Below are 60,948 nucleotides of genomic sequence, written 5' to 3' on the forward strand. Positions count from 1 at the left end.
ATAGCGCCACTAATTCCGCAGCGCTGTACAGAGAACTCATTCACATCAATCCCTGCCCCACTGGAGCTTACAGTCTAAATTCCCTAATATAGACACACACTCACATACAGACAGAGAGAGAGAGACTAGGGTCAATTTTGATAGCTGCCAATTAACCTACCAGTATGTTTTTGGAGTGTGGGAGGAAACCAGAGCACCCGGAGGAAACCCACGCAAACACATGGAGAACATACAAACTCCACACAGATAAGGCCATGGTCGGGAATCGAACTCATGACCCCAGTGTTGAGGTGCTGTGAGGCAGAAGTGCTAACCACTAGGCCACTGTGCTGCCCCACAATATATTTTACTGTCATTTTATAAACAATATAAAACATTTTTAGAGAGAGAGAATGTAGTTTATTGTTACTAGTACCACACACTCACTGTACAAATGTACACGTTATTACTTTATAACGACTTACAGTACGTTCTGAGCTTTTGCTGGCTGTGGCCATGATTCTGCCTATCAGAGTGACCGGAGCTTTGCTGCATATACGGAGAGCAGAGGACATTGCTGTGATTGTCCTAAAATGTGTGATACATAAACAGGTCAAAGATGTAAAACAAACAATCTGCCAAACCGTTCGTTGCTGCTGTCTCTTTTTTTTTTTTTTTTTTAATCAAGTATTATTTTATTGAATTTTAGTACATACAAAAGAGGAATGTACAAAAAACAAACAAACACATTAGATAAAGAAAAAGACAAAACGTAACATTGCATAACATGCTTCAGCCATTAATCAGAGCCCTAAAAAGAGATCACTGTGGGTATAAATGTAGATGTAAATTTAAATATAAAAAATATAAATAATATAAAATGAAAGGAGCAGATCCAGATTTTGACTAGACAAATACATACAAACATGAGTGAATGCATGAATATTATGCAAATACCAGTATCAAAGGCACCACTGGAAATTGCAAAGTTTATCTGAGCAGATTTAATAAAATTAGTATTACTTAGCCCGAAGCAGACAGGACTCACTCGTTGTATTAACTAGAATCCTGACCCACCCTTCTCAGTCTATGCCTAGATTCGTAGCTGCTGTCTCTCTTTTGAATATTAGTCATTTCACTAATGAGCAGCAACACACAGAGCCCTGGTTCCATACATAGGACTGTTGTGCACGGTGCATCCTATGTGTGCAATCCTTGTAGTATTAGAAGGTGGAATCGTACATCTACTGCCCAGCTGTGTACATAGACCAGATAGAGAATAAATATTATCTGATTGAAGGTTTAAGGGGGATGTGATATTTTCCTGATTGAGATCAGGAAAGTTTGGGGTGAGCGGTGGAGTACTGAGCTGGAGGCATTGATTAGCTATGGATGTTAGGCTTACTCTGTCATCTCCCTTTACAGGGGACCAGTTCATTTTCTATGATGCGTCTGCTGAAAGAGGACCTAGGAGGGCCGAGGACTGTGGCCCGCACCGATCATCATAGGAGCCATGTTGCCACTGACCTATGGAAACAGCTGGACTGTTTCAGGTTGTGTGAGCCGAGGACCAGCTACTTCAAAGGACCACATCTATCCTATGATAGAGTACAGCAACACTACCCCAAGGGCTTATCTAAACTACTAGAGAACTGCCCAGGTTTTGAGATCGTTTTTCTATAAGTGTTTATACTAAGATGGACATAAGCTGCCGTGGACCATGTCCCATCCTGGGGTCCTTTAAAAAGAAGAGAACTAACCTGTATCTAGAGACCAAGACGGAGGAAGTCATATAACCTAATAAAGCATCTTAATGTTGATATTTATTATTATTATTTTCCTTTATTTATAGGATGCCAAAAAGGGTCCACGCACCATACATAGAACATACAACAAGAGTAGAAAGCATAAAAAGACAATACAAAAATACAGCAATGTGGTAAATTCACAAGACAGATATGAATAGACATACTGAGCAAAAAGATACAAGAGATATCACAAAACACTATAACTAGAAAAGGGAGGAAGGATAAGTGGGGGGAAGAACTAGAGCTAGCTAAACAGTGCCCAGGACCATGGGAACAATTAACAGGATCAGAGCCAGTGTCTGAGGTGTAAAGACAAGGGAGATGTGGAGACCGAGGGCATAGAGCCCAGGTAATAAGTGCAAAATATAACTGGAGTGTAAAAGAGGAGGACAGAAGGGAAGTGAGCCCTACTCGTGAGAGTTTACAATCTAAAGGTGAAGGGGTAGACAAACAGGGTTCAATGGGGTGAGTCAGTATAAGGGAAACTAGAAATCAGATGGGAGGGATAGAGACAAGAGTGGGTGAGACAAAGAGGTGGATGAATAAGATTGAGGAATAATTTGTGTGTATAAAATGCACATGAAGGAGGGCAGGAGAGAGGTTAGACAGTGGAATGTTAGGCTTCACTGAACAGGTGGGTTTTAAGTAAGTGTTTGAAGCTTTGCAGAATAGGGGGTGGTCTGATAGGATGAGTGAGATCATTCCACAGAAGGGTGGCAGCACGGAAGAAGTCTTGGAAGCAGGAGTGAGATACAGTTAGCAGAGGGGATGCAATGGTCGGAGAGGGTGATCGGAGAAGGAGGGGGTATGTATGGAGATGTAGGGAGCAGTGGAATTTGAGAGGACTTTGTATGAGAGGGTGCAGAGTTTGAGAGTATTCTGTAAGGGAAAGGAAGGTAGCGTAAGGCTTGGCAGAGAGGGGAGTAGCGAGAGAGGACGATAAGTCTTGCCACAGCGCTGAGTGTAGATTAAAGAAAAGCGATAAGGTATTGGGAAGGCCAGTAAGGAGAAGGTTACAACAATCAAGGCAAGAAATTATCAAAAATCGGATGAGAGTTTTGATGGCATCATTGGAGAGGAAGGGTCTGATACGAGAAATGTTGTGGAGATGGAATCGATAGTGATGGTCAAGAGATTCAATGTGGGTGGTGCAGGAGAGGAAGGAGTCAAAGATCACACCCAGGCATCGGACTTAGGGAACAGAGGAGATGGTGGTATTGTCAACAGCAATAGAGCAGTGGTGAGGAGAGGAAACTTTTGAGGGAAGGAAGACAATAAGTTCAGTTGTGGCCATGTTGAGTTTCAGGAAACGGGACATCCAGGAGGAGTAGGCAGAGAGGCAGTAGGACAACTGAGAGGAGGGAAGGGGAGAGGTCAGAAGATGAAAGATAGATTTGAGTGTCGGCGGCATAGAGGTGATACTGGAGGAGCTGATAAGTTCAGCAAGGCAGGAGGTTTGCAGAGAGAAGAGCAGAGGACCAATGACAGAGCCCTATAGATTTTATGCATTGTATACATAAGATTTTAACATGAATTCCAGTCCTTAGTTTGTATTGTATATAAAATATTTTTTCACTTCAGAATACATTAATTTAACAATGTTCAACTGGGGTACAGAGGCCGCATATGTAATCAGACTCGTAATATGGGCAGGAAATGTAGTGCTAAATACTCGCTGTGATATTGGGCAATTGACATCTGCGATACTACAGTGTAAATGGCCCTTAATCTACTGTGTAGCCTGATAATGGTCCTTTCAATGTCAGTAGGGTGATTACCAGGCATGTTCGTAGATGTAGTCAGAAGATGACTTCAGAGATCTCCTACCGGCCTGTGTGTGTGGTCAGCTCCCGACAGGCTGTGCAGCAGGTGATGAGATCCCAGGGGCCGAAATGCTGTATCTCATTCAAACTGACTACCTAGGTGTGTGCCCAAACTGATTTCCCTTCTCCTCTGGAAAGGACAGATGGACGGACTACCCATACGCTTGGATGGGTTAAATGGAAAAGATTCCCATCCTCTTTGGACAGGGAAAGACATAACCATGACACACACATGAGATGTTTTAAATCATTCGCCGTTGCAAACAGAGATCTAGAGATGAATCCCGTCATACATACATCTGGTTTACCATTCAGTGCTATGTCCTCTGTCACACGGATATTGACAATCATACACTAACTTCCTGCATCGTTTGTCGTACCAGGAAAACCTACGGATTAACTCATTGCTGGGCAGACTTTACGTATATGTGATCTGTTCTGATGTGTGGCCCCAGATGTGATGGTCCTCACATTCCTTCTTTTATCCATACGTTTGGGTGTTAACATGTTGTCACATCAGCTTCAGAATCCACTTTTTTAGTGAATGGAGAGAAAGTTTTAATTGCCTGAAAAAAATAATATAATACCCAAGAAATACAATGATAAAAGATTGAAAATCAGCAACAAGTATCCGGGTAATAGGGACTTGTAATATAGGGTTCTCTTATAATGCAGGTGAGGGCGACTGTGCCTATATTTCCTTTCTATATTAGTCCCTATTACCCATCTCAGTAACACAGTTTGTAATTACTCCGCTACTATTACATCCCCATATTTAAGGTGAAATTACAACTTCCTGTATCTTAAACCAGAACATTCTATAAAAATAGTCGTATAGAATCATTCCATTATGACTCTAAATTATCGAGTATGCTCCCAGGCCATTACCAAATTTTGGCTGGAAACAGAGGTGCCCATGACCCACCCGGGGAAAAGAGGGTTTATCTAATAATTTATGGTCAGAGCGGAGTTCTGGAATAATTAGCACAATGTCCCATTGTGGTTTATTTAGTATTTAAATGTAACTTGTCATTGGTTTTGTTTGGCATTCTAAAATTTTGGAGCCCTTGTAAATTAAATTAATTTAATCACCTTGAATTAGCTATTTACTGCTTATTATAGAAAGTGAGATTTTGTGTAAATACAGGCTTGCTCAAGGGCAAGGTGGTTTAGAATACTGAATAAGGTCATATGCTGGGACATGCGTTTAGGCCGTTCCCTGTGAATTTGGAGATGCATAAGATCAGGGTACCCAGACCTTGGCATAACAACAATCACTATATGTAATTCTAGGGTTAATTGCTAAAATAACCTATCATTAAAACTCCTTCTCCCCATATTTCTGAGACATCTTTGTACTGAAGGTGCAAACGTAGCAAACTTCAAATTGACATTTATCACATCATGCACCATTTATTTCAATGGCAGGACATGCATTAAATATCAATTTGCTACCTCTGGAAAGGTCCACAACAAATCTCTGGTCTATTTCAAGTAAATGCATTCTAACGATCATCAAATCTGAATATTGCATAGATTGGCAATTTATCGGTAACATAATAGCAAACCAGTAGTAGAATATGACCGGAGGAAGTTATTAGAGCGAACACAATAAACCCGACAGTACTTACAGCGACACTCAAAATCCGAATGCTGCGATGCCGGAATTCTTCTGATTCAGTTTTTCATCAAGTCGCAATTGAGTCCAAGTCGGAATGACAGCATTCAGAGTTTTAGTGTCACTGTAAATGCTGTTGGGTTTATTGTGTTCACAAACCCCTACCGCACCAGAATATGACGATGTGGTTGTGTGGTTATACCTTATTACAGCGTCATTACTGAACTATGCAGACATACATACTTGTTTATCGGTAGCATCGCTTTAGAACGGAGTCTCAGTTTGTACCAGCACAGAGGTAAGACTGAGAATTGCTGGAGGGATGGGGGAAGTCAGAGGCGGAATTAGCGAGCTGTGGGCCCTGGTGCAGGGAGAAGGGGAGCAGGGAACCGGGGCTCACAGCTCACTAGTTCCGACCCTCTGCATCTGCCGTGCAGCGGGCCTCATTATCTCCAAGGACCCTGCTGCACCGCACCTGAAGGACCAATGGTAGTTCTGACACTGGGGGAAGTAGTTGAGGAGACGAAGGGGGGGGGGGGGCTGTAGAGGAGTTTTTAGTGCTTTTTGTGTCTTCTATAAAATGGATATTTATTGTGGTATATAACAGCACCACAATAAATTTTTCTTAATACCATTATTGTTCTCACACAAGCCTAGAACATTGTTAGATACGGGTAGATAGTCAGAGTTATCCATCAACCACCGGAGATCTGTAGATATATGTATAGGAGTTTTGCAGGGTACATCGACTTCTAACTCTCGCCCTGTGTGAGATTAGAGGTCATACATTTACACAAATAAATAAATATTAAATGCTACTGGTTGTTATTCACATTAAGATATCTCTTTATTTACCACAATTTTTTCCATAACACTCTTACATTACTTATATGTACAATACGATGGTACACGGGTACAATGTACATTATTACGACTGTGTCAAAGGAACTCTAAAGATCATGAATCACTTTCTTGATACTGAAATACCTTAATACAGTTGTGCATGCTATCAGCTACGAGTACAAGGGAGTCTTGCCACAACGCCAGACCCCTGGGACTACTGAGACCTTCTGCTACTATAAATCGAGCTGGTTTCTTGGCTGGATAGTAGATAACAGAATGTGTCTGTCCCCAGTCTGCAACCAAGACCCCTCCTTCATTGTCAACACAAACTCCCCATGGATTAAAAAGACTCGGCCCAGGTGTATCCTTGAGGCCCAGGACCTTGAGAAGTTGAAAGTCTTCCCTAAGCACCTTTACACAGCAACCACCATCTAAGCCTCTCTCGGAAACAGCCAGTAGTCCTTGACTGTTGGAGCTAACAAGGTAGGGCTTGTTAAATCCAGTTACTTGTGTGCTTTCCTTCTGACGTCCCGTGGTGGTGTCCAGTGTAAGTGCACAAATTGTTCCCAATTTCATGTCTGCTACTATGAACTCATCTCTATGGTTAGCAGTAATTCCACGGGGTGTACCCCAATTTCTGGAAATAACTTGCAGAAGGCGCCCATGCTTGCTATATACATCCACAGTGCGATCAGTTGAGTTGGTCAATGCAACCAAACCTCGGTTGCTCACAGCAACATCAAAGTAATTCTTTGCCTCAAGGGCAAATTGTTGGAGTATTTTCCCTCTTGCATCCATCACTTGGAGTCTTCTGTTTCCATAATCTACTATATAAATGGAACCTGTGTTTGTGGCATGTATACCATGGGGTAGATTTAACTCTGCTCGGCCAGATCCAAATTTGCCAAATTGTTTAACAAGCTTGGTTATCCCATCACCATTTTCTAGAATGCAGTCAGTGAGATTAAGCTCACTTTTTTTCAAATACTTGGGAGGTGGAAGTTGTTGAGAAGCCTTTGAAGTTTTCCTGCAGTACTGATTAGGGTTAACACGAGTTCTAATTTCATAAAGGGTGCTGGATGGTGTAGAGGTATGAACACTCCTGGGGTTGGACCTAGAACTTGATGTGCTAGATAAAGAATCCCTTCTCTCCTTTGCGGATGCAGGCCTGAGGGGCCTAGAAGGAGCAGACCGCGGCCTTGCTATTCTGTCAATGTAAGGCATTGAAGATGATCTTGGTACAGGTTTCCAGGTTGAAGTTGGCTGCAACCTCTGATTTCTAATTTTCGATACAAGTCTATGCTTTTCCTTCACAAGAGTTTTTGTTTCTTGCATTGACTTTATTTCAGATTTCTTAGCTGCCCCAGTAATAACTGCGTGTTTTTTTCTAGACTCTTTACTGGGCAAATGAGGTGAGCGAGAAAACGTACCAGACTTGACACCTGGCTCTTTAGTTTTGGGAGTCTCTATTATGAAGGTGTATGATGAACTCACACTCTCGCTAGGAGAAGTTGATCTTGGAGGAATGTTCAAAATGTCCTTACGTAGGCTATCTGACCTATCATCAGACATTCGCATGTAATCAACACCAAGTGGCATTTCGTGTGTTACTTGAGGTGCAGAACTTTCTAAAGTTTGTTTGTTTACGTAAGATGTCAGAAGGGTCTGGCTATTTCTGTTCGTTTGGTTCTGTGACTTCCAACTAGTCAGCTGTTCTTCAACATTGTACTTCTTGGCAGATGGAACCCGGCTGTCCCTGAGAGCCACTTGTCGACAAGCCTTTGGATCCCTTACACCATCTATTTCTACTTCTTCCAAAGTTTCTTCTGAGGTTTCAGAGTCCTCTTCACATACATAAGCTGCCGTTGCTCGAAACAGTGTATTTTGTTCAGGTAAGGTGATAGGGATTTCATCATTACTAAAACATGGAAGATCATCAATTACTGTCTTCTTGTTGTCACTTGTAGGACTGTTCACTTTTGGCCCTTTTTCTGTGGTCATGTTTTTTGACTCTAGTAGTTCTATGTCTTCTTGTAGTAAGCTAGTGTTTTTAACATAGGAGTTATGCTTAGTGAGTGAGTCAGGCTGTGAGTCCTGGAATCTTTCTTTTGTGTTCCTCAACAAGTTTCTTTTTGATTCTTGGTTGTTTACATGCAGATAGGAAGATTTGTTGACTGGTGATGATTCGCTAGGAATATGCCTACGTACTAAATGACGTTGGTTGGGTGACTTGTTACCTTCTTCAGTCTTCAGCATAGGTCTTGTTCCATGTTGCTTACTCTGCTTAGATGGACTATGCTTAATATCAGACATCCAGCTCGTGGTGGGGGTTTGAGGACATAGAACTGCAGAATCAACTTCCATAACTGCTTGATCTTTGGAAGAGGTGTTCCATGTCTGAGCAGCACTATTTTCTTTCTTTTTCTCCATAGATGATTGCTCTGTGCTGGATGCAGAATCCTGATCACTGTCGTTATCCAGTATGATCTTCACTCCAACAAAACCAACATTACCTGAGTTGTGCAATTTTTCCTCCCAAGGTGGTTTTTCATCACTCAAAAGAATTGGTTTGTTTGTGTTTTTTCCCCAAGAGTAGTTTGCTTTTCTGTTCAGGCAATGAGCAGAGAAGCCAAGAGATTGCTCCTCACAACATATCTCCCCAAGAGTAGCAGACAGTAGAGGCTGAGGGATGAAATGCACCTTTTTTAAACTGATATTGATACTATTCTTTCTTGCAAAAATGTTAGATACTTTGTCCCGGATTTCCCTCATTACTGGTTCTCTGCCATTCGAGGTGCCCAGTGCCTGCTTGAGTTGAGATGAAACTATACAGATCTCATGCACCATATTGTTAATTTGACACACACCATTTTGAAGGGCGGAGTCATTGTCTTGCTGGATGGAGGATAACTGATCTCTTAACCTTCTGTGCTCCTCTTCTACATGATTAAGGATGGTCTCTTCCTGTTTAAGGATGGAAAGTAGTGTCTTCTCAAATGATTTTGATACTCTCTTATGGTCTTTTGTCTGGTCTGCCTTAATCTGTTCCAGTTCCTGGCAGGTTTGAGCAAGCTCATTCAACAGACCTGTAAAGTCACTCATCTTCATTCAGTGGATGAAGTCCATCTACTCTAGGTCTTCTTTTTGCCGTGAGAGACTATAAACAAAAAAATAGCTTTCGTTAGGGGTGTATTTTATTAATTGTCCGCAGTCTCCAGTTTGCTCAAGAGGTGAAGTACAGAAATGAATGAACGAATATGAAGGAAAATAGTCTTTCAACAATAACCAAGAATAGATGCAGATTAAGTAGAGTAGAGAACCACATCCAGATCTTCCAGAACCATGCCCAGATCAGCCCGAGCCATTTCAGCAACACCACAGCCATTTCAGAGGTCAAAAAAGGAGCAATGTCCCAGAAAATAATAGCAATGCTGTCAGGTATGATATAGAGTACAGTGTGAACCATGTGCTAGAATATAATGTATTGTAGATTACAGTGTGAGTCATGTTCTAAAATATGGTGTATTGTTGAGCACCTCTCTTCTGGATTTCACTGTATTATAGAGGACAGTCTGAGCCATGTTCTAGAATGTTCTGTATTGTAGTGTACACTGTGAGCTGTGGACTAGAATGTTCTAGAGTGCAGTGTTTTAAATTTTATTGGGATCTGTTATCTGGACTGTTCTGTATTGTAGAATGCAGTGTGAGCTGTTTTCTATAATGTAAGCTGTGTTCTAGAATATTGTAGGGTGCAGTGTAATAGAGTGCGGCGTGATATATTGTCGTGTGCTATAGTAGAGTTTCTACTTAGATATTTTCATGAGAATAAGTGGGATAATTACAAAACACCAGACCCTAAAGAACATCGAAAAGAGAATGAAAAGAGCTGCTGGAGTAAGACGATCCTGAAGGTATTATTGATTATACATGAGGAAGAGAACAGGCGATCACATGAACACAGCTATGAGCCAGTTACTAATATTACTGATGTTAAAGAGTCTTGTACAAAATCCTTTGCTTTTACACGAACATAATATTTGTGGTCTCCAGAATTACGTATTACAAAGTCAAGAACTGTAAAAATATGACAACCTAGAAAGCTGAGGGAGACCTTAGACAGGAAATTCATTTTAAATGTATTTTGTTTGAATTGGAGTAATAAATAAAGCTCCATTAAATACTTCTACTTGTTATGTCTTTACCAACAATGCAGAGTCATTTTGCCATGTCATGGGCAAATCTTAGTATGCATGAACCGCAGACCACACTATGTGACTTGTGTTGTGGTCTGTGGATTACAGCAGAGGTGAGCAACCTATTGGGTGTGACCCCAAGTGGGATCCTATAATCTATTTTTGGTGTATCCCGACTCTCAGATATGCAGAACATAATATTGTAACATAAGTTTTTTGGGGTCCCACATAATTAAAACTGTGGGTTTGAAAAAATGGAGATGTTGCCTATAGCAGCCAATCAGATTCTAGCTGTCATTTTGTAGAATGCACTAAATAAATGATAGCTAAAATATGATTGGTTGCTATAGGCACCATCTCCATTTTCTCGCAGCTTAACAAATATACCCCCAGATGTAGTTCTACCGGTTTATGTGGGAAGCTGGTGGCATACATGACAAGGTTAGACTTCTGTTCCGCTGAGCCACATACACCAAGTATGAAAAGTACTTGGACAAAACACATCATCTGACTAACCAATATACTGAGGACGGACCTATTAATTATAAAACCACCCTTTCAATACCGCCTCCACCTGTTAGCAGTATATATCTCCCAAATGTCCTGCAATCTGGACAAAAGTCCTGTCAATGCTAGCAGTGGATCAGCACTGATAGTAATGCTTAAGCACCTGAGAAACAAGTCATGACAACCAATATAATCAGCCTGAGATGCATTGGAACACTTGAGTCTAACCTTCGGTGAACCCAGCCGGAAAAGTGTTTGACATGAAGACCAAGAAGATGCAGAGGAGAGGCACGGCCATGGGGCAGAGCGATAGCGGCATGGCCATGGAGCAGAGTGATAGCAGCACGGCCATGGGGCAGAGGGATAGCAGCACGGCCATGGGGCAGAGCGATAGCGGCACGGCCATGGGGCAGAGGGATAGCGGCACGGCCATGGAGCAGAGGGATAGCAGTTTGGCCATGGGACAGAGGGATAGCGGCACGGCCATGGGGCAGAGAGGGATAGCGGCACGGCCATGGGGCAGAGGGGGATAGCGGCACGGCCATGGGACAGAGGGATAGCGGCACTGCCATGGGGCAGAGAGGGATAGCAGCAGGGCCATGGGGCAGAGAGGGATAGCAGCAGGGCCATGGGGCAGAGAGGGATAGCGGCACGGCAATGCGGCAGAGAGGGATAGCGGCACGGCCATGGGGCAGAGGGGGATAGCAGTACAGTGATGGGGTCCAATATACTAACATTGCGATATTTAACATCTTTACTAACAAAGACCGGGTGGGACTCACTACTTGGACTGAATGTTGTTTGGGGATTACTCTCCTCAACATTCACCCATGTAGAGCTCCTAAAAGACTTTGTACATTTACTGCTGCACCTGCCATCCACTCTGTACTTGCCAACCGCTTCATATTCATACATGCTGATTCTCCAGCTTTGTTCCCTCTGTATTATTAATACATATATATATATATATATATATATATACACACACACATATTATATATATATATATATATATATATAAAAATATATATATATATATATATATCATGGTTGCCAACTCTCCCGGATCGTCCGGGAGACTCCCGGAACGCTGGGAAATCTCCCGGACTCCCGCGAGAGGACACGAAAATCCCGAATTTTTGCCGATTTCATTGAGGCCAAAATGCGCATGCGCCGGTGACGTCATCGGCGTGATGACGCGGCGCTGCTATTCTCCCAGAAGACCCCGGCCATTGGTGGAGCACGGAGCTCCCACGCCCACGCTGCCCTCTGGATATATACAGCCTGGAGTCCTAGACCAGTAAGTGAGGAGGCATCTTGTATGTGTGAGTTCGCCCATACTATGTTATATAACAATACAAAGAGGCAATTAGCATCTAATTGTGCTATACGGAGGTGGCAAGTAACTCAGCTGTAAGTTTCAAGCACTATAAGTATAAAACATTAATATTAATAAAAAGCTGCCTGGTTGGATGATTTATTAAATACATTTTATTTTAACTGAATTAATGAAAGTTACTTTTTAATGGGGCAGGAATGCTGATAGACCTATCAGATAGGTATAAAACATTAATCAATATTTCTTTGCAAGCTGTCTGGTTGGATGAATTATTTTAACTGAATTAAGAAAAGTTATTTTTTAATGGGGCAGGAATGCTGATATGTTTTATTTCTTTTGAACATTGGTTGATTCTATCCATATAATAGGGAATATAGACTGTAAACTGGGCCTGATGTGAAAGCATTGTGTAATATATAGTATGTAAATAATTTTTGCATCAACTTTGCAGTATGTGGTCACAAATATTTTCATTTTTGAGGCTGTTAATAAAGTGTGGAGTCAATGAAAACCTGGAGAGAAAGTAAATACTCATTCAGTATTACAAAGTTTGTGTATGTTTCAACAGGAAGTGCATACTTGCCATCTTTATATTTCTATTATGGCCCCCGTTGTGAAATAGCGCAGTTGCCTCATTTCGTTTTGGGTTAGTGGGCACAATATGACGCGATTCCGTGGGCAGGATGCAGTAGAACAGGCTGCAGATTTTTTTTTTATTTAATCAAACCTCACTAGGGATAATTAAATTTAATATATATATGTAGAGCCGTGGGTGATATGGAGACACAGCCTTTTTGGACGTATAACCCCCTTCCCCAGTCATATCTATTTTTTCAAAACATCCCTAAGCCTAAATAATTACTAAGTAGTCCCCCGCCTTGCATACCACTGACCCTGGCTGTGGCACCCCTGTGAGATTACCGCTGCACCCCATGTCACTGTGTAATAGGTGAGTGATGTATAATTTATTGCTCTGTTCTGAAATCGAATATTTGTGCCACTCCTTTAGATATTCTGCATTTGCTCTTGGACATCATTCTGCGTCAGATATCAGTACATTTGGGCCTTACCTCCCAACCAGGAGAAGGTAAGAGTTAACATTTTTATTTTGCACATACACAATTTACTTTGTAAGCTGTTCCAATAGTGGAAGACACTTTAGTTCAGGGGTCGGCAACCCTCGGCGTGCAGCGCCCTGCACTGTGGCACATTGAGCGGCTCTCAATGCAGCCCATCTCCACAACACTGAACTGCTGCACATTTTGTGTTGTATAGGAATCGGGGGCATTACTGTGGAATAATATGAACATGAGGCACAACTATATGGTATGTGGGCGGTACGTGGTCGGTGCTGGCCACGCCCAGTGGGCGGAGCTGGCCACACCCAGTGGCCGGGGCTGGTCACGCCCACCTTGGTTTTTATTTTCTCCCTGAAATGAATTTTCAAAAGTTGGCAAGTATGATATATATATATATATGTTTTACTGCATATTATGATTGAAAAGTAAATTAGGTTGTTATATTATTACATATTGTGTGAGAGACAATCCTCTACAACAATTATAATGCCACAAGTAATTATTTTATATATGGTGTAAGGAGGAGCTGTTTATCTCCAGCATTTTATAGATCTCTGTCTCTCCCAGCACTGTTTGCTTCTCCAGTAGTCTTAGCAATGCCTCTGTAAACAGCAGCAGGTAATTAGAGATACCTATTAAGATATGTAATAGAAGCACCAGACTCCAGAGCTTTCCTTTGTTTGTAAATGTTGTGAGGGACATTGTAAACAGTGAGAGTCCAGGATATAACTCTGTTACTGTGGACAGAACACAGAAGAGTAGAGTGTTTGATTTCCCCAAGGCATGAAGTGTCAGCTCTTGGAAGCTAACATCAATGTATTGTAGGATTTTACTGTAACACATAAGGTTGTGCAGCAGGTGTTGATATGTGTGGAGTTTGTATCTTCTCCACGACTTTGACATCCTACAGAAAGGATAAATGGCTACTGACAAAAATGGACATGTATGTGTGTGTGTGTGTGTGTGTGTGTCTATGTGTGTATGTATGTGTGTGTGTGTGTGTATGTGTATGTGTCTGTGTCTGTGTGTATGTGTGTATGTATGTGTGTGTGTATGTGTGTCTGTGTGTGTATGTGTGTGTGTGTGTGTGTGTGTGTATGTGTGTGTATGTGTGTATGTATGTGTGTGTATGTGTCTGTGTGTGTGTATGTGTGTGTGTATGTATGTGTGTGTGTATGTGTATGTGTATGTGTCTGTGTCTGTGTATGTGTGTATGTATGTGTGTGTGTATGTGTGTGTGTGTGTGTGTGTGTGTGTGTGTCTATGTGTATGTGTCTGTGTGTGTGTATGTGTGTGTGTATGTATGTGTGTGTGTATGTGTATGTGTATGTGTCTGTGTCTGTGTGTATGTGTGTATGTATGTGTGTGTATGTGTGTGTGTGTGTGTGTGTGTGTGTGTGTCTATGTGTGTCTGTGTGTGTGTGTGTGTGTGTGTGTGTGTGTGTGTCTATGTGTGTGTGTGTATGTGTCTGTGTGTGTGTATGTGTGTGTGTGTATGTGTGTGTATGTGTGTCTGTGTGTATGTGTGTGTATGTGTGTCTGTGTGTTTGAGTGTCTGTGTGAATTTAGACTGTAAGATCCAATGGAGCGGGGAATGATGCAAATGGATAAATTTAACACCTTTGTGTTAACTGCTATATGAATAAAGTCTGAAAATAATCCCCCAGCCCTCATATCACTTACTTGTACCTGCAATGTGTAACATGTAGATACCCCAGTGTAATACCACAGGCAAAGATAAAGAATTAACTATTATTATAAATGTTATAAACCCTCAGTCTTCCTGTCACTCACCTGTACATACACCTGAGTACATATGGAGATCCCCAATAAAATCCCCCAGTCCTCCTGCCACTCACCTGTACAAACACCTGAGAACATATGGGGACCCCCAATAAAATCCCCCAGTCCTCCTGCCACTCACCTGTACAAACACCTGAGTACATATTGGGACACCCAATGTAATCCCCCAGTCCTCCTGCCACTCACCTGTACAAACACCTGAGAACATATGGGGACCCCCAGAGTAATCCCCCAGTCTTCCTGCCACTCACCTGTACAAACACCTGAGAACATATGGGGACCCCCAGAGTAATCCCCCAGTCTTCCTGCCACTCACCTGTACAAACACCTGAGAACATATGGGGACCCCCAGAGTAATCCCCCAGTCTTCCTGCCACTCACCTGTACAAACACCTGAGAACATATGGGGACCCCCAGAGTAATCACCCAGTCTTCCTGCCACTCACCTGTACAAACACCTGAGTATATAAGGGAACCCCCAGAGTAATCCCCCAGTCTTCCTGCCAGTCACCTGTACAAACACCTGAGAATATTTGGGGACCCCCAATGTAATCCCCTAGCCCTCCTTTCCCTCAGGATGTTCCAGCCCTTTTGTTGCTCACCTGTACATTCACATAAGAACATGAAGAGACCCCATAACAAACACCAAACCCTCCTATCCTTACCTTTACATACAGCTGAGAACATGTGGAAGCCCCCATTTAATTCCCCAGCCCTCCTGTTACTCACCTGTAAAATATACCTGAGAACATATACAGTATAATCCCCCATACCTCCTTTCATTCAGCTGTACATATGGCTGAGGATATATAGATACCTCAGTATAATCCCTCAGTATAATCCCCATCTTCCTGTCACTCACCTGCACATACACCTGAGAACATATACAGGCTCCCCAGTATAATCCCTCAGAAACCAGTAAGATTTTCCAGCCTTGCTGCAACTTACCTTTACATACAACTAAAAACATGTGAAGACCCCCTTGTATAATCCACCAACCCTCCCCTAAATCACCTGTACATACACCTGAGAACAAATAGAAACACCTAATATGATCCCCCAGACATCACATCACATCTGAGAACATATAGGAAACCCCAGTGTAACCATCCAGTGTAATCCCCTATTGTCACACACCTGTACATACAGTGGAAACAAGGAGAGACCACCAGTGTAATCCCCCAGCCCTCCTTTCACTCACCTGTACATACACCTGAGGACATGACAGGTTTCCCTTGCAGTGTGTCTCTTCCCCTGGGTAGAGATCTGGTTACTAACAACAACCAGCAGATCCTGTCTCCGGTTCACAGCCACAGCTAGGATATGTGTCCAGAAGCAGATGGGAGGGAGGGGCAGGAGACAGGTGGAGAGCTGGGGACAATGACAGGTGTGTTCATATTACTTGTGCTAGACCAAGTTGGACAGATACAGAATGTGTAAGTTACCTGTCCCAGACAGAGGGGGGACAGTGACAGGAGGTGTGTGCATATTATCTGTGCTAGACAGAGAGAGGGACAGGTGCAGGTTATCTGTGCCTGAAACCTAGAGAGAGAAAGTGACAGGAGGTGTGTACATTTTTTACCTGTGCTACAGAGAGTGGCAGTGACAGCTGTTGTGTGCTTGTTACCTGTGCTAGAGAGAGGGATAGAGACAGGAGGTGTGTGCCTGTTACCTGTGCTAGAGAGAGGGATAGAGACACGAGGTGTGTGCCTGTTACCTGTGCTAGAGAGAGGGATAGAGACATGAGGTGTGTGCTTGTTACCTGTGCTAGAGAGAGGGATAGAGACAAGAGGTGTGTGCCTGTTACCTGTGCTAGAGAGAGGGATAGAGACACGAGGTGTGTGCCTGTTACCTGTGCTAGAGAGAGGGATAGAGACACGAGGTGTGTGCCTGTTACCTGTGCTAGAGAGAGAGATAGAGACAGGAGGTGTGTGCCTGTTACCTGTGCTAGAGAGAGGGATAGAGACAGGAGGTGTGTGCCTGTTACCTGTGCTAGAGAGAGGGATAGAGACATGAAGTGTGTGCCTGTTACCTGTGCTAGAGAGAGGGATAGAGACAAGAGGTGTGTGCCTGTTACCTGTGCTAGAGAGAGAGATAGAGACAGGAGGTGTGTGCCTGTTACCTGTGCTAGAGAGAGAGATAGAGACAGGAGGTGTGTGCCTGTTACCTGTGCTAGAGAGAGAGATTGAGAGAGGATGTGTGTCCCTGTTACCTGTGATAGAGAGAGGGATAGAGACAGGAGGTGTGTGCCTGTTACCTGTGCTAGAGAGAGAGGGATAGAGACAGGAGGTGTGTGTCTGTTACCTGTGCTAGAGAGAGAGATAGAGACAGGAGGTGTGTGCCTGTTACCTGTGCTAGAGAGAGAGATTGAGAGAGGATGTGTGTCCCTGTTACCTGTGATAGAGAGAGGGATAGAGACAGGAGGTGTGTGCCTGTTACCTGTGCTAGAGAGAGAGGGATAGAGACAGGAGGTGTGTGTCTGTTACCTGTGCTAGAGAGAGAGATAGAGACACGAGGTGTGTGTCTGTTACCTGTGCTAGAGAGAAGGAGAGAGACAGGAGGTGTGTGCTTGTTACCTGTGCTAGAGAGAGGGATAGAGACAGGAGGTGTGTGCCTGTTACCTGTGCTAGAGAAAGGGATAGAGACAGGAGGTGTGTGCCTGTTACCTGTGCTATAGAGAGGGATAGAGACAGCAGGTGTGTGCCTGTTACCTGTGCTAGAGAGAGGGATAGAGACAGGAGGTGTGTGCCTGTTACCTGTGCTATAGAGAGGGATAGAGAGAGGAGGTGTCTGCTTGTTACCTGTGCCAGAGAGAGGGATAGAGACAGGAGGTGTGTGCCTGTTACCTGTGATAGACAGAAGGATAGAGATAGGAGGTGTGTGCCTGTTACCTGTGCTAGACAGAGAGGGATAGAGACAGGAGGTGTGTGTCTGTTACCTGTGCTAGAGAGAGGGATAGAGACAGGAGGTGTGTGTCTGTTACCTGTGTTAGAGAGAGGGATAGAGACAGGAGGTGTGTGCCTGTTACCTGTGCTAGAGAGAGGGATAGAGACAGGAGGTGTGTGCCTGTTACCTGTACTAGAGAGAGGGATAGAGAGAGGATGTGTGTCCCTGTTACCTGTATTAGAGAGCGGGATAGAGACAGGAGGTGTGTGCCTGTTACCTGTGCTAGAGAGAGGGATAGAGAGAGGAGGTGTGTGCCTGTTACCTGTGCTAGAGAGAGGGATAGAGACAGGAGGTGTGTGTCTGTTACCTGTGCTACAGAGAGGGATAGAGAGAGGAGGTGTGTGCCTGTTAACTGTATTAGAGAGAGGGATAGAGACAGGAGGTGTGTGCCTGTTACCTGTATTAGAGAGAGGGATAGAGACAGGAGGTGTGTGCCTGTTACCTGTGCTACAGAGAGGGATAGAGAGAGGAGGTGTGTGCCTGTTACCTGTATTAGAGAGAGGGATAGAGACAGGAGGTGTGTGCCTGTTACCTGTGCTAGAGAGAGGGATAGAGATAGGAGGTGTGTGCCTGTTACCTGTGCTAGAGAGAGGGATAGAGACAGGAGGTGTGTGGCTGTTACCTGTGCTGGAGAGAGGGATAGAGACAGGAGGTGTGTGCCTGTTACCTGTGCTATAGAGAGGGATAGAGAGAGGAGGTGTGTGCCTGTTACCTGTGCTAGAGAGAGGGATAGAGACAGGAGGTGTGTGCCTGTTACCTGTATTAGAGAGAGGGATAGAGATAGGAGGTGTGTGCCTGTTACCTGTGCTAGAGAGAGGGATAGAGACAGGAGGTGTGTGCCTGTTACCTGTATTAGAGAGAGGGATAGAGATAGGAGGTGTGTGCCTGTTACTTGTGCTGGAGAGAGGGATAGAGACAGGAGGTGTGTGCCTGTTACCTGTATTAGAGAGAGGGATAGAGATAGGAGGTGTGTGCCTGTTACCTGTGCTAGAGAGAGGGATAGAGACAGGAGGTGTGTGCCTGTTACCTGTGCTAGAGAGAGGGATAGAGACAGGAGGTGTGTGCCTGTTACCTGTGCTGGAGAGAGGGATAGAGACAGGAGGTGTGTGCCTGTTACCTGTGCTAGAGAGAGGGATAGAGACACGAGGTGTGTGCCTGTTACCTGTGCTAGAGAGAGATAGAGACAGGAGGTGTGTGCCTGTTACCTGTGCTGGAGAGAGGGATAGAGACAGGAGGTGTGTGCCTGTTACCTGTATTAGAGAGAGGGATAGAGATAGGAGGTGTGTGCCTGTTACCTGTGCTAGAGAGAGGGATAGAGACAGGAGGTGTGTGCCTGTTACCTGTATTAGAGAGAGGGATAGAGACAGGAGGTGTGTGCCTGTTACCTGTGCTAGAGAGAGGGATAGAGACAGGAGGTGTGTGCCTGTTACCTGTGCTAGAGAGAGGGATAGAGACAGGAGGTGTGTGCCTGTTACCTGTATTAGAGAGAGGGATAGAGACAGGAGGTGTGTGCCTGTTACCTGTGCTAGAGAGAGGGATAGAGACATGAGGTGTGTGCCTGTTACCTGTGCTAGAGAGAGGGATAGAGACAGGAGGTGTGTGCCTGTTACCTGTGCTGGAGAGAGAGACAGTGACAGAACAAAGCACAGTCCTGAGTCAATAATAACATTTAGGTAGTAAGCATGAGGGGTAATGCTAATTGTTGTATTATAAACAGAATTAGAAATTTGAGTTAGGTAATGTCTGCTGACTGTTGGGATGATTATTAGTTGTTATTTTAAACATTTAGCTTGTGGTGGTGAGAGAACTTCATACTTCCCAACCATCCCAATTTTTGGGATCTGTCCCACTGTCCAACCCTCCCAAATGTTGGGAGGATGGGAGATTTCTAATGGGCAGCCCCTGTCCCTCTGCATGGAACATCCAAGATGAAATGGTTGAAAGACATTCAGTAACATGCACCAAAACAGAGGGTGAAAGATCTGGAGAAAATAGAAACCTTTAAGTGTCATTCACGGATCTGAATTAGTTTTTTTCAAATAGTGGTAATAACCGGAAGCTTGAATAATAATGGAAAGATTCATGTGGAGAACGATTAAGGATGTTAATTAAGGCAGAGATGGTCACAATTAGGTGGACGTACTATAGGGAAATTCAGGTGCTTCCAGCATCTGCGGTCCACTGTTTTAGTACTGTATTTAGTATTTAGTATTTCTGGTGCTTTGTGTTCTTTAATAAAAAAAGTCTGCATCAGTAAGATCAAATTAGATTTTTGGATTGGGTGCCAAATATTTACATTCATGGAGCTTCCACCCACGTTTTCTTCTAGTACCATCCAGATGGAGCTGTAAGACATTATAAAGCTATAAACTAGTGTAATTCTTCACTGGCAAAACTATGGAATTTGTCCAATTTGTAGATTTAATTCTCTATTTATCATTGCTGGTTGGAAAGACTTTAGCTACATTCATTAATTTATCTGCAGACACGAAAAAAAAAAAATCTGTTTTGCAGAGGAATGAAGTTCCGAAGATACAGTCTTCAAGGTCAGCATTTGCTTTACCATTCTGGTATGATGATGATGATCATTTCATTCTGTTGTGTGTTGTGGTTGGGGTAAGGCTGGAATCATTGTGCTAAACGCTCCCAACAAATTATTTAAAGTTTGCAGCCAAATGCAGAACTGGTTGAACAAGCTGTGGAATTGTTGAGACATTTTTCTCATCTCTGGGGGTCGGAGTAATACTTGGGTTGACACATGACCAATGCACCTCTGCCGATAACAATAATATGTGTTTATATCAGCTGATAGATATCTGATTGCAGTCAGGGCCCGGGTACAGCCAGCAGTGGTGTATAGCATAGGGTAGAAAGATGAAGGTAGCAATTCCAGTTTGTAGACCTCTAGTTAAGGCCACACTTGGAGCACAGTGACCCGTTCTGGAGAGTAGAAAGCTGCACAGCTGCGATGGTTGGGAATCATCCCTTCCCTTCTTCAGCAGATCTTCCCACAGAGCTGTCCGCAATTTGATATTTTTCCAGGCACTTTCTTTACACATTGTGCACACTGTTGTCTAGACGGACATGGATATCGTCCACTTCAGCACAAATTAACACAAACCCAAACAGCCCTAATATTTGTAGACCAGTCTCCATTTTGTGTGGGCACATAGGGAGAGATCCATCAGGATAGAGGAAAGGCCATGATAAAATGCGGTCATGTTTAGGCAGATTTAGGATGTATAAATTAAAATGCTTAATGGATGATAACATAACCATAGACCTTTAAGGGTATATTTACTAAATTGTGGGTTTGAAAAAGTGGAGATGTTGCATATAGCAACCAATCAGATTCTAGATATCATTTATTTAGTACATTCTACAAAATGACAGCTAGAATCTGATTGGTTGCTATAGGCAACATCTCCACTTTTTCACACCCACAGTTTAGTAAATATACCCCTTGCTCTTAACCTTAACACTCATCTGTGTAATAAAAGACACCGACTTATTGGCCATTGACTTTTTTTATTGAAATAACCAGATATGGTGGCAGGAGAACAATGTATGGCCTTGTCTATTTCCCAAGCACAGCCCTTGTAGTTTATCCTTAAAATGGAACAACAATCCCCAGGCATTCCAGAACCCACACCCCTTCTGAGCTAATCGTAATGCACCATAAACCAGCCCAAAAGGGGCTGTACTTGCACCGAACCTAAGCCGACTCTTCAAAGTGAACGGGTTCCAAACACCTCATTACCATCAATGTGCACTTCACCAACCTTGCTTATGTCTGTACAGTATTCTCCTGCTACGCTAAGGGCAGCACCAGCCACAGGACCCAAGTCCAGCATCGAACTTGTGCACCAAGTGGCACATTATACCTGCAGGGCTGAATGTTCATACCATGGCCCGCCCATCAGTTGGCCCAACAAACCCCTGGGCCTGTACCAGTACCCTACCATACCACAGCCTGCACACCATGTGGCCCAACTTACATATGGGTTTTTGACTTCCGTACTCTACCATAAACCTGCGCACCAAGTGACTTCTCATAACTCTGGGCCTGTACCAGTATCCCTATTTAGAGAACAGTACTTGGGCTACAAATAGTAAAATAAGTATACGCATCTCCGTTCTCCTCCTTTTTAGACTGTTGTTCAGTTGCCACTATAACAGTTTACATACTTTACTCTGGACTCTCCCAAACAGGTTCTGGTGGTCCACGCTGCCTTTTTCAGAGTTTTTCTCCAAATATATTACCCCTTGACTGAGCTCTCCTCTACATCATACAGTTATATTCTGAGGTAATTCAGTATATTACCCCTTGACTGAGCTCTCCTCTGCATTATACAGTTATATTCTGAGGTAATTCAGTACATTACCCCTTGACTGAGCTCTCCTCTGCATCATACAGTTATATTCTGAGGTAATTCAGTATATTACCACTGACTAATCTCTCCTCTGCATCATAGTTATATTCTGAGGTAATTCAGTATATTACCCCTGACTGAGCTCTCGTCTGTATCATACAGTTATATTCTGAGGTAATTCAGTATATTACCACTGACTAATCTCTCCTCTGTATTATAGTTATAATCTGAGGTAATTCAGTATATTACCACTGACTAATCTCTCCTCTGTATTATAGTTATAATCTGAGGTTATTCAGTATATTACCCCTGACTGATCTCTCCTCTGTATTATACAGTTATATTCTGAGGTAATTCAGTATATTACCCCTGACTGATCTCTCCTCTGTATTATAAAGTTATATTCTGAGGTAATTCAGTATATTACCCCTGACTGATCTCTCCTCTGTATTATACAGTTATATTCTGAGGTAATTCAGTATATTACCACTGACTGATCTCTCCTCTGTATTACAGTTATAATCTGAGGTTACTTTTTTTAGGTGGGACAACTGACCATAGCTGCGCCCCTCTTTCACTTTGATTGGATCTGCCATTTGAGAAACAGGCAGCGGATGCCACCCAGGCGCCTCGATTGTGTTTAAAACATAATGGGCGTGGCTGGGCAGGATCCTCGGACTGCCTCTCGTCCACCAGACAGATGTATGCAGTGTGCTGCTAGTGATTGCCCCTGCCCACCACTTCTGCTGTGATCAGCTCATCCAATCCTTCTGTTGCTAAGCAATGTTTCCTTGTGTCTCTGGTCCTAGTGTTGGGGCCACACATTTGGTAACCAGGAGGTGTGAATAACAACACTGATAAATAAATATACAAATAAATTGAGTATACATGTGTGTGTTCTATGGAGAGCAGGGCAAACTCTGGATTTGAATTGGTGCAATCAGAGCAAAGGGTCTGTTACAATCATGAAATGCTGTGTTATAGCATGGACAAAAGAGAAATGGACAACAAAATCCAGGGGGCATGTGGATTATGTGTGTGGCCAAGAAGGATCATAGTCGTGGCCCCAGCACCAAAGTGAAGGTGTCGATGACGTTCAATGGAGCTCATCTACTCATTTAGTGTTCCTCAGTCTGCAGAGACTAAATATTAAGTCCACGCTTAGATGCTAATTGGGCAATCTGCTTTATTGTCATTAATTCCATATCGATCTTCCATATCCTGAAATGAACTGCCCCTCAATATCCTTTCAGGGGTGATACAGGCAGTCACGGTCTAGGATGTGTCAAGTCAGGAATCTGCTCACTCATCTGTAGAGCAGGCTTGTGAAGAGAGAGCTCAGAATCAAGTGTAGGCTCAGGATCGGCCATATGAAGACTGACATCACTTGCGGAGCAGATGATGAAGGAGGAAGAGGGAAACATGTCCGGGTCTAAAAGACAAAAACAGAAAATACATTGAAAAGTGGCCTATAAATGGCTCCCCAATGGGTTATAGTCTGGAGCTGTGGCTGGCAAGGTGGCAGAGGACACCCATCTTCTCACATGGCTTCCTTTACAGGAGGTTCCACACCAGGAGAGAAGTGGAGATACATTTACTTACATCCCTACAAGGATTTTGCCTCCTTCCCTTGATTGAACCATATATCATCACATTCACTATATCTCCAGAGCCATAGTCATTTGTCGCATGACCAAATTACTATTAGAATGGGAGATAGGGGTCAGAAGGTGCACTTTTAGAGTTGTCCTTTGCTGTCCACGACCATTCCTGCTCCGCTAAAGGGCTTGTGTATGGCACCAGCTCAGAGGGCGATCAGGTCTCACTTCTCTTATCATTGGGCAAACGTTTCACAAACCTTTGGCACTTCTGTCTTGAGATCACTTTTCCATAAAAAAAACCCTGAAAACACGAGTGTACCATGAAATATAGACCTGTTGTCTCCTCACTCTCAGGATTAGGTCAAGATATGACTGAGGCTAAACCGAGCAGTAGAAGGAGACAGACTGAAGTGGTTTTGTGTAGCAAGTGGGCACACACCTTCAAGAGTGGTGGGCAGACCATCAAGGAACACTTGTGATTTGCAGGAGCACATCCTAATATGAAATTCACTGACTTCCACAAAAGTTCTATGCAAAAAAGAAAATTCAGACCAGAGTGTAATATATAAATGGAGTTGTTTTTGTAAGGTGGAGGACGGACTCCCCCCGCAACAAAATATTATGGGGGCCTGGTGAGTAGTGTTCTGTTCCTGTTTTGAAGGACATTACCACAGCTGAGGTGATCTTAATCAACTTTAAAGGTCGGTTGAACAATTGAATAAGGGTGCTAAGGTCAGGGGCAGCGTGTGGCGCTCCAAATTATGTTAAATAAATATCCAGAAAACCCATACTTGATACCTTTTTTTTTTTTTATTGTCCTCTCCTGGATATGAAGTACAACTTTAGAGTGGGACAGAGCGCTACGAATTGTGTCATTTTAGCCCTGCCCCCAGCAACGCAGTGCCACGATAGAATAATTTGCCCGCGGTCAAGGGGCAAAATGACGCAATTCAGGTTTACTCCAAGCTGGTGGTGGGAGCAGCCCCCCTTCATCTGTAGATCCCAAAGCCGCTGCCGTGCCCCTGCAACTGCGGTAGTTCCAACCACTGCCTATATGAAAGATGATTAGTAGAGTGCCTTGTACATAGCGCATATTGCTGGTGTTATACGAGATAATATGTAGTGCCTTGTACATTATGTATATGTGCACTAAGCAATTATGGCATTGTCACCCTCATGTAAACAGTAAAATTACTGGAAGGCGGTGGCAATGTGTTACTGCTCCCTCTCCTGGCTGGGGCGAAGGTGTCGCAGTGTCCCAGGATGCAGTGGGAGATATAGTCCGGGTCAGAGTGCAGGGTGTCACAGGCCAGGCACTGCTGGATGGTACATGAAGAGCAGGACACACATTTAGGGTTTTCCTCCAATAAAACGCATTTAAGCTCTGGTAGCTTTAGGTGTGATCTCCTTAAAGAAAAGCAAAATACTTTGAGTTAGTTTAGGAACCGTACGTCACCTCCACAGGAGCAGTCATTTATTTCATCTATAAACCAAACCTAACTTGTGGGATCAGACAAACGGTAACAGGTGAACCACATGCCTATACGTCAAACCCAAAGTAAAGCGCAATATGGGCCTCATACCGTCCTCAGCAAGAGCCAATAGATCTGCATTACTTAATGGAAAAGTTGTGTAGCCTAATAGAGCTACATCCCCGTGAGATGCCTCCCTGACTAAACCAGCCTGGGTCTCAGACTTGATATAACTGCTTCTCGTTCTGGGGTAAGTATTGAAAGCAGTCAGTCAGTTTGGAGTCATACCCATGCTAAAACACAGTTAAGATTTTAATCCAAGGATGAGACCAAACCTACCTCTTCCGTAATCTATGAACAAGCCTTTGTTCCCCTCCATCTCCAGAACCAGGGGAGCCAGAGAAATCCTGTTTGGTCTTTGTGTCCACCAAAGCAGGGGTGATGTCTGGGCTGGAAGACTACTTACCCAACAGTGAGGTGGCACAGGACCTAAAACTTCACAGAGCTGCATCCAGTCAATGAATCAATGTCCCCAAGGTTGGCTCTCTATCTCCGGTCAACGTTGTGTTCCCATCCATGTCTTGTGGAATGTCACACACTATAATAGAAATAGATCAAAATAGGGATGTTTCAGCGCTGGGGTAGTAGTCACATAGGTGAAAATAACACCATTGCAATCAGAGTGAGGATTGTTATTTTCACCTATGTGACTACTACCACAGCGCTGAAACATCCCTATTTTGATCTATTTGTGTTATATATTGGGAAGGTTGTGCGATTCCCTTAGGTGTGTTTAGCAGCAGTGGGATATTAGCGCTATCTATCTCTTCTTGAACTAAATATTTGATAATACACACTATAATAGGTTTTATTGCCAAGTCTCTATAGTTATTTGTTGGAGTTTATATTATAGGAAGCTCTTTTCTCTCTCCACATTTTAGGGGTCACAATTTGTGATGCATAAATCCTCCTTCGCTGGAAAATTGGACTACTACCCCCCACCTCTAGTGACCCTTGTTGGGAGGCAGTTTGTCCCATCAGTATAGACAATGAGAAGCACCAACCCTTGTCATAAAATGTATCTGTGAATCTATTTATCCTTATGACCTGGACGCACTGTGATATTTTATATTATAAATATATTATATTTTCTTACAAATAATAGAATAAGGCTGCAACCTTCATAGACATAGGTACTGAATACATTTTTTAGAATACCATATTTAAAATAATAATTGCACCGCCTGTGGATATGGATCAAACTAAGATCATTCGAGACCTATAAATAAAAAACTGAGCAGTTCCAACACAGAAGAGACAATGTACCCCGATCTAGCTGAGCGCTAAGGCTGAGTAACGCACCCACCTCCTTATACTCAGGGGAAGGATAAAGGTTTTCTTCAACCCCTCTGCAAGCACCAGGGTAACACTCCGCTGTGTCTTGAGCACCGCAGACGTTTCCTCCTGCGGAAGTTGCCTCTGGCCTAATGAAAACACTGGCGTGTTCTGTTCTGGCGGGTACTGACGTCTGTCAAGCTGGGACGTCACTGCGGATGGAAAACAAAACCCTGGGCAACAACCACAGAGGTATTGTCCAAGGCCGGTACCCAAAAATAGTTCTTCATCCTCCTCTTCCAATGTGCTTCTCGTAGATGTCATGGCTGCTGCTTGCAGAGAAGAAACACAATGTGGCTGCATATGATACAACATGGCTGCTTGTTACAAGATGGCGACATACAATATCAGATTGTTGCTCTGCTCTATGACTTTTCATTCTAACACTAATGATATAATAACACTTTATGTTCCACAAACATGGAGGTTCTAGTTTAGCCATAGTTATCTTTACACTGGGATTGCTGAAGTGTGTAGACCAGTGGATTCCAAACTTTTTCAGTTCAAGGCACCCTTAGGGTCTCCAAATTTTTTACAAAAGGCAACCCTAAGCCAAAATAGTTACCAAGTAGTCCCCCGCCTTGCTTACCACTGGCCCTGGCAGAGGCACCCTTGTAAGATCTCTAAGGCATCCCAGGGAGCCTTGGCGCACAGTTTGGGAACCACTGGTGTAGACTATACATTATCTCAGCCGCCATCCCCCTCCGCTCTGCAGCTACCACAAGGGAAGGTAGAGTGTGTGGAGGTTCTGCACATTACCTACATATCGATAATCACATCTGGATCTCATACAGCTTACAGGTGGGGTTGTCAGTCATCCTACCAACCTGGCACACATGTGCATAGCTGTTATTTCACGTATGTACCACACAGACCTACATGTGAACTAACGGTAACAGAAGCCGTGTGCATCTCACAGTTCTACTTTTACATAAGTGATCTGGTAATTATCATAGTATATTATATGTAAATCTTCATGTTGAAATTCTGCCCAGATCACATCTATCGAATGGATCCTGCATTATATTTTACTGACAGGTACCACAGGTTAGACCCAACTAGTCACAAGGGATATGAAAATGGTGCAGAGTCTGCATAACAAATCTTCTCAGGAGACTTGTAGAGCTGAACGTGTCCAGCTTAGAGGAGAGAAGGGACAGAGGGGATATGAGAGAAGCAGCCAGAATGTATAGAAATAAGAGGACTTCTAGAATAGAAGGGGACACGGAGGTAAAACAAGGAAGAACATATTTACGGAAAGGGCGATGGGTCCATGGAAGTTAAACTACTGACATAAGGTTACACTGGTAGGGGTCACCTAACGACTAATTGAGATATCAGCCCAGTGTAGTGAAATGAAAGTCACTATCTGATGAATTAGCTCACAGACTACTTACACTATACTCCTATCACAACGTGGTACCCTCACGTTTCCCTGAGATCGTGGCACATGTCGATTGAGACTCCATTCGTGGCTGATCCACATACCTACACTCCGTTAGTCTCCTCGAGCTGATGTGGCTGGCTGGTGAGCCTATTAATGGGCCACTGTGACACGTGTGTCCTGAGCTCACAATACATTGTGTATTAATACATCTGCCTCCTTGCTATTAAGGCTGATTTCATGTACCATATTCATCCCACTTTATGTTGACCCAGGACTTCAACTAACCACCATTCCCACCAACTGCCATATTATATTATTATATTACAGAGAGTGATATATCAGACGATACGTGGCAGACAGCGTTGGCTAGAGATCCCTGCAGACAACACACAGCCACACGATGTAAGACAGAGACACAGCGGAATATCATTGACACTTTTTATTAGATGCCAGGGGCCTCACAATGATTTGGCAGCGAGGCGGTATGACAAATATACACTGGACACCAGGCCGGGCTCAGGCCTATCTTCTATTACTACACAGTATTGTCTGGTTACAGCACACATTGCGCACAATGAAGATACGCCCACCCGGGAACCGGAGGAAGAGGCAAGACACGGAGCCTCCTCCGGGGCAGTATGAGGTTGGTGCACGGCCTCCAGTCAGTAAGGGGAGGATATACAGCCCGGGTCTCCTTCTCTGATTGTGTCAACACAGACTGACAGGATAAATTCCCTTTTTTAACAATTACAGTAAAAATAATTCAAATCAACAGGCGTGCAAATATGAAGCGTAGATCCAAAATGGCCGCCGTCACGGCAGCACAGACACACAAAATGGGGGTCTGATTGGCAGATTTATCACACAACGAAGCAGCGTCCAGATTCAGACCACACTCATTACTCAATTTGGCAACACAAGAAATACAAAAAAGACAGATGTGCAAAAAACGGTACAAGGGGTCCGGGCGTGCCGTGGACCCCCCTACACGGTAGGATCATATGACATGGTAGAGATTCAAACATTCAGCATGAACCAATAAACATAAATCGTAAAACTTTTTTTTTTTCTTTAAAACAAAACGGCCTCAAACTCCCCTGAAGTGTTTACCTCAGACAGACATTGTGGTGGGGCGGGGTTCCAGACATGTGGCGTAAACGGACCCTATAGTGATTTATCACTGTCCAGATTGAATGCGACAGAGATTTGTTTAAATATAATTTATAGAACAGACTTCGTGCACATACAGTGACGCCCAGCTGTCCTCAGGATATGGCTTTTCACACAAACATCAGCTAAAAAAAATAAAAAACAATATAAAACAGAAAAAGGGGAAGGGTGCGGTAAAAAGATAAATCATACATATTAAAAGTCTCTACCGTAGTGATTGGGAAGCTGAGCAATCACATGGGTGACGGACGGGACATTGTCCGATCTGCGGTCTGTATGGGACAATATAAAACAGGGGGTTCCAGACAATCTCTCAGTTATAGCCATGAAACCCATGTCAGTCACCTGTAACTGAGGATTCTCTTGGCATAGAGGCCTCTGGTTCACTGACCAAGAGAATGTATGGGAAAAAATTAAATATTGGCGGTTCATGATAGTGTTTAGCTCTTTTTAAAACCTGATTATTAATCCTTGTTACACCCAGACAGTCAATATACAGACCCAAGACAATACTCTCCCCTCATGTTTATTCTACGGAGTAATAGATATACGATGTAACATTCCTGCTTACATAGCGATATACGCTGTATTACGTACTAGGACCTCTGTCTCCGCCATGTTTTAGTATCATCTAGCTGTATTATATAATAATGTCCCTCTTACCAGGGTGAGCTGTACACCTCTACGCTGCTCTCTTTCCTGAACGTTTACCACATAGAGCGACGTATAGATGGGAGGATGACGTCAGTATTGCCATTAGAGTCTTACATCTCCCCCCCAGGGGTCAGACATGGCTTAGAATAAAACTAGTTTATTTCATGGAGCTAGGATTCATTTCTCATCTATATTACAGGTCAGAAGTCAATGTTTAGGTAAACAGAGGGGTGTCGGGTCAGAGGTCAACGTCTAGGGAGCCATTTCCAGTGTCTGTCAGAAGAAAGGGTGTAACGTTCAGGGGGAATATGTTCAATACACTCAATGTCGTACATGGGGGGGGGGGGGGGGGGGGTCAATAAAATGCAATGAATTATCTGGGGTGCACCAAATCCTCCATTTATACATCACAGGAGAAAATCTGACTAAAAACTCATCCCATCCCCATCCCCAGTGTGCATGAACTTCCACTGTTTGTCCAGCAGAGGGCAGTAGTGAGGCGTCGCTGTCCATAACGTGACATGACACGAATCTATCTTCCTCCATACACCCTGGGAACATCGTACTACAGGATGCACACAGAGATCACCTCTAATAAGAAACAAAATACAGTAAGACGAAATACCCAGTCACCTGATCCCAATATAATTACACTGCGCAGGTCCTGATTTTTGCAGGTGACTCGGACTTTGCTAGAATTGGGAGATATCGAGGTTTTAAAATATCCAAAACGGAGGTTGGCTGTCGGGCGAGAGCCCTCTGCAGAGCTGTGGTGTTACTGCGATCAGTCATACTGAAACACACCCTCCTAGGCAACAAAGGGTTAAAAAGTAGGATCTCCCAGAATTCCAGCGGGCAGAGACATGCACATATGTAAATGCCCAGATGTAGTCTATGGTGCAGTATATGCTTGAGTGTGTATATATAAATATATATGTATATATATACACATGTACATACAGATATATACATACACAGATTTGTCCTGAACACACTGCCATTTAAATAAGTTAAAAACGATGCACCGTGTCATGGGTGTTATAAAATGGATAACAGACGAGGATGGGGGGTCATTCAGAAAGAGAGTGCACCTGAGCGAGAGACCCAAGGCCACTGTCTACGTAGCGTGGAGAGCACTCAAACACGGTTCCTCCCCAACAAGTTGTTTGCGTTGTGTCCTGGTGTTGACAAAAGGGGTTTTGCCATCTTCAGAAACACTTATGTCCACACACCAGCTGAGCCCAATAAAACAAACGGACGGTCAAACTCCAATAGGCCGGCGGTCTTGCCACGTTCCTAAAGCTTAAAAAACTGAGATAGGTCATCCAGTTCCACAGAAGTAAGGTCTTTTCCAGTCCTCAGAAAAGAGAGGAGACGTCTCTCATTTTGCCTTAAACGTTACTAAGGACTTTAGTTAACGGGTTTCTTCTGCACCATAGCTGGTGCTGCGAAAGTCCCTCGATGAAGCTGATGACCACACAGACACGGAGGAGATTTACTCTTCAGTGTCCGTCAGCAGGAAGGGAGACACCACGGCATGTTCCTGCGTTATGGCCGCCAGCTCTTTCATGAACTCGGTGAATATGACGGCGCAGTAAACAGCGTTTTTAACTCGCAGAGCCTCGTTCTGTTTATCTGCTGAACTCTTGAAGATGGAAGTGCCGGAGAGGGCGTGGAGGACCTGCCCGTCTCGTACGTGTTGAAATGCCATCTGGGCGGCCTGCCTGGCCCGCGTGGGGCTGTTGGTGTGACGTAAAATCAGTTCTCCTATGGACGGCTTTCGGCTCTTCACTGTGGGAGACAAACAGACAACAGTAAAGGTATGTAACAAAACAGACAGCAATAAAGGTATGTAACAGAACAGACAACAGTAAAGGTATGTAACAGAACAGACAACAGTAAAGGTATGTAATAGAACAGACAACAGTACAGGTATGTAATAGAACAGACAACAGTAAAGGTATGTAACAGAACAGGCAACAGTAAAGGTATGTAACAGAACAGACAACAGTAAAGGTATGTAACAGAACAGACAACAGTAAAGGTATGTAATAGAACAGACAACAGTAAAAGGTATGTAATAGAACAGACAACAGTAAAAGGTATGTAATAGAACAGACAACAGTAAAAGGTATGTAATAGAACAGACAACAGTAAAGGTATGTAATAGAACAGACAACAGTAAAGGTATGTAACAGAACAGACAACAGTAAAAGGTATGTAACAGAACAGACAACAGTAAAGGTATGTAACAGAACAGACAACAGTAAAGGTATGTAACAGAACAGACAACAGTAAAGGTATGTAACAGAACAGACAACAGTAAAGGTATGTAACAGAACAGACAACAGTAAAGGTATGTAACAGAACAGACAACAGTAAAGGTATGTAACAGAACAGACAACAGTAAAGGTATGTAACAGAACAGACAACAGTAAAGGTATGTAACAGAACAGACAACAGTAAAGGTATGTAATAGAACAAGCCAAGAGTAAAGGTATGTAACAGAACAGACAACAGTAAAGTTATGTAACAGAACAGACAACAGTAAAGGTATGTAACAGAACAGACAACAGTAAAGGTATGTAACAGAACAGACAACAGTAAAGGTATGTAACAGAACAGATAACAGTAAAGGTATGTAACAGAACAGACAACAGTAAAGGTATGTAACAGAACAGACAACAGTAAAGGTATGTAATAGAACAAGCCAAGAGTAAAAAAAAATGTGGGGTGGATAAAAAAAGAATATTTACTACTGTCCAAGCGTTTGTAGGTTGATTACTGCGGCTTGGTGTGAGCTATGTACATTTCGGGTCTCTCTCGGGTCCAGTTCCTACAGCGAGGGATGCCACCACTGCCTCATATATACCAATTGTAATGTATTAAATGACAGAGCGTAAGGTATTCTCTCAATCGTATATAATATAAATATCAGGAAACAAACGCCTTGGTCCCCGTTCTGACCTTGCGTAGTTCACCAGGTGGTGGTTTCACTGTGGCTTACCCAAGGTGTCTGAGCGGCGGAGGGCAGGGATAGAGGACTGGCTCTCACACCAGTCCAGCTTGCCCCGGGCGATCAGAAACTTTTTGGCCTTGAAGAGCAGAGTAGGGAAATCCTCCTGCGAGGCGGCAAACGCTTCAATCTTATTCTTCACGGAGCCGAGCACCTGTGGGAGAGACCGGGAGATCTATGATACATCATCAACAGGGCCGCAGACCACAAGACGGCCTTTATCGTCATCACATACACAATACAGACCTACAGTGATGTGCTCCCTTCAGAGGACGTTCATGTATTGTTTATAATAAGTCTTCTGACAACTTTTACTAAAAACATCACTTTCTTCCTGGCGTGCGCCCGTGCTTTTCAGCTATATATATCTATCATCAGGCAGAGCTGCTTATTTCTGGTGAGAGAATAGAGCACAGCAGAGAAACGGACACCAACAACTCTCCCGGATGATAGAGACAGGGCTGAAGAGGACACCAACAGATCTCCCTGATGGTAGAGGATATCCAGGAAGCCAGAAAAAAAAAAAGCAATGTAAACGTAAGTTGCCGAAACAAAATCCAATAAATAAAAGTTATCTGAAGGTGGAGCCTGAAGAATAAAAACTTTATGTGAAACTAACTTTTAACTCAGAGCCCAGGATAAAAGTCCCTGGTCATAGTAACAGCCAAAACAAAACTGTAAGGTGAAATAGATAAGACATCAAAATGTTGTTTAGCATCACGCGATTCATAAAACAGCCGTTTCCATTCAGGCGTAGATGCGGGAGCAGCAGGCGCCTCTGGATTAAACAGGCCGCCTGCCAGGGGGGGGACAACCCCCAAGTGCACCAGGTTCGTCTCTGGAAATATCCCTGTTTTTAACTACTGACCAAACACACAATAAAACGCCCTTTTCTTTGTCCCAGATACAACTCTGGTTCTCTGGGTTAATAGTTATGGAGATGAGCGTTATAGAAACAAGGTGAATGATTTCTGGTACTGATGACATGCTGGGGGTTGTAGTGCTTCCCTGGGAATGACTGTATAATGAGGGAGAAAGTCTGCTTATATAGGGAGAGAGGTTATAGGGAATTTATATAGGTGGAGAAACACAATGGTCAAATAATCAAGAGTAACGATAAAGCAGCACCAGGTTTCATGATTATTACATAATAGATTAAATATGAAATCGCTGCTCCATGGTCAAAATGTTTTTCGGAAATTGTACCAAAAATTAACATTACTTTAATTTTACACCAAGTTCCTGTCTGTAATCTGTGCAGATAATGTCAGTCATTGTCCCGCTGGGAGGAGCTCTGCTCATTTACATGTGGTCAGACGTTTGTGCGGGCGGAGAGCGACGCAGACGAGGCCTCACCTGCACCAGGGACTTGACGCTGGGCTGGAATACCATGTTGGTGTTTAGGAGGAAGGAGCGCAGCAGGGGCTGTGGGTGACAGGCCAGCTGAGCCACGATGCCGGTCAGCAGGAAGTTCACATACAGGGAGTTGGTCACCATGTTTTCCAGTTTGGCGAAGAGGACGGCGATAAAGGGACCTGCAGGAGATACAGTGCAACAAAGGAGAGGAATATTACAGAGATCTCGGACACAGATTAACTGTAACACAAAATACACAGGGGACAAGTCCAGAACAAAGCTTATGACACGAGGGGCTCAGCCTGTTAACTTGAAGGATAGGAAGTGTGGGAAGGCACCAGGTGTGTGTTATAGGGCGACATGGCCAGAATTTGTGATGGGGCACAGGCCGACACTAGGTGTGCGCGCGCGAGTGTATCACAGGGCACAGGCCGACACTAGGTGTGCGCGCGCGCGAGTGTATCACAGGGCACAGGCCGACACTAGGTGTGCGCGCGCGCGAGTGTATCACAGGGCACAGGCCGACACTAGGTGTGCACGCGCGCGAGTGTATCACAGGGCACAGGCCGACACTAGGTGTGTGCGCGCGAGTGTATCACAGGGCACAGGCCGACACTAGGTGTGTGTGCGCGCGAGTATATCACAGGCCGACACTAGGTGTGTGTGCGCGAGTATATCACAGGGCACAGGCCGACACTAGGTGTGTGTGCGCGAGTGTATCACAGGGCACAGGCAGACACTAGGTGTGTGAGTATCACGGGGCACAGGCCGGCACTATGGGTGTGTGTGTATCACAGGGCACAGGCCGGCACTATGGGTGTGCAAGTATCACGGGGCACAGGCTGGCACTAGGTATATATATATATATATATATATATATATATATATATATATATATATATATATATAATTTGTGATCATGATATACTAGCCATTGTTAACTGATGATTTACCAGCCAACATGTGGCATCACCGCACCCCCGAAATATACTGCAGAACTCATAAATCCAGCAGTAATTTCTGTAATCGTAAGGGTGAGGGCCCAAATAAAATATTAGATTGATAAATAGGAATGTACATAATTTCCCCTCAGCCAAAAGTGGTTAAAGACGTTTGGTCAGTCAGCCCCGGGGGAGGTAATCAGGTTAAGCTCAGACATTCTTTTTAGGAAACTCACTTAACATATGCAGATCACAGTCATGCACTCACTCTGATCAGTCATGTACTTTCCTACTTAGAGTAGACTGTCTAAGTAAGGCATTGTAAGAGCAGTAAGAAAACTGCAGGGGGCGCTCTGGGGTAGATACGGTTTGTGGAACCCACCTGTATAAGGCTGGCTGCCGTTCTGGGCTCTCAGAGGACTATTCAGAAGGAGAGTCAGCGAGTCTGCTCGGTTCTTCGTCTCCTCCATGTCTCTATTAATAACGTCTCCGTCCTCTTCCTCCTCGGATGGGATCCTTGTGTGTCTTTCTATTGGCTCCTCTCGTACGTCCACCACCCTCATGCTGTCCTCCATCTCCCTCAGCTCCTCTCCGAGTTTCTCAATATTGACGTGTGCCCCATTTGTCTCAGCTGGGGCCCGGGCCAGCAGCTCATCTATCAGACTATCCACAGACTCTGCCGTATCCCACTGTGAGGTCGCCCAAAGCGGCTTTTCCCCCAACTGAGCCGGGGGTTTATGTTCTGTTCCGTTCTCTGCGCCCACTATCTGCTCTTCTCCCTCCACCCTCAAGACCCCCTCATCCTCTACCGGCTCTCTTTTTACTTTTTTAACCTCAACATCATCGGAGCACCCAGGATGTACAGTTGCCCTCTGTGTACACCCCAAAAGTGCCTGTTCCTCTGTTAGAGCTCCATTCATGAGGACAGGGACAGGAGCTCCATCATGAGATGTGTCTGTGTGTCTCCCATCTCCCACCCATCCCTGGCCTGTAGCGTTTTCCCCTTCCTCCTGTAAGCTGCGTTTCTTAGTCCGTGGGGTAATGTTGTGCCTCCGTGCCTCCCTCTCCTTGCTGTTCTGACCTCTTGTGGATGAGGCAGGAGTGGAGAAATAATCTGGTGACACCGTCACTTCTTCTGGTGTGGGGGGTGACATACTGCGAGGGCTGGGTTCTTCCCCATCATAAGGGGCAGACCAGACACGACAAGCGACCGTGCACCGGTCTATCCCTGCACGGGCCTCCTGTAGGTATTCTAAATAATTTCCATCCAACTCAGCAACTTCATCCCAAGAAAGAGAGCCATGACGTGGGCTTCCGATGCCCGCATCTGATGAAGAAAAACTGGGGGATCGCTGTGATGGACTTTCAGGTGTAGTGTTGGACTGACGCATGAAGAAAGCCATCCGAGAAGGGGTAGATGGCCTTGGAACAGTGTTGACAGATGAAGTGTCGATGCTTGGACTTCCATGAGCTGAGTGAGGAAACATCAGGACAATGTGACCATCTCTTACATAATATTGTCACCTGAAGTTATCATCTAACCTACTCCTCACCCATCTGCCCAACCCACTATCTCAATCACAGTAAGCAATTCCAACGTTGTCACTACTAAGTCTGTTACCTTTGTATCATATTTTATTCTACTGTAACTACACCGATCAAACCTTGTCTAAAAGATCTCAGTGCTCTCAGAACGTCTGGTAACCTCTCAAGTAGGACCTCGCCTATGTAAGTGCAATAAAGTGTTTTCTCCCTTGTTGTTTTGGTGGCCTTGGTGATCCCTTAAAGTTATCCTGCATCTAGGACAGGGTGCATGTTACCTAAAGAGGTGAGGAGACTGCCAAAGTGCTCAGACTGCAGGATTTAGCACAAGCGCATACATTTTATGGTTTTATAGATCCAAAACCTTCTTGCATTTGATGTATTGTGGCTTTCTTATCCTAACATCTATCCTTCCATTTTGACACTACAATATAATTCTTAGATTATTATTATTATTATCATCATTTTTTTGTTGGGCGCCACAAGGTTTCCGCAGCGCCTTACATAGTACAAACAGTAGACCATACAGGGTGAAACATTACAGAACAATAAACACAAAGTACCAATGCTTCAGAAACTCCGGGCAGACATATGGAGTAAATACGGAGCAGAAGAGTCGGTATGGAGACAGGAGGGGAGAGGGGCAGACAGACCAGTGACCCAGCCTCCTTTTTGGATGAGACAAACCTCCGCTCCCATTTAGACCATTGTCTTGGCCTCCTTAGATCCCCCTAACCTTCAGACCAGGGTTACAGCCTCCTCCTAAAGACAGTCCTACCCCTAACCTTCAGACCATGGTCTCGGTCTCCTTAGATCAGACAGACCTCAGTCACCTTTAGAGCAGGGTCTATGACCCCTCCTTGGATCAGACCCCCCCCTCTCACCTTTAGACCAGGTAGCATGCTCCTCTTCTCTCTCCTGGGAGAACAGATTGTCTTTCAGACAGCATCGTGGGATAAGAGACAGGAACTTGTCAGCCGTCTTGGAGTATAGATCCACATCCTTCACGGCCCGTCTTTGACTCAGCATGACGTGGTTACATGGGATCAAATACCTGGGGAATGGGGATATGTTTTATTTACACACAGACGTGTGCATCTTGGCGCCTTTGTACACATATATACACAGCAACATGCAATGTCAATACTAAAGGGTCCAGCTGCACGAAACCTGAGGGTGGAACAGACAACTACAGGTGGAGAAACCCCCATGTAAGTGATGAAATCTACCCGAGATAATGCTCCGATAAAGAAACAGATTCACTAAAGATCGATAAAACAGAGGTCATTTATAATACACAGGATTTAGTAAGAAAATATAAAAGTCTGACTAGCCCAAAGACAACGGTAAATGTTCACATCATCGTCACCATTTATTTATATAGCGCCACTAATTCCGCAGCGCTGTACAGAGAACTCACTCACATCAGTCCCTGCCCCATTGGAGCTTACAGTCTAAATTCCCTAATATATACACACACACACACAGACAGAGACTAAGGTTAATTTGATAGCAGCCAATTAACCCACCAGTATTTTTTTGGAGTGTGGGAGGAAACCGGAGCACCCAGAGGAAACCCACGCAAACACGGGGAGAACATACAAACTCCTCACAGATAAGGCCATGGTCGGGAATTGAACTCATGACCCCAGTGCTGTGAGGCAGAAGTGCTAACCACTTAGCCACTGTGCTGCCTACTTCACATGGAGTAATATCGCCATAAACCAAACATCATCATAACTCAGATCATCCAAGTGATTCCACCGATATCACACACCTAATACTCACTAATCACTAAACATAGGACACACCAATACCCAATACCATAAACCTGTTATACACAGGTCCCTGATATCACACACCTGACACCGATTACTCTACATGTGTTATATTAGTTTAGGGATGGACAATATATGTCAGCGAGTTGTTTTTGTGTGTTTTGTACCACTTTGTCATGACACATTGTTATAGTGGTGCAATTTTTGAGTAGTAGTTAGACCATCTCATGAAGGAAGAGGAGACTCGTTCTTGGCAACTACAAATTTAACATGTTTATATTTATTTTTATAGATATTTAATCAGCCTTTAGCGTCTACAGTCTGCTCCTGTATTCTTGTTATACATATATAATAAGCCATCATTTTAGCTACAGAGGCCTTTTAATACAAAAAAATTAATTGTGTGTTGAAGTGATCCCACGAGGTGGGGGCTCTGTGGCGGCCTATGTGGTGACCCCGGGAACTTCACTTACCGGAGCACCAGCTGGAGCAAAACATCTTCACAATTGAGGTTGAGCAGAGTGCGGAACAGGGTCAGAGACACCATACACAGCTGTAAAAGACAGACACAGAGCGGTAAACCACAGGCGGGTTACAAATGCGGAAGGCAGACTGGCGCAGGCGATTTGCCACAGCCGGTGAGCGCCTGGGCTCTCTCACCCGGGAATTGCTGGCAATGCGGCTAATGAGAGTGCACAGGATGGTGCTGCTATCGTGCCGATGCAGAAGGATGAAGCGGAGGAAGGTCTTCAGCAGAGCCGTTTCACTGATACTGCGCACAAATAGCTCCAGGTAGGCGGTGCTGGCAATCATCTCCTCAATGGAGGTCTGGGGAAGAGAACAGTCATAGTGCGGAGGCTGTACCAATATTGTGACTTCCTTAAATTATCAGACGCAGAACCACCCATCTCCTCCCACTGTCCTCTTACCTTGTGCAGTGCAGGCCCCATCACCGGAACCAAGAACCCATTGTGTATGTATTCCACCAGCTGGTTCTGGACGAGCGGATGAGCCACCTGTGCGGAGAGAGAGACATGAGGACCAGGAAGGGACCAGGACAGAACAACCTCATCATCCCCTCAGAGGCCACTTACCTGAGTGACAGCATTGCAGAACTCCAGAGAATTCATAAACAGGACGAGGGAGGAAACCCCAATCCAGTCCTCCCTACGCAGGAAGTGCCAGTCATCCCCCCGCACCTCGATCTTACGCGGCAGAGAGGAGTACAGAGCGCTCAGCCCAGTGGCCAGAATCTGAAATATAGCGGCAGAGTTAGTGTGATGGATACAACACTAGGGGGCAGTAACAGTTCAGGTGTCAGCACACACTGCATTGTGATCGATACAACACTAGGTCGCAGTAACAGTATAGGTGTCACCACACACGGCAGGATGGTTGGTACAACACTAGGGGGCAGTATCAGTACCAATACAGGTGTCAACCCACATTACAGGGTGGTAAGTACAACACTAGTGGGCAGTAACAGTATAGGTATCACCACACATTGCAGTGTGATAGGTACAACACTAGGGGGCAGTATCAGTACAGGTGTCAACCCACATTATAGGGTGGTAGGTACAACACTAGGGGGCAGTAACAGTACAGGTGTCAGCACACATTGCAGTGTGATAGGTACAACACTAGGGGGCAGTAACAGTACAGGTGTCACCACACATTGCAGGGTGATGAGTACAATATTAGGGAGCAGTAACAGTACAGCAGCAGACAGTACACTATGCTCCAGTATAAGTATATGACCAGGGTCTGCAGAGACGAGAGCAGTACCGTTTGCCTTTAGCTCTGTGTACTTTAGCCAGGTGAGCACTAGAGGGCAGCAGCGGTGTGATGGTGATTCGGCTGTGTCATTACTGGCAGTAGCAGGGAAGATCTGGGCACAGATCCAGGACGGCAGTCAGTCACATAGGGAGGGGCCGCATTCCAAGCTCAGGGAGTGTCCGGGAAACGTGTTCTGGGTACAAGACTTTGCCAGGACACTGCTCTCGTGCCTGGTCTTGTAATGCCAGTGTGGCAAACAAGAGAGAGACAGGGAGAGCAGGGAACATTCAGCCCACAGAGCAGAGACGGTTTCTGGTGGCACTAAGTGCAGCCTGGGTTTATCCTGCACCCACAGACATAGATTCCAGAAATACAGATTAACCTCATTGCTGCCAGAATGTGACTCCACACTGAGAGCAGATATTATACACATTCCTCTGCTCTCCCTACGTCTGCTCTGACCACCAACAAGTATGTAATCCTGTTGCGGCTCACGTTACTGTGCCGACCGCTCATAGAAATACAAAGAGCTCCCATCAATAGAGCAGTAAGAGCTTAGGACATCTGGTACAGCTTGTTAGGAGTCCCTGTCTCGGAGAGCTGACAATCTATGTGGGAGAAGGGCATAGAGAGATGATACACGGACTAATGGTGTAGAGGCTGGAAGAACATCCAATATGAAATGTAGGGTCAGCTCCTGAGGAGAGAATCAGAACTGAAGCCCAGAAGAGACTGACTGTAAGAAGTTCATATGCTGTATTCCAGGCATGTCCAACCTGCGGCCCTCCAGATGTTGTGAAACTACAAGTCCCAGCATGCTCTTCCAGCTATCAACTGGTTGTCTACTGGCAAAGCATGCTGGGACTTGTAGTTTCACAACACCTGGAGGGCCGCAGGTTGGACAGGCCTGCTGTATTCCATGGCCATGATATAGCCATGGAAATACCTTTACAGTGGAAGTCGGCACACGGATTGCCAACAAACCCTCCCATGAGGCGGAAGACACACTTACCGGACAGAAGAAGGAGTTTTCCGTAATATATCTGGCCATGGTAGGGTTGTCCGACGACATTGCCATGATGAGAAGCAGGGCATCCCGTGCCTGTTGCCCTATCACACCCTCATGGTGGATGAAGGGCACCAGCAGCGAGAAGATAAGGAGGTTGGCTGGTCCGTCCTGCCCAGCGGAGTCTTGGAAGAAGAGTTCCAAGGTGGAGGGTTCCCGGGCTAGTGAGACACACAGCTGATTCAGCAGCAAAACCAGGTTGTTCTCCAGCACAACAGAGGCTGGGCCTGGTGAGAATGTGCCCAGGAGGGTGACCAGGGGGCGCAGTACAGGTTGGTAACGCAAGAGGGGCTGGCAAGACTGACTGATTAACATCTCATACAACTTCAGCTGCTCCACCTGAAAATGCAAAGAAAGAGCGGTAGAAAGTATACACACAACCCACAGTGCTGAGACTGAGGGACAGAAAACTACATTGACCATCATGCTTTGTCTTCTGTGCCGCCATCTACGTGTAATGGACCCGAAGCTTATAAATCTAATATAACAGGTTATGTATAACTCGCCCACTACACATTAGAGGACTTCCATATAGTTTTGGTCTTCACAAGTGGAGCGAAGACTCATTAAGGCGGCTCCCAAAACAATCATGGTATCAGCTACAGTTTACTACCCCGACTAGAAATCACACTGTTGTACAACCAGTCCCCTCTCCACAACTACAGAACGGCTCGGGACTGGTATCTGGTACTGGCTCGAACCTCAGTCCTAGACCTTGGTGGCTTTATGTGGGGATTGGCGTCAGACCAGAGCTCTAATGCGGGAGGTGTCGGGACCCCCGCTAAATGGGGGCAGGGTATGTTACACTACAGTTTTATTTCTGGGTGGAGTTAAATCATTGGGAAATGGCTTAAATACAATGGTGCTGCAGTTACATAATTGGACCATAAATGGGCACATTTCATCTCTGTACCACTCACATTCTCTGACTTTGTAGCTAATACATAATGGTATAGTACAGGAAGCTCCATGTGATGACATCATTGGACTGTTGTGTGATGTCATAATGCAGTTTGTAAATCACCTTCTTTTCTTCAGTGAAGTCCCTCTGAAGGTGCCACGTCAGCAACCTCTCCAGAATGCCCTCCGATGCCAAGTAACCTAGGATGGGTCCCGGTGCTTCCCCGTCCCGCGGCCGCTCTTCTGCCAGCAGACTCAGCATTTGGTAGGTATTGTTACGCACGCAGCTTAGGTCATCCATGGTGACATTTTCCGTGGACCCGTGACGCTCCAATATCCGGAGGACCTGCCCAGCGACAAACGTAATGTGAACGGAGGCTGCATAAAAGGGATACTAAATCTCCTCCAACATCCCATACAATCCTTCTCTGACTCTACCGGTGCAATGGTATCTGTACTATATATATCTCCTTCCTGTAGTCGATAGAGGGAGACGTATCCTATACCCACTTCCTGCCACTGGTCTCCTTGTGCCAACAGTTTGCTACGGAGGGACCTGTTATTCCACCAAGTTGTACACCCATACCAACTTATATTCACATAACAGACACCCTTGTCCACATCAAGTACACAGTGGAGGTTACCATTTTGCAAATGATTAAATTCACTAGGTACTGTGAGGACACTGGCTCGTAGTGAATGGATAGTTTGTATTCCCACCAATATCAGGGCTACAAAACAGCCACCTTCATTATGTGGAGACTACAAGTCAATAATAGTACTCAACATTCCTCCCAGGCTGCTCCCAGATTTAACGGACATGATATTACCCTGGTTCCTGTGGGCTCACCTGGGACCAGTGATTCTTGAAGACCATTAGGCAGGTCTCTGGGTCAGCCGTTACCAACGGTTGGAGGCTGACATTTCGGCCAGTCTTGCTGCCAGCAGCTCGAGGGTTTAGTTTACTAAGCCAGCTCATACTTGTGCGTCAATGGTGTGGTCACGGAGTGTACAGGTAACCGATGAGGAGCGGCCCCATCAGCAGTGAAACGAGAAGAAGTAAGAACCTGGGAACAAAAGGACCTCGGAAGAAGAGTACCGGGCTCATCCCGTCTGCAGAGTCTGCTGCTCCATGTTGTCCTCCGGCACTCTGGAGAAACAGTTAAAGATAGAATTAGACCGTTCAAATTACCCATTGACAGAAACAACAAACCTGAGTTCTAGAACTGCTGGAGAGTGGACAAAGATTCTATCGGAACATGTACAACATATTGGACGTTTTTCTGTAACGGGAAGGTTCCGCCAGAAATAGGAATAAACTTGTAAGATGAAATAATGGCCACAAATCCACAGTTTCTTCAGAAGCTTATTAAATATACGGATAGGACATACGAGTAATCAGCCCTGCTCTTGAAACCACATAAAAGGCCAGGTTTACTGGATAGCACCGTATGGAAACGGGTGTAACCATAACACCGTAATATCGTCACGGCAAACTATGCGTCTTTGGCAGCTAATACGACATCTCATTCCTGCCCAGATAAGACAGATACGTATAGTTATAAAGACACCTATACAGAATTCACTATAAAACACATGACCTATAAATTAGTAAGCTCCATGGCAAAAATTCTTAAGGTCCTCCAGACGCATGAAGCAGACACTTTCTTACATCCTCAGACTTACTGAAGCTCCCTCCACTGATAAATCCATGGATGCTGGTATAGTAACCATTAGGAAGTAGCCTGTTCACCAATCACAGGCTTCCTTTTAGTTGTTATGACAGCAGTCCCAGCCTGATTGCTAGAGGGAGCTTCAGTAATCTTGAGGAAGGAGGAAATTGTCTGCAACCCAAATCCTGCTACATGGGAATGACAGGGGAGCCAGCAGGAAGCAGGGGCCCGAGCCTTTGACCTCCAGGGGCAAGGCAAAACAAAACACAGGTAGCACCAACAGGTGGGGCATGGACATTATGACATTCAAACGTGGTGTAAGGTTGTCTGGGTAAAAAAACATTATTCAACTGAAATAGTAGTAACTGCAGCAGATGTATTTGGAAAATGTCACAGCAAATGCTAAAAATGCTAAAAACAGTGCAATAGGTGACAGGCCCTACTGGTGAGATCACCGAATGGATAGAAAAACAAGGAACATTCTGTGATTTATCTGATCCTCAGAATAATGTCCCTCGGACAGCCTCTGTACACACAGGTTGGTGCTTCCTCTGTACACACAGGTTGGTGCTTCCTCTGTACACACAGGTTGGTGCTTCCTCTGTACACACAGGTTGGTGCTTCCTCTGTACACACAGGTTGGTGCTTCCTCTGTACACACAGGTTGGTGCTGTTCTCTGGCTGTCACCAGGAAGACGGCCTGTTCTATGCACCGGGTGTGTCAGCCCTACTCCCCGACCTTTGTACTTATGAGGGATATTGCTCCCAACATCGATGTGAAATCAATGACATACATAACAAAGCTCCAGAGACACAACAGGGAGGGGACTGTCTGTGACATCACGCACTGATTTTACACACAACGCGGCATGTCCCAGATACCAGAGACAGCCATAGACTGAACGTCAGGGACATTCACCACAAGCTAAAATCTCTTCACATGTCCAACACTCTGGGCTCTGTATAAATTGGTTCTGTGCCTGCTGACCCCACGTCCCTCTGTACACATAACAAGGAGCTAAAGAATACTGTGTGTACAGAGGTGAATAAACACCGTGCAGCCAGTGATTCCAGATCCTAAAATATGGAAACATCTGAAGTTGCTGCCACTCAACATAAAACACCTGAGATATAACGGCTGTGTAACATGTAGCTGGAGGCTAAACTTGAGATATGCCCCTAGCTGTGTAACATGTAGCTGGAGGCGAAACCTGAGATATGCCCCTAGAACGGCTGTGTAACATGCAGCTGGAGGCTAAACCTGAGATATGCCCCTAGAACGGCTGTGTAACATGTAGCTGGAGGCTAAACCTGAGATATGCCCCTAGAACGGCTGTGTAACACGCAGCTGGAGGCTAAACCTGAGATATGCCCCTAGAACGGCTGTGTAACATGTAGCTGGAGGCTAAACCTGAGATATGCCCCTAGAACGGCTGTGTAACACGCAGCTGGAGGCTAAACCTGAGATATGCCCCTAGAACGGCTGTGTAACATGCAGCTGGAGGCTAAACCTGAGATATGCCCCTAGAACGGCTGTGTAACATGTAGCTGGAGGCTAAACCTGAGATATGCCCCTAGAACGGCTATGTATCACGCAGCTGGAGGCTAAACCTGAGATATGCCCCTAGAACGGCTGTGTAACATGTAGCTGGAGGCTAAACCTGAGATATGCCCCTAGAACGGCTGTGTATGTAACCCATGTACATTTACAATGTTCAAAACAAACAATGAGTTCACATTATATCCAGAAATGATGATACAAATCCCCTGATCCTCAGTCATCCAACCAGAGAACTACAAGTGGAGCAGCCACTTCTATCTGCATTACACAAGGATTGGTCATTCCTAATATATTCATTACTTTCCACAGCCCTTCCCTGCACACCCTACATCTGCCCACTGTGGATGATTTTTCCCCATCCTTTAATACTACATTCAGCCGACAATCAATCAGTCTCCATGGAGATACTGATTGTTCCATTAGATAGAGGGAGCTCTCTGCAATGTACAAGGTCCCGCGTAGTAACCCTTTGTGCCACAACACAGGACAGGCAGTGTGGTCCTAGAGCCGCAGAACCAGAGGACGGGTCAGTACAGAACAAGATGAGGTTTATTTTATACATTATTTCATATTTGTTTCATGAAACGTGGAAAACAGATAATCCAGCAGGGACAAGTTTTCTTTATTAATCTCTTTATTGCTGCGAATTTCTTTTTAAAGTCCCTTTTAACCTGTCGTCCACTGAATAAGGCCGTGTTCTGTTTTATTATGTAATCACTGGCGTTGTATTCTGGATATAACTGCTGGCACTGGGTACATATTACACAACCAGTCTCACGGATTGTTTTCTTCATGTTTTCTTCATATCAGTGATTGCACAAGTGTTAAAGATGTAACTGCTGACACTCACGTATCAACAATACATATTTCATATCACCATACAAATCACAGACACAGCAACATGCACACACACATACATATAAATCTATACACACATCTCACGTTTATATCATATACTCAGCAATACATATCAGACAGCAGAATTATGAAAAAGTGTCACAACTCTGAACTGTAACGCGCTACAGGATCTGCTGGCGATATATAAATGTTTAATTTCCTTCTGTTTTACTTGCCACCTGGCTCTTGGAGTCCTATAATAATAGAATAAACCATTGTTTCTCCTATTAGAACAGGCACTGTGTGGGCTCTACAGCCAGCAGTGTTAGACCACTGACCACCAATCCTGGCAGATGTGGGCAATAACCACCAACATCTTTCAATTCTTGCAAAGTGTTACAACTGCCCCCACCCGGCTACTTCTAAATGACACCCAGCTGGCAAAAGTTTCAGGGGAGAACACTGTGATGTGACAACTATCACTGGCGGTCTGTGCGCAGGATGTTACTCACACCTATGAGATGAACAGAAGGATTTATGGCTACAGACAATAAAGGCGTTACTGTCTCCAGCCGTGTGTCCCATCTCTTCTATAAACCGCACAGAACACGCCAGTCATCTCCTCTATCTGGTGGGCCAGTCAGAGCAGTCTGATATATGATGTACAATTACTATATTATAGTATAAGCTGCTGCTACTTATAGTTCTCCGTTAGTGGGTCACAGACATTACATACAAGAAGCGGCAGAGGCGCACGTTCCGCACATCGCCCCTGCGCAGGCTGCATCAGGACAAGAGATAAGGAGTGATGATAGACTGCTATCCGGGAAACCTGTTCTAATAAGAGATGCTGAAACACAGATCCCGCTGGTGTTACAGAGCTACATGTGTCAGATTATGCAGAGAATACGTGCGGAAGGGGTAATAACAGAAGGATGGGGGTATAAAGGAGCCGTAAAAAAGTTGTGTGGACAATACCCAGCAGGCAGGGAGACCAGCAGCACGCGAGGGGTTACCTGGTCTCTGGGAAACGTCCAGCAGATCACTCACAGTCTGCAGCAGGTGCTGTGGTTCTGATCTCACAGCAGGGAAAGGGTTAAACTCGGCTAACAAACAATCCACACCCAAATTCATCACTCTGCGCTACAGGCTCCCATGGGAGAATGTCATCCCTGAGGCAGCAGCAGGGAATTCCCAATCAGCAACAGAAACATGTACAGGACAAACAGGATGATGGAAATATAACATCGCTGAGGAGGAAGGAAACAGCCACATAGTAACAGCACAGAGCGCACCAGCCTCCTCCTCGCACCGCGGAGCTCACCGACAGCACAGAGCGCACCAGCCTCCTCCTCGTACCGCAGAGCTCACGACAGCACAGAGCGTACCAGCCTCCTCCTCGTACCGCGGAGCTCACCGACAGCACAGAGCGCACCAGTCTCCTCCTTGCACCACGGAGCTCACTGACAGCACAGAGCACACCAGCCTCCTCCTCGTACCGCGGAGCTCACTGACAGCACAGAGCGCACCAGCCTCCTCCTCGTACCGCGGAGCTCACCGACAGCAGAGTACACCAGCCTCCTCGTACCGCGGAGCTCACTGACAGCACAGAGCGTACCAGCCTCCTCCTCGTACCGCGGAGCTCACTGACAGCACAGAGTACACCAGCCTCCTCCTCGTACCGCGGAGCTCACTAACAGCACAGAGCGCACCAGCCTCCTCCTCGTACCGCAGAGCTCACTGACAGCACAGAGCGCACCAGCCTCCTCCTCGTACCGCAGAGCTCACTGACAACACAGAGCGCACCAGCCTCCTCCTCGTACCGCGGAGCTCAGACAGCACACCAGCCTCCTCCTCGTACCGCGGAGCTCACTGACAGCACACCAGCCTCCTCCTTGTACCGCGGAGCTCACTGACAGCACAGAGTACACCAATGTCCCCCCCACAACACCTAGATCACTGACAAAAACACTGAACGTAATTTTATCTATCACATCTACACCCTATTATTCCCTACAGCTCCTGGAGGGTCATGAGATGAGCCCTGACTTCCATTGGGCCTTAATGGGGCCTAAGTTCCCTGTCACCAACCAATAGGGCCCTTCCTCCACCATGGGCTCCTCACCTCACCCTTCTGCACCTTCAACTACACTAACATTGACCCTTTAGTTACCTGACCGGCCTACGGTGCTGGACTCCCCCATCCCGATGCTCCAGCATCTCTGTACAACGCTCCAAGGACTGATTATCCACCCGGTTCCTGTTTACCCTTACCCACACAACCCTCCAGTGCCTCTTCTACTTTTTCCCCTACATCAACAGAGAAACTACCCACCCTCCAGTTATCCGTACAGAACCCAGGACCCCTGGGCTCCTTCCAGTATATTTTCTACATTAACTGTATTCTCTATTTACCATTATGCTTTCCACTACTCCCACAAACTTTATTTCAAATTCACCATGTACTCTTACTACCATGTCATATCTCTTGCCAAACAGTAAAAACCCTCATCTCCTCCCAGTCCATCAACTCCCTTCTCTGCCCCAGTCTCGTCCCACTCACACTGCCCACAACTTTATTTCTTACTTTGAAGAGAAAACTTTCTCTAGCCATCACATCATCTCCTTACCTTCGCTCTTCTCACCCCTCTTCTCATGCTGTTCCCCTCTGTCTCCTCCATTTGCAGTCACCTGGCCACCTCTTCAACCTATCACTCTATACTGGCAACTTCCCTTCCATTATCAAACACACGTTCAACATTCTAATTGTCAAGAAACCATCTCTAAACCTGCCTCTGTCCAGCTACTACCCCACATCCCTAGTGCCATTCCTTTCCAACTCAAACTGCTAGTCTTCAACCGCTTAGAACACTTTCTCTCCTTGACCCCCATACAATCGGTCTTCTGCCCTTCTCCACTAAATAGAGACTGCCCACACCAAGGTGACTCATAAACAACTCCTGGCTAAATCATGGGGCCACTTCGCACTGTACTTGCTACTTCCGCTTTTGGCACAGGTGATCATCCTCTCCTCCTTGACACCAGTCACTCCCACATGGGCTTCGTAGCACTGTCCTTTCCTGGTTTACTTCCTACCTCTCTGTTTCTTCACCCTATAAAGCCACCTTTAATTCCTCCCCTTCCTACATCCCTGACCTTGTCAAGAAATACTCCCCTTCTCCGTTCTGTTAATGACTTTTGGGTCTTCTATAACCAATTCACACTCCCATCCTCAGGACTTTGTCTGCGCTGGTACCCACCTTTGGAACTCCCTGCCCTGCCAGACCAGACCCCAACCTCCTATCTTGCAAGTATTCCCTCAAAACTCACCTTTTCATGCTTGTCTATTCTGCCCCAGCTCCGTCCTCACGCTCCACCTACCTCTTCCTCCCGCTTCCCTCCACTTGCTACCCACCCCATCAAGTTTCACCAGCCCCTTCCACTCCTTTCCCTCCTCCCAATTTTCTCAGTTTGTACCCCGCCTCATCCTTAACAACTCCATCTGTTCACTTCAAATACCTCATCCACACACTTCCCTCCACCCTAGTGTCTGCTTCCCTTCCCTCTTGAATGTTAATGCTCACGAATTTGGCCCTCTCTACCTCCTCGTCCTTTGTACGGTTTCCTTTGTTCTAATTGCGTCTTCTTATGTAGTTATTTCCTCTATTGTCTCTTGTATGGATTTTTACGACCTCAATTGTTGCTCTTGCCTTATTTGTAGATTGTTCTGTTTATATTGTGTTGGTTGTACGGTGCTGCAGATCCTCGGGCACATTATAAATAAACTAAGATGATTCTACACCATCTTTAAACCATGGGCCTCAGCTGAACAAATGAATGCATCTCCCGACAATGATGCACCGACAGATCGGTAGAAGATGTGGAAGGGCAATGACATTCTTGTCTTCGGTATAATCAATCAGGTGGCCTGAAAGAGGGCCAAAAACAACAAGTTTGACAACACCGTTGCTAGGAGTTATGATGTGTAACACAGCTGAATGTAACAATAAGACCTGTGACAAGTTCCATACTAAATGGTATAAAGACCACCTGAAACTGAGCACTGAAGATTAAAGCAGTTGTAAGAGAGTAGCCACGGTCTACACTAGTCTCCTTCACCGGCACTTTGAACCGCTTACTTCTGAGTGTTGTGTACAGCTCCTGCAGCACCTCTTTGCTGGTGACCGCGGCTGGTTCCTTCCAAGCCTCAGCCCTCTCCACCCTAGTACCACTAGGCTGGGAAGTTTCATCTTTAAATGTCCTGCACAGAACACTTCCTGGGAAACCTGCTTTGGGGTCTTGCTCCCCCTCCAAGCTGCAATCTCCTCTAGAGGGAGAGCGACCAGACCCTGGGGTAGCAGTCTCCTTGCTGCCAGCTGCTGGAGCCCTCCGGTGTCCATGGTGGCTCTTTTGCCGGCTGGAGCTCCCGGGAGGCACTGCGTCCTATGGATTAATTTTAATTCAGGATACACTATTAGAAGCTCATTCACTGCCGCCGTACTGTGGCCAGAGCTGAATTGCGGTGACTTCCGCTATTTGGCCCCCTAGAGATGGGGGCTCCCACATGGCACCACCGCAGGTAAACACCACCAGGAGGAGCCCTCCACTGGTCCAACAGGACAAAGTGAAATATTTACTTTTATTTAAATATAAGACATTTTTTATATTAAACACTTAATTTCCCCAAATGCTCACAGACACCTACGCTCTATACAGAAACCTTTACTATTTTATAGAGCAGCCATTAACCCTTTTGGCATCACAGACAGACATTAACCATTCCAGCGCCGTGGTGGTTATATTTTAAATGGCACGTGCAGGGTATATGGTGGGGGGTACAGGGCCACACCAAGCACATGGTGTGAGGATAATCAGTTTGGGTGCTGGGGGAAGGGGATGAAAGGAGGGAGAGCCAGTGATTATGGCAGAGGATTCACCTGAGGAAAAAAAACAGGCTACAGAAACATGAAGGGAGGGGGGAAGAAAAAGTGTCTGCGAGGAGGAGTAATAGGAGAATGGGTGGCGGACGGCAGAGGAAGGGTTTACAGAAAATAGGGACAACAAAAGGTGATGTTGGCACGGTTGCCAATCGTTGGAAACTGCTGGCAAATATTAATGAAGAAAACAAGGTGAAACAAACTCATGGATTCATGGAGATGTAAGTAGGGGGTAATATATGGCTCCTAAACCGCGGGAGGACTGCGAATCATCATCATCACCATTTATTTATATAGCGCCACTGATTCCGCAGCGCTGTACAGAGAACTCACTCACATCAGTCCCTGCCCCATTGGAGCTTACAGTCTAAATTCCCTAATATACACACAGATAGAGAGACTGGGGCCAATTTTGATAGCAGCCAATTAACCTACCAGTATGTTTTTGGAGTGTGGTAGGAAACCGGAGCACCCGGAGGAAACCCACGCAAACACAGGGGGAACATACAAACTCCACACAGACAAGACCATGGTTGGGAATTGAACTCATGACCCCAGCGCTGTTAGGGCAGAAGTGCTAACCACTTAGCCACCATGCTGCCCAAATCCAAATGACATGGGAGACCCCTGGGTAGGACCCCCATTACCTGCACTAAGTGGATGACACTAAACGCAGATCTTACTGAGAGGCAGCCGCTGCTGAAGGACTTATGAGACTGGAGGACACCATGGGAGCGCCGGCTGGATGTCACAGGCAGAGACATAGTAAGTGGTGAGAGAGGTGATGGGGGAGTGGGAGGTATGAGGCGTGGAATGGAGGTGGAGTTGCAAAAGGCTGGGAAGGGTGAACTAAGGCTGCTGACTGGAATCGATTACAAGAATGAAGGGGGGGTGGGGGCGGATTGGAGGGTGAGATACAGAAGTATTCAGCCTTTCGTAATATCCTATTTCTCAATACCTAGATATAAGCAGAGTGAGTATTTATATCACGGGTGTGTTACTAGCACAGAGACAGTCGGTCTTAATATACAGAATACACTCGTCCTCACCGTGTGTGATCTAAGGTTCATCACGGTGGAAGTACAAGCCGGGCCAAGGTGACAGACATGATTTTACTAGCTGTGAGTGGCAGTTTGTCGCTTCCTCCTAAGGAGCAATCCTACTTTATATTTCCAAAGCTCAGTGTCTGGCCTGGACGAGGACAACCGCAGCTACCGGATCCTCTGCTGGAATAACAGGACAGAACGACAGCGCAGCCGACCTCTCGTCACACTTACAAATCATGTTCTACTGAACACAAAATAACACCACAAACTAAAACTGTAAATAGAATACAAGTGTTAGTGATGAGGGGAAATACTGAGTGACAGGATCCCTGTAGGGGATGTTCTCACAGGTATATTTCTGCTATTTGTCTTCCATGCTGCACACATGGATCATACACAGCACTCACAATAACCTCTCCATCTCTCTGCAACATGTGGTAAATGTTGCGTCCGTGTAAGCTCTGCGGTCCAGTAAAGAGCGCGCTGCACAGGGATATACACAATGGTTTTCTTTCTTATGAACCATGCCCCATGTGAATGTGGCCTAATCCGAACACTGCTGTGGGTGGCACAATTCTGCATTAACGCGTTTCACACACAGGTGAGAGTTGCGACATGAAATGACCAGCTGGTAACAGAGTCCACGTTTTACAATCTCTGGCACAAAACGGTCTGCGTATCTATCTGGTACCAGTGGGCAGAAGTGTACATGATAATAAGCAGGTTGGAGTAACAAGTACCCAGCACTGAGTAACATGTACATCAATAGAAAGGAATTACAGCAAGAGAGTGAGGTTTTCGCCTTATACTGCTCCTCCTATAAGGAAAGGTACACTGACCAAAACTGCACCCCAACCACATCACCTCCTCCTCTCTTGTGGATGTAAGCGGGGATCTGGTTACACAAACTGCAAACAATAAGCTTATAAAATAAAAAAGCAAACAATTCTCACCCAGGCACACGTTCCAATCATCATCCTCACCATTTATTTATATAGCGCCACTAATTCCGCAGCTCTGTACAGAGAACTCACTCACATCAGTCCCTGCCCCATTGGAGCTTACAGTCTAAATTCCCTAACATACACACAGAGAGAGACAGACAGAGGGAGGGACTAGGGTTAATTTTGGTAGCAGTCAATTAACCTACCAGTATATTTTTGGAGTGTGGGAGGAAACCGGAGCACCCGGAGGAAACCCACGCAAACACAGGGAGAACATACAAACTCCACACAGATAAGGCCATGGTCGGGAATCGAACTCATGACCCCAGTGCTGTGAGGCAGAAGTGCTAACCACTGAGCCACTGTGCTGCCCAATCCCCCGGAAGCCCCCACCAGGAGAGGAGTGAAACGCAGTTACTCAGGACACCAGTATCCCTACTGGTGCACTCTGATTGGTTGAACCAATCAAACATTCTTCTGCTTAATTGACTCTCAGTCTGATTCAAACACGTTTAATTCTAAACATTTATAAGGAGATAGATGTCAGCTAACCGTAGAGAGATGCAGTGAGAATACGGTAGATTTGGCGGGTCAGGATAATATCCAGCGCGTTATGTAAACAGGAGAGAAATTAGGCATCTTACACATACATGTGAAGAGAATGTTTATGCCCACATTATCCTCACATATTGAATAAGGTAAGATGAATACTCTCCACGTAGGCACAGAATGCGCCAACACTAATGATGACGTTTGAATTTCAATTCTGATTCCAGACCTACCCCACATGAGCACAGAGAGCCGCCCTGAACCATAAGTTTGGAATCTACGTCCGAAATTGAAAAAAAATCACATATGCCGGACCTAGAGGTCTAATGGTCTCGGCATTATCGTACATCATTTATTTAAATAGCGCCAGCAAATTCCGTAGCGCTTTACAATTGGGGACAAACGCAGTAATAAACAAAACTGGGTAATACAAAGCGGTAAGCGGGCCCTGCTCAAATGCTTACAATCTATAGACACAAATAATAGATTTCTATAGAGGAGGTCTGGCCAACCTGTGGCTCTCCAGGTGTTGTGAAACTACAAGCCCCAGCATGCTTTGCCAGCAAACAAACAGCCGATAGCTGGTAGGGAATTTTGGGACGTGTAGTTTCACATCACCTGGAGAGCCACAGGTTGGCCAGGCCCGGTATAGACCATCAACTACAGTGCCCATAACAACAAGCAGAGCCCAGCAAACAATCTGAGGTCAGAGAAGCAAAGTCCGATATAAGTCCAGGTCACAACACAGACCAAGCACCCCGGGTCACAACAAACTATCACCAGCACAAGAGAAGCCTGGACGACACACTTCCTGACCACATCACCCACCTAAGGCTCGTGCCTCCTAACCTGGTAATAGAATCTGGCCTGTTAAGAAACCACATGATGTGATCATACAATAGAAAACATACATGGTATAACGAGAACCCCTCACCAGTATCCTAGCGACTCTCAGGGGGCGCTGTCTATCCAAACTTCTCCTGGGACGTAGACCCTCTCTCCCTTCCCTGTCACCTGGCAGAGGCTGAGGCTGGGTAGTGAATGTCCCGTCTCTGTTGTGGGGAGCTTATAAAAGCAGAAATGACGTTCTGATGAGTCCCAGGAGCTGCCTGATTGGTCCTTTTCTACGTTTACCTTTTCACAGATAGCAGATGATTTGCTCTTGATACAATAAGGGAAGGTATTGTTCTGTGGCTGCACAGCAGAGTCTGTTCAAACATTACATTTACATACAATGCAGTCCTCTGTAATTAAACAAAGCCTCTATCTGTGGACCTTTTCCTATCTTATCACAGGAGACCCCCTGGTGTGATGTACATTCATATTGGAATTTGGCGGACAACAATCCTTCTGCCCAGGCTGAGACAATGGACTTGTCTGTATACACAAGATAAGAAGGTCACTCTGCCAGACATATACAGTGTGTATAATATATATAAAACTTTAAATATGATTGACAAATATGGGGAACCAGTGGGCTAGAAAAAGTGTTTCTATAATCCACTATAGCGAGGTGCAAACTAGTAGAGGTGAGATTAATACCTTGTTTCACCACAGACCCCAAATAACACACATGCCGGTGACCCCCCCCCCATATAACACACACATACCGGTAGGTGACCCCCCCATATAACAAACACATACCAAAAGGTGACCCCCCCCCATATAACACACATACCGGTAGGTGACCCCCCATATAACACACACATACCAGGAGGTGACCCCCCCATGTAACACACATACCGGTAGATGACCCCCCCCATATAACACACACATACCAAAAGGTGACCCCCCCATATAACACACACATACGAAAAGGTGACCCCCCCATATAACACTCACATACCGGTAGGTGACCCCCCCATATAACACATACATACCGGTAGGTGACCCCCCCCATATAACACACACATACCGGTAGGTGACCCCCCCATATAACACACATACCGGTAGGTGACACCCCCCCATATAACACACACATAACGGTAGTTGACCCCCCCATATAACACACACATATCGGTAGGTGACCCCCCCATATAACACTCACATACCGGTAGGTGACCCCCCCCCCATATACAACACACATACCGGTAGGTGACCCCCCCATATAACACACACATACCGGTAGGTGACCCCCCCATATAACACACACATACCGGTAGGTGACCCCCCCATATAACACACATACCGGTAGGTGACCCCCCCCATATAACACACACATAACGGTAGTTGACCCCCCATATAACACACACATATCGGTAGGTGACCCCCCATATAACACACATACCGGTGGGTGATCCCCCCCATATACAATACACATACCGGTAGGTGACCCCATATAAAACACACATATACCGGTAGGTGACCCCCATATAACACACACAACGGTAGGTGACCCCCATATAACACACACACAACGGTAGGTGACCCCCATATAACACACACACACACAACGGTAGGTGACCCCCATATAACACACACACACAACGGTAGGTGACCCCCATATAACACACACAACGGTAGGTGACCCCCATATAACACACACAACGGTAGGTGACCCCCATATAACACACACACACACAACGGTAGGTGACCCCCATATAACACACACACACACAACGGTAGGTGACCCCCATATAACACACACACACACACAACGGTAGGTGACCCCCATATAACACACACACACACACAACGGTAGGTGACCCCCATATAACACACACACACACACAACGGTAGGTGACCCCCATATAACACACACACACACAACGGTAGGTGACCCCCATATAACACACACACACAACGGTAGGTGACCCCCATATAACACACACACAACGGTAGGTGACCCCCATATAACACACACACGCAACGGTAGGTGACCCCCATATAACACACACACACACACACACACACAACGGTAGGTGACCCCCATATAACACACACACGCAACGGTAGATGACCCCCATATAACACACACACGCAACGGTAGATGACCCCCATATAACACACACACACACAACGGTAGGTGACCCCCATATAACACACACACACACAACGGTAGGTGACCCCCATATAACACACACACAACGGTAGGTGACCTCCATATAACACACACGCCGGTAGGTGACCCCCATATAACACACAAGCCGGTAGGTGACCCCCATATAACACACACACCGGTAGGTGACCCCCCATATAACACACATACCGGTAGGTGACCCCCCATATGACACACATACCGGTAGGTGACCCCCCATATAACACACACACACACATACCGGTAGGTGACCCCCCCATATAACACACATACCGGTAGGTGACCCCCCATATCACACACATACCGGTAGGTGACCCCCCATATAACACACATACCGGTAGGTGACCCCCCATATAACACACATACCGGTAGGTGACCCCCCATATAACACACATACCGGTAGGTGACCCCCCATATAACACACATACCGGTAGGTGACCCCCCATATAACACACATACCGGTAGGTGACCCCCCATATAACACACATACCGGTAGGTGACCCCCCCATATAACACACATACCGGTAGGTGACCCCCCATATAACACACATACCGGTAGGTGACCCCCCATATAACACACATACCGGTAGGTGACCCCCCATATAACACACATACCGGTAGGTGACACCCATATAACACACATACCGGTAGGTGACCCCCATATAACACACATACCGGTAGGTGACCCCATATAACACACATACTGGTAGGTGACCCCCATATAACACACATACTGGTAGGTGACCCCCATATAACACACATACCGGTAGGTGACCCCATATAACACACATACCGGTAGGTGACCCCATATAACATACATACTGGTAGGTGACCCCATATAACACACATACTGGTAGGTGACCCCATATAACACACATACCGGTAGGTGACCCCCCATATAACACACATACCGGTAGGTGACCCCCCATATAACACACATACCGGTAGGTGACCCCCCATATAACACACATACCGGTAGGTGACCCCCCATATAACACACATACCGGTAGGTGACCCCCCATATAACACACATACCGGTAGGTGACCCCCCATATAACACACATACCGGTAGGTGACCCCCATATAACACACATACCGGTAGGTGACCCCCATATAACACACATACCGGTAGGTGACCCCATATAACACACATACCGGTAGGTGACCCCATATAACACACATACCGGTAGGTGACCCCATATAACATACATACTGGTAGGTGACCCCATATAACACACATACTGGTAGGTGAACCCCATATAACACACATACCGGTAGGTGACCCCATATAACACACATACCGGTAGGTGACCCCCATATAACACACATACTGGTAGGTGACCCCCATATAACACACATACTGGTAGGTGACCCCATATAACACACATACTGGTAGGTGACCCCCATATAACACACATACTGGTAGGTGACCCCCATATAACACACACACTGGTAGGTGACCCCCATATAACACACATACTGGTAGGTGACCCCCATATAACACACATACTGGTAGGTGACCCCATATAACACACACACTGGTAGGTGACCCCTATATAACACACATACTGGTAAGTGACCCCCATATAACACACATACTGGTAAGTGACCCCCATATAACACACATACTGGTAAGTGACCCCCATATAACACGTCACCTGACAGGTGACCCCCAGTGACCCCGCACCTCCCCCCGGTACTAGGATTATGACTGTGTCTCGGGATCACCCCGGTCCAGGCACACTGGCGGCGATGACAATAAATTGGGATCTCACCTGTCCCCTCAGCAGGTCCCGGCCACCATCTTCCTCTGCTCAGTAGGTGCAGGACTATAGACCACCCACTCACTAATGCGCAAGCGTGGAGTCTGAGGCATGCCGGGAAATGTAGTTGACGGAGGCGTTGGGCCCATTGATTGATAGACGACGGGAGTTGTAGTCTTTTTGCCTTATACAAAACATACTGTGAGCTTCTATGAACTACAACTCCCGGCGTCCTGTTCGGTCCGCCCTTATGTGCGTCTAGACAATAGCCAATGCTGCCACCTGCCGGCTGTCTGAGGGAAGTGTAATAACAGCGGCAGCCACAGCTGTAATAGTGACATTCACTCTGTCAATAGCCGATGTATTATCCATGATGTCTGCCCATATACTAATTATTATCTGTTACCTCTGACTGACCATATACTGATTATTATCTGTTACCTCTGACTGATCATATACTGATTATTATCTGTTACCTCTGACCTGCCCATATACTAATTATTATCTGTTACCTCTGACCTGCCCATATACTAATTATTATCTGTTACCTCTGACCTGACCATATACTAATTATTATCTGTTACCTCTGACCTGACCATATACTAATTATTATCTGTTACCTCTGACCTGCCCATATACTAATTATTATCTGTTACCTCTGACTGACCATATACTAATTATTATCTGTTACCTGTGACTGACCATATACTAATTATTATCTGTTACCTCTGACTGACCATATACTGATTATTATCTGTTACCTCTGACCTGACCTTATACTGATTATTACCTGTTACCTCTGACCTGACCTTATACTGATTATTATCTGTTACCTCTGACTGACCATATACTGATTATTATCTGTTACCTCTGACCTGACCTTATACTGATTATTATCTGTTACCTCTGACCTGACCTTATACTAATTATTATCTGTTACCTGTGACCTGACCATATACTAATTATTATCTGTTACCTGTGACCTGACCATATACTAATTATTATCTGTTACCTCTGACTGACCATATACTGATTATTATCTGTTACCTCTGACCTGACCTTATACTAATTATTATCTGTTACCTGTGACCTGACCATATGCTAATTATTATCTGTTACCTCTAACCTGACCATATACTAATTATTATCTGTTACCTCTGACCTGACCATATACTAATTATTATCTGTTACCTCTGACCTGCCCATATACTAATTATTATCTGTTACCTCTGACTGACCATATACTGATTATTATCTGTTACCTCTGACTGACCATATACTGATTATTATCTGTTACCTCTGACCTGACCTTATACTGATTATTATCTGTTACCTCTGACCTGACCTTATACTAATTATTATCTGTTACCTCTGACTGACCATATACTGATTATTATCTGTTACCTCTGACTGACCATATACTGATTATTATCTGTTACCTCTGACCTGACCTTATACTGATTATTATCTGTTACCTCTGTCTGACCATATACTGATTATTATCTGTTACCTCTGACCTGACCTTATACTAATTATTATCTGTTACCTGTGACCTGACCATATACTAATTATTATCTGTTACCTGTGACCTGACCATATACTAATTATTATCTGTTACCTCTGACCTGCCCTTATACTAATTATTATCTGTTACCTGACCATATACTAATTATTATCTGTTACCTCTGACCTGACCATATACTAATTATTATCTGTTACCTGACCATATACTAATTATTATCTGTTACCTGTGACCTGCCCATATACTAATTATTATCTGTTACCTCTGACTGACCATATACTGATTATTATCTGTTACCTCTGACCTGACCTTATACTAATTATTATCTGTTACCTCTGACCTGACCATATACTAATTATTATCTGTTACCTGACCATATACTAATTATTATCTGTTACCTGTGACCTGCCCATATACTAATTATTATCTGTTACCTCTGACTGACCATATACTAATTATTATCTGTTACCTCTGACCTGACCATATACTAATTATTATCTGTTACCTGACCATATACTAATTATTATCTGTTACCTCTGACCTGTCCATATACTAATTATTATCTGTTACCTCTACTCAGACCATATACTAATTATTATCTGTTACCTCTGACCTGACCATATACTAATTATTATTTGTTTCCTCTGACCTGACCATATACTAATTATTATCTGTTTCCTCTGACCTGACCATATACTAATTATTATCTGTTTT

The 60,948-nt window shown here is 45.1% G+C and overlaps 4 protein-coding genes across 10 annotated transcripts in view; 1 reads left to right on the plus strand and 3 right to left on the minus strand.

Annotated features, from left to right (window-relative positions):
* Positions 1-1,805, plus strand: part of LOC142140669 (uncharacterized) — a 23,844-nt gene extending 22,039 nt beyond the window's left edge. Inside the window, exon 5 of the mRNA XM_075198435.1 lies at positions 1,405-1,805. The gene's annotated coding sequence lies outside the window, so the exon portion shown is untranslated. The remainder of the gene's footprint in view (positions 1-1,404) is intronic.
* Positions 1,806-6,077: 4,272 nt separating this feature from the next.
* LOC142140032 (uncharacterized) lies at positions 6,078-16,327 on the minus strand. Its single transcript, XM_075197893.1, has 2 exons — positions 16,194-16,327; positions 6,078-9,228 (listed from the first exon to the last, which is right to left on the minus strand). The coding sequence occupies exon 2, from the start codon at positions 9,177-9,179 to the stop codon at positions 6,186-6,188; it is 2,994 nt and encodes a 997-aa protein (XP_075053994.1). The 5' UTR covers positions 9,180-9,228; positions 16,194-16,327; the 3' UTR covers positions 6,078-6,185.
* Positions 16,328-23,477: 7,150 nt separating this feature from the next.
* Positions 23,478-28,526, minus strand: C2H17orf50 (chromosome 2 C17orf50 homolog). Of its 4 annotated transcripts, none has more exons than XM_075198442.1 (4): positions 28,177-28,526; positions 26,751-27,076; positions 25,108-25,319; positions 23,478-23,743 (listed from the first exon to the last, which is right to left on the minus strand). In XM_075198442.1, the coding sequence occupies exons 2-4, from the start codon at positions 27,041-27,043 to the stop codon at positions 23,580-23,582; spliced, it is 669 nt and encodes a 222-aa protein (XP_075054543.1). In that variant the 5' UTR covers positions 27,044-27,076; positions 28,177-28,526; the 3' UTR covers positions 23,478-23,579. The 4 variants fall into 4 exon arrangements, 3 of the variants coding, with proteins under 3 accessions (XP_075054543.1, XP_075054542.1, XP_075054541.1); XM_075198441.1 differs by having other exon boundaries at positions 26,751-27,048; positions 28,177-28,525; XM_075198440.1 differs by lacking the exon at positions 28,177-28,526 and adding an exon at positions 27,539-27,839 and having other exon boundaries at positions 26,751-27,048.
* A 64-nt stretch (positions 28,527-28,590) lies between these two features.
* FHIP1B (FHF complex subunit HOOK interacting protein 1B) lies at positions 28,591-58,802 on the minus strand. 4 transcript variants are annotated; one of them, XM_075198436.1, is made up of 13 exons: positions 58,725-58,802; positions 43,216-43,515; positions 42,490-42,711; positions 41,412-41,804; positions 39,718-39,876; positions 39,553-39,639; positions 39,284-39,451; positions 39,097-39,176; positions 37,730-37,899; positions 35,686-36,774; positions 34,363-34,541; positions 32,998-33,160; positions 28,591-31,781 (listed from the first exon to the last, which is right to left on the minus strand). In XM_075198436.1, the coding sequence occupies exons 2-13, from the start codon at positions 43,342-43,344 to the stop codon at positions 31,486-31,488; spliced, it is 3,135 nt and encodes a 1,044-aa protein (XP_075054537.1). In that variant the 5' UTR covers positions 43,345-43,515; positions 58,725-58,802; the 3' UTR covers positions 28,591-31,485. The 4 variants fall into 4 exon arrangements, with proteins under 4 accessions (XP_075054537.1, XP_075054538.1, XP_075054539.1 ...); XM_075198437.1 differs by lacking the exon at positions 58,725-58,802 and adding an exon at positions 54,847-55,213; XM_075198438.1 differs by lacking the exon at positions 58,725-58,802 and adding an exon at positions 44,482-44,657.
* Between the last annotated feature and the right edge of the window lie 2,146 nt (positions 58,803-60,948).

This window comes from Mixophyes fleayi, chromosome 2 (assembly GCF_038048845.1).
Source record: "Mixophyes fleayi isolate aMixFle1 chromosome 2, aMixFle1.hap1, whole genome shotgun sequence".
In the NCBI taxonomy this organism is placed as follows: Eukaryota; Metazoa; Chordata; class Amphibia; order Anura; family Limnodynastidae; genus Mixophyes; species Mixophyes fleayi.

Bases quoted from the DNA above. Each gene is read 5' to 3' on its own strand.
- LOC142140032 (XM_075197893.1), bottom strand. From the start codon at position 9,179: ATGAAGATGAGTGACTTTACAGGTCTGTTGAATGAGCTTGCTCAAACC.
- C2H17orf50 (XM_075198440.1), bottom strand. From the start codon at position 27,569: ATGAGATCCAGATGTGATTATCGATATGTAG. The intron at 27,049-27,538 runs GTAATGTGCAGA...CTCTGCAAGCAG, and splicing joins ATGTGATTATCGATATGTAG to CAGCCATGACATCTACGAGA. The intron at 25,320-26,750 runs GTGGGTGCGTTA...CTTTTCTTTAAG, and splicing joins CTTCCCCTGAGTATAAGGAG to GAGATCACACCTAAAGCTAC.
- FHIP1B (XM_075198436.1), bottom strand. From the start codon at position 43,344: ATGAGCTGGCTTAGTAAACTAAACCCTCGAGCTGCTGGCAGCAAGACT. The intron at 39,640-39,717 runs GTAAGTGGCCTC...CTCTCCGCACAG, and splicing joins TCTGCAATGCTGTCACTCAG to GTGGCTCATCCGCTCGTCCA. The intron at 34,542-35,685 runs GTGGGTTCCACA...TATCTCCTGCAG, and splicing joins CGGCAGCCAGCCTTATACAG to GTCCCTTTATCGCCGTCCTC.